Genomic DNA, 72,089 nt, shown 5'->3' on the forward strand with positions numbered 1-72,089 from the left:
GGCTCACACCGAACAACAAGCTATAAAGGGCCCCAAAATTACAAGTGTAAAACCATTCAAACGGGAAAACCAACGGTCTAATCTATATAAACAAAACGAGAAACGAGAAACACGTATATATTACATAAACAAACGACAACTACTGTACATGAGATTCCTGACTTAGGACAGGTGCAAACATTTGCAGCGGGATTAAACGTTTTAATGGGCCCAAACCTTCTCCCTTTTTCTGAAACAATAGCATAACATCACAACATAGAAAAACATACGATAAAATATCAATTGGCAGACTTAACTCAATCAAAAAATATTTGTACGTTTATAGGGGAAACGTAACTATTTAATATAGACTATACAATACATACATTTTCTAAATTTACCACTTTTTATAAATAAAACCAGAATAAAACAGGTAGGTGTGATGTGAGTACTGTATTATTCTGTTTCACAAATTGAAGCCAAATAGTATCATGGCCAAGTTCCAACGAAGCTTGCTTATGTCATCAATGCCCATCGGCATTTTACAACAAATTTATGATTTTTTTCAATTCTTTTATAATAATTCTCTAGAAAATATTTCAATAGGTTTCAAAATTTATACTGTAAAAATACACACTACAGTTATCTTTAGATAAATAAATAAATATATTGTACCTTTAAGGGGCACAAGCTACGAGATATATGAAAAATCTAAAACATTATTGTTTTTGCTCGATAATTAATGAAATGCAAATAGTAAAATAATAATTCGCTTTTAGCAGCCAGTATTGTTCAATTTTGTCAAAATAAGCCAGAAAACATTGATTATGAATAATCATTTTTAAGTTAATAATTTGACCTCATTGAATCCGTATTCATGTGAATTTCAATTTAACCCATTTAGCTTCAGATGGATAACACATGATTTGTTTGTGTAAAATTATTTAAAGGAAATTAATGTCAACATAAAAAGAGAAACAAGGGTAAAATTTGATTGACTGGTTCGATCAACAAAACATCATTCTAATACAGGTAAAAACGATGATAAACGTTAATTTTCATCTATAATATGAAATTAAATAGACCTAGAATAATCCAACAGCAAATAAATATATTTATATCTATATTGATGTTTACATCGCTTATATGGTCATCGGATGACACTGGAGGTCAACATGATAATCAATCAGATGACGTCTAAACTAAAATACATACGAAATGAAACTAAGTATTTTCATGCCAGTGCCCGGTTAATTGTTAATTTTAGACTTTTAATATTTTACATTGTTATAAATCAGATATGAGAATTTGAATAAAATCGGTGAACATGAATTTGACAGTTAGTTCCCCCTTTAATCACAGCAATCCTAAGTTGATTTCCTTCACCTGCCTTGTTATACAAAAGGCCAACCTAATGCTTGGAAAATTTGATATTTCCATATAAAATATAATAAGCCACATAATCGTTTAGCAAGCACAATAAAAACGATACTATACGATCTGAATATAAATCTATGAAAACGTGAAAAGTAAAATCACAAAAATACTGAACTTAGAGGAAAATCAATTCGGAAAGTCCATAATCACATGGCAAAATCAAATAACAAAACGCTTCAAAAACGAATGAATTTGTTTAAACACCTCTGTTTTACAAACACAATAGATTTCTTCTCTCATTTCATTGTTTATAAAAAGTAGGCCACTTTGGACGTTGTATATACCATTCTTTCATAATGGTTTTCGTTGTAAAATATTTGAAAACGTCGTAATTAGTCTAACGTCGTCTACGTTGAAAATTTGTTTTAAAATGTTTACGACAATTTCATGTGATTTAAGAGTTAATGTAATTATTTTTACAAGAATTGAAGAAAATAAATTATATTTTGTATAGTCCATGTTTTTTCAATCCAAGGTTAAAATAAATTAATGTAAATATATGGAAATGTTTATTTATGAAAATATGTGACTTTTTACATGACTTTTTACATGAGTTTAAATTCATTTGAATCTCGCGTTAATTTAAACCTCTCACGATTCTCACGTAAATTAAGTTCATATGATTGTACATGCATCTTATTTAAAAAGTAAATAAAAAACCCACTAAAATCCAACGAAATTCAAAACGGAAAGTCCTTAGTTAAAAAGCTAGAAACAAAGGCTCCAACACATCAAATAAATGAATAACAACTATCAGATTTTGTACAAGAATTTTCTGCGAGTAGAAAATGGTGGATTGATCATGGTTTTATAAGTAGTTTAACCTCTTACTTGTATGACAGACGCATACAATTCCACAATATTGAGAACAAAAATGAAATAACATGTAAAGTTTCAAGTTTAATCAAAATCATGTAAGATAAATAACCCATTTGTTAATTTTTTTTTCGTGTATAAGCTCATTTGAGATGAATGCGTAAGGTAAAACTTTGGACATAAATTTCATGTGAGATTCATGTCTAATTCACGTTAGCAAAGTTTGCCCGTCAAATGTATCCTGATCCTAAAATGCAGCTACACTCTTGCTTTACTCTCAAGGACGCATACTACGACATATGCAATGTATATTATTTTGCAAATAATTTTGTTATTTTTAATAGTTAACGACAATAATTAAGGATGCAATATTGGACAGAAATCTCAGCAATTTTCATTTGATTTGATTTTCATCGTAAATGAGGTTAAGATTTGAGAGAGTAGGTGTTTAGTTTGTTTAATAAGACAATGTGGTCTTGTGCATACTCATCATGGCATCATGTGGTGTCTGATTTTCATCGTAACTGAGGTTAGGATTTGACAGAGTAGGTGTTTAGTTTGTTTAATAAGATAATGTGGTCTTGTGCATACTCATTATGGCATCATGTGGTCTTGTGCATACTCATGGCATCATGGGGTGTCGAGCAATTTTGTACCGTTTGTCCATCAATCAAATTTGTGAAAAAGAACTCCTGTCAAGTGCTTGTCTATTTTTCTTTCAAATTGCAAAAGAGATTATATCATATGTGTTATAGGAGTTGATGCACTTTAAGGTTAGTTTTTGTTCCTTTATAATTTTTCAAGCTCTTCATTTTTTAAATTTGATTTAGATTTTCATATATTCGAGCATCAATGCAGACACATCAATTGTTGAATTGCCTTCTTGTGCATTAAAATTTATTTCAAAAATGGTATTGAGTTGTCTACAAGCGAATCTCTCGTGCAATAATAAAATTCTATAATGTTATGTCACGTCGTCATGTTGAAAAGCCGTTAGATTATGATTTTTCAATTACGTCGTGATCACAGTTTATATAATACATCAAACCAAAAGAGAATAGTCCAATTATTTATTTTCAAAATAAGAAAACTAAAATGCATGTACGAGATTAGTTTTAATCCCGCTGCATATGTGTGCACACTGATGTACAGTAGTTGTCGTCTGTTTATGTAGTTCATACGTGTTTCTCGTTACTCGTTTTTATATAGATTAGACCGTTGGTTTTTCCGTTTCAATGGTTTTACATTATTATTTTTGGGGCCCTTTATAGCATGCTGTTCGATGTGAGTCAAGGCTCCGTGTTGAATGCCTTACCTTGACCTATAATGGTTTACTTTTATAAATTGTTATTTGGATGGAGAGTTGTCTCATTGGCACTCATACCTATATCTTCCTATATCTATATGAGAAACACATTTTTTTTAATAAAACGCAAAATCTATGCATTTGTTTCGGAGACATGGAGATTTTAAATTGATGTTATATACGGACGTCTTATTTTATTTTACAGCAATTTTTGAGTAGATACAATACTTTTAACAAAATTCACATCAAATGTATTTTGTCGGCCTTTTATTTCAAGGTTAACATGTTGTTTATGTATATGTTGATGAAGGTCTGTGGCAAGGTCTTTTTTGGTGTATATTGACAATAATTCATGAACATAGGTGCAACATGCGACAGATGGCCTGAACATTCTTTCATAAATAACTTGCATTTGTATAATAATTCGCAACAATAAAGAAGGATGCTGTATTGGAAAGAAATCTTAGCCGTTTTGCTTTGCTATCAGCTGAATTACGCTGAAGGTAAGATTTTCTTGATAAGAAGTGTTTGTTTCATAAAACAATTTCCTCATGTATTCCTGATGCATTATCATTTAGAGCATGTTGTGGTGTTCGCTTCTGGTAAATTTTGTGTCGTTTGTGAATTCATCAAATTTGTGAAAGTGAAATTCTCTCAAGTGTGTATTCGAAATTGTATTTAAAAGATTAGAATATCGAAAAACTTTTTGAACGTCAGTGTGTTTCTGTTGCTAAATTATAGACTATTGTATTAACCTCATGTACTCAGTCAGATGTTTTTGGTGATACTATGCATTTTTGTTAGCTCTTGGCGAGTTTTAAAACTATAGTCGCCGTCAGCTGAAATTCGTAGCGGTTATCCATTAAAATAATCTAAACTATCAACCACGTTCACTCGAGATATAGTTTTTCACATTCCATTCATAAATCGCAAAAAGAAAAACCACCACTGACCTACCTTTTAAGTGATTGCACTGTGATAATCCTGACCTTCACATTTTCCAAGACTATTTTCAATGGTGGAATCCGCCATTGTTTTTTCCGGAAGTGTTCCCCTGGAGTTCAATTTCATAACATTTGCATAAAGCGCGGGAAACCGTATCACATCAATGAAAAGAACATTTCAGGAAACTGCGTAAATGACGAATTTCACATGTAAACAAATGATCCTCATAGAAACGAAGATGGCGGAATTACAATGGAAAACATTCTGGAAAATGTGAAGGTCAGGATTATTACAGTGCGATCACTTAAAAGGTAGGTCAGTAGTGGTTTTTCTTTTTGCGATTTATGAATGGAATGAGAAAAACTATATCTCGAGAGAACGCGGTTGATAGTTTAGATTATTTTTACTGATAACCGCTACGAATTTTAGCTGACGGCGACTTTAGTGCTTTCAGAAAGCAATCATTTTTCTCGTTGTTGACTTTCTTAGGATATAACAATCTTTCGTAATGTCATATTTCTCTTTATATAAAACAACAATTAATGACTAATTTCGTCTAAATTTGGCAAAAAGAGTATAAATAGTTATCAAAAGTACCAGGATTATAATTTTTATACTAATGAGGTATCTAAATACGCTTTTATGGGCAATAATCAATACAATTTAAAGAGGTGTATCAATGTAAGATTTTAAATTAAAGATTATAGATAAATATTCAATATTATAATGATCTATAATGAAACTGAAGATTACATTTTTACTTTTAAAATGCATGCACAAAATTGAAAGCAAATGTTTGTAAAAAGTAAAATTTCATTTACCACAATCGTTTACGGATCTCACTTCTAAAAATGTCATACGAAGGATCTTTTGATGAAATACACAACTAAAAAATAAAATACAATTATCAGAAAAAAAGTATAAATAATAAAATTGAGAATAAAAAAATGAAAAATATGTCAAAGAGACAACAACCCGACTACAGACAAGAAAACAGCCGAAGTCCACAAATGTGTTTCCAAAGCAGTAAGAAAACCAAAGCAGTAAGAAAAACACGATAACGGAGGCGGACCTCAGCTGTCATCTACATTACCTGACCTCGGACACTCAATCAAAAGCGGCGGGGATTAATAATATTATTCAAACTCTCAACCCCCCCTTTACCTCTCGCCTATGAAGAATAAAAACACACAACAATACACATATTAAAACTCATTTTAACAAAGGTCTGAGTATACTGTCGGAATAGGCAACAGAAGAAGCAAAATGACAATGATACATACATTAACAAATGGTTACTAGACGTTACTGACATGCCAGCTCCAGGGGTTGAAGTCAGAAAACTTTGCTCAGTGCTTGGAGCACAAAAATCATCTTGGAAACATGAAATCCCGCATTTTGATTGGTTAATTTTCGAGTACGAGTACAAAAAACTGACTCGAAAGTTTTATTACCGCAACGCCTGACCTTAGACTGATTGAAATGCTCTATTGGTGAAGAAAAGTTGGCACTGTTACCAACCTGCCTATACGTGTTTCTGGTTAAGGTTAGAATGAATCGTGTGACGTACAAATATAAAACTATCTTATTCGAGTTCGTTTTAAAAATACATATCGCTATTTAATGCATAGATGCTCTTACTTTTAAACACGAGGCAAATACATCAACAGGAAAACGTACATATTAAGTAAAAGAGACAACAGTAGTGTATCGCTGTTCAATAGTCATAAACCGATTACTCAACAATTCATCTGGGTTCCTTCCAAACCTTAACCAAAAGACACACATCAACAATAAAAGAAAAACAACGGAACAGCAGAAAAAACAAACGCCAACATTTATAGAAACGGAGAACTTGAAAACAGCTGCCATATTTACGAGTTGGAACAGGACATTTTAAGAAAAAAACTGGTGGGTTGAATTTGGTGTTATTTTCAAAGTGTCGATTTGCTAGATAAATTTAATGCGATCCCTCCGTTTTTTATCTTTTTATATTCATTTGTCAATTCATTGGAATTGAACATCGGTAAACAGGTGTTGCCTTAACTTTAATAACGGATGTTATCTTTAGGCTACTGCAAAAGAAAGGCCAATAGAAGACCGCATATTGTACTAGTCGTTTCTGATGATCAAGGTTAGTCATATAACAATATTTCCAACTTACATGCATATTCAATAAAATTAAATAAAAAAGGAAGATTTGGCATCCTTGCCAATGAGACAACTCTTCACAGACACTTAATGACACAGAAATTAACATCTGAAGATCACACAATGGTCTTCAACAAAGAACAAATACCATGTGCTATACAAACTGTGCTAAAATTATATGATAATAGATGTGAGCAAAGGTATGTATTACAATATGTCAAGCTGTTATTCCAGAAACACCATAAACAATGCCTAAAATAGGGGGTTGAACCTCGTTTGTTGCATGCCAAACCTCCCGCTTTAATGGCAATGTTAAATATAACATTGAAATGACAACATTACTTGACAGGACTACACTACAAATAAATGGGAGAAACACACGAATAATAGCTAACAAAAGTTAACAGGTTTAAAATTTAATACGCCAGACGTGCGTTTCGTCCACTTTAATGATAACCGCTGACAGAGGGGTCTACTAATAATGATAATCGCTGATAGAGGGGTCTGATTTGTGGGTGGCATAAAGAGGGGTGTAATTTCGTTTGTACCAACGTGAAATAAGGTTGTCCGGTACCCAATCAGGTTTGAGCTAGTTGTACGTGCAGAAAACACCGCTACATTTTGAGTCAATTCTAGACATAATCAATCTTCTTTTAAATATGTCTGTCTCTAGCATCATTAAAGAGTCTTAACTATCGAAATGTGTTTTTAATGCAGTAAAAGCTAATACTGTTGATGCTTTTGCATTCCTTTCGACAAAAATCTACTACATTACGATTAGTTAAACTATATTTGTTTTGTTATTGCCTTGTTAGTTTCATTACTCACAGTAAAGAGGTATAACTTTCAGAATTTGCTTGCTCAACTCTCCTCTTAATATATTCTGTTTTCATGTTACATGTGTACATTAGAATATTGTAAATTTGTTTTATATAATGAAAACAGTCACGATAATCCTAATGTTACTTTGCTTTTTATTCATTTAGGTTGGAATGATGTCAGCTGGCACAACCCTGAAGTTTTAACTCCAAATATGGACAAACTTGCAAAACGAGGTGTTAGACTAGAAAATCATTATGTACATCCACAGTGTACACCGTAAGTATACACCAATAAAAACAGACCTTGTCAAATATGATTAGGCATAATTGTAAAACAAATACAAACAAATTGCTTTGTTAATTATATGACATCCGAAGCGAATTTTTCATTTTTTAATCTGCCAGCGGAACAAAAGGATTATCTTATTCCTTCATATACATAAATTCAATATTCGGACGAAAAGGTCCGAAAATCTGTCTGTGTGAGTCACATTATCTTAATCAGACGATAGTATTGCAGATCTCAGTTTTTGGAGTCACATTTTCTGACGATACGATCTGCGATCTCTTCTATAAGGATAAATCTTTCCACTTTCCAATGATATGATCAAAGATCTCTTCTGTGTGGAGTCAATCTCTCTATTGTCTGACGATCAGAAATTTTGTCAAATTATGGAGTAGTTATACTATTCACATTCTGATAATTAAAAGTTGTTGGTTTTAATATGAGTTTTATGGTTCCATACGGATCCATAGAGGGTATGACAATCCATATTATTGTCACCCTCTATAGGTTCGTAAGTGGTCAGGAGTGAAACGAATAACGAATGCATCGCACGCAGGACTTTTCATGAAACGTTTTGTAGAAAAAAAAAACAATGAAATACAACAACATGACTTGATGACGTCAACATTAAATATGTTAACCCCAAACGGATCCATATGGAATCAGCACGTGAAATAAATGACGTCATTTAACCATTCAAATTGTAATATATGCAATCAACATATTACTAATACCTTGACTAATTTTTGATAAATTTATTGCAACAGATCCCGTGGTGCAATTCTAACAGGAAAGTACTCACACAGACTTGGATTACAGGTATTTTGACAAGTTAGCTTCGAAGATTGTTAATGAATACACGAAATTTGTTTTTAAAGGATGTTCCCACATCTTGTTTTTGATGTTTTGTCAGATATTCGGAATTCGGTTTATGATGATTTTGTTGTGAGGATAGATGGAAGACGTACATTGGATGTGAATCATTTTTTATGAAAGTTAAGATTATTACTTTCCAAAATCATTTGTCATACCATTCATAATACCAAATACACTATACAGACTAATAGGAGTGTATCTTTAAGATTCACTGCGTTTGGAAAATAAATTTAACAGAGCCACGCACATTGTTTTGTTATGCATTTGTATCTTTAAATAAGAAATGAAACTAATATCCCTTCGTAAATTGTACGGACGCCATCACGAGTGAGTTGACCGTTATGGAATAACCGTTTCAAAAATGATATCGGATATGTTCCTTACGTCGTAACTACAATCCCCTTCCCTTTCATTAATGTGACCTACCGGATTTGTTATAACATAAGCAACACGACAGGTGGAACATATGGAGTAGGATCTGTTTACCCTTCCGGAGCACCTGTGATCACCCCTAGTTTTTGGTGGGGTTCATGTTGCCTTTTCTTTAGTTTCAAATATTGTGTTATGTGTTCTATTGTTTGTCTGATTGTCTTTTTTCTTTTTCAATTTGAGTCAGGCGTTGTCAGTTGATTTTCGACTTGTGATTTCGACTGTCCCTTTGGTATCCCTCGTCCCTCTTTTATATGTTAGACTCTTGTCAATTATCCACTACATGATATGCATTATCAGGACGAAAACATGTAAACTTGACATAAATATTCACCCTACTTTGTTCTAGACCGAGATGCTGAAGCGGATTGATAGAGTGCTAGTTCATAAGATTATAATACACAGGAAGACATGTCACCTTAACCGGATATGTGTTTAAGTCGACCAGTCTTTGCCCTTTTTCTAAATCTGGCATATTTAGTTTAGAGAATCAGCAAATACCAAATTCGCTGGTTAACTCTGTCGGCCCCCACACTCATTGCGAACACAAAACCGCAAACACCGAGGCTTTGTCACTCAATGATCACACAAAGATGTTGTAAATAACACGTAGATCCTTCGATCACATTTTTGTGTTGCTTTGTTACTCTCTCGTAGATATTTACACCCTATGCTGCTGTTTTGTATCTACCTCAAAGCCTTGTTCATTCTATGATCGTATCATAGTGTTGTCCTGTTCCTGTTTCAGAAATATTTACAAATTTGATCATTGTGTTGTTTACTTCAGTTTGCTGCAATTTTCCCAAACGAGGCTAAATTTCTGCAAGCATCTGCTACGTTGCTACCAGAAAAGTTGAAGGAACTTGGATATGTAACACATATGGCAGGGAAGTATGTCATAATCTTGAGATAAAGTAAACAAAAATACATGGTTAATTATCTAGACTTTTATCAATCCTTTAAACGACCATCAACTAAGAGGCAATTGCTTTGATATTTTTATGTTTCAAATATATATAGATTATAACATTGATACCAGTTGATTATCGGATTTATCCAATCGAGTTCGACCCTCGATAGTCCACGCGTAAGTATGTAATAGTCTGTTTCTCTAATGATTAAAAGATAAATGGTTTTTTTTAAACTAATATCCGCTTTGAGCGCCTTCTATTTTCCACAAAATTGTCAGTTACATTAACACCTGTTGAACATTTTTATTGATTCAGTGAGTTGAGAAAGGTTATGACCTTTAAACTCAGCCAATCATATTCCCAGATCACCGTCAATCACACGTTGTTTTTTTTTTTTTATATACAATGGGTTCGGAAAGGGATATATTTCCATAGAGTTAGAGAAACAATTTTGCATTTTCATTTTCAGTTCATAAACTATAACAAATAGGCAGGTTAACTGGGCTTTGGCTGTTTCGTGTAAACTTTCAGGTTGTGATTTCGCCGAACATTTTGCTGTCGTTTGGCTTACCTGATACTTGATCTCAAGTTCACCTAATTAATTTTATTATAAAATATGATTTTTTTTGCATTGTGCATACATTTGTATATTGTTTTAATGAATGGCTATTGTAGGGTTATTATAAATGATAAATGAGACAGAGTGTCTATTTGAACCTTGTTTAGGTTGTTATAAAACAATAAATGGTGTCTTTAAGAGATTTTGGTATACATTAGATATATTTGATAGCCTCTAGATCAATCCGAAATTTTAAAACTTGACATATTATAAACATACAATTTTCAGTATACGATCCTCTCTAAAACATTTTATTAATATGTGTTGTTTGTCCCCTACTACACCGCAAACCCTCTATAAAGGAGTTCTGTATCCATTCCAAATGGTCTGAATATAGGCTTGACAATGGTTGCCTATATCGTCTGTTCTGTAACAATATAAAAAAAAGAAGATGTGGTATGATACAACTCTTTATAAAAGACTAAATGACTCAGAAAAACAACTATATATCACCTTGCAGCCTTCAACAATGAGCAAAGCGAATAATGGTTTACCACAGAACTAATTTCATGCATTGCTATATGCGGTTTATAGGTACACTATTTGATAATGTTATTGTAAGTATCGTATGTTAATTAGTGAAACATAATAAGGCTTGTAGCATAAAACTATATGCCAGTTATTATTTAAAACGATCATATTACATAAAAATCATTTTATAGGTGGCATCTTGGAGATTGTAATAAGAATCTTCTTCCAACCTCAAGAGGGTTTGATTCGTTTACTGGTCTTTTAAGAGGAGCTGAAGATTACTATACAAGACGGACATGTAAGTGAACCTGCAATTTAAACTTTACAATGATAATAACCTCGCCTTCGGGTTATAAGTAATTAAGTCGTACATATACTACACTACCTTGAGCAGCCTTTATATCACATTAATACATGGTTTATTGTATCGAAATTGTCGCTACAGAATGACACATGAAAGACACTGAAAACTAAAGATCGCGCAACACGCACCCACCAAACATTTAGGGTGATCTCAATGGTGAGAAGATCCTCCTCCACATGTTACACCCATCATGTTGCTTATTTAAGTACACACCCGGTAATCAAAATATATAATTCCATTTCAGTTGGTGTTTATGATTTCTGGGAAAATGGGACAGTTTATACGCCACAAGAGGGTTCATATATTACAGTACGTATATTAGAATACTGATAAGATATTTCATTAATTTTCTATACAAGTATTTTTCATCAATTGTACTGTACAAATATATTTTTCCCAATTATACTGTACAAATATTTTTTATCAATTGTACTGTACTGTACTGAATGTTTATCCCTAATATTTTATTAACTGTGCATTTACATTCAGATATCGGTGATCAAATTTATTTGTTCATAGTGTATTAATTTACGTTTTTTGATTGAGTTAAGCCTGCCAATTGATATTTTATCGTATGTTTTTCTATGTTGCGATGTTATGCTATTGTTTCAGAAAAAGGAAGAAGGTTTGGTATCATTAAAACGTTTAATCCCGCTGCAAAAGTTTGCACCTGTCCTAAGTCAGGAATCTGATGTACAGTAGTTGTCGTTTGTTTATGTAATTTATACGTGTTTCTCGTTTCTTTTTTTTATATAAATTAGAATGTTGGTTTTCCCGTTTGAATGGTTTTACACTAGTAATTTTGGGGCCCTTTATAGCTCGTTGTTCGATGTGAGCCAAGGCTCCGTGTTGAAGACCGTACATTGACCTATAATGGTTTACTTTTTTAAAATTGTCTCATTGGCACTCACACCAAATCTTCCTACATCTAAATATGTGGAAGCAAAACACAGGAAAAAACCTTACAATTGATATTCATACATTTATCCACCCTCTTTTTCTTGCTTTTTAACAAATTCGGCTTTGTTTGTGTCATGTATGTGCATATGTATGGGAAAAAGATTTTGATTTCCATTAGTTAAAATGGTGAAAAATGTTTTCTTTGTTGTTGAACCATGGCAACCACCTGCATAAATTTGATAGCGAGAGGTAGTTAAAATGTCCCAAATGTTCCCATAAGTTGGTCAAAAGTAAGATTTCAATCTATAAAAGTTATATCATTTCTTAATCCGTTGACATAAATTTGAGAATTGAAATGGGGAATGTGTCAAAGAGACAACAACCCGACCATAGAACAGACAATAGCAGAAGGTCACCAGCAGATCTTTAATGCAGCGAGAAATTCCCGCAACCGGAGGCGTCCTTCAGCTGGACTCTAGACAAATATACATACTAGTTCAGTGATAATGAACGCCATACTAAACTCCAAAAGTACACAAGAAACTAAAATTAAAAATAATACAAAACTACAATTATGTCAGATTTTAGCAGTATCAATATTATACATAAATATTTTGATATGATCGTCACTGATAAGTCTTATGTAGACGAAACGCGCGTCTGTCGTACTTAATTATAATCCTGGTACTTTTGATAACTAATCAGTACGCATTTCATAATTTTATTTCAGGATTTGTTCACACAACGAGCTGTAGAGATAATAGGAAAAAACAACCCAAAAACGTCGCCATTGTTTTTATACATGCCGTATACAACTCCACACTTTCCTCTCCAAGTATGTACAGTTTAAAAATGATTCAACAAAAGTTGAGATTGTCTTCTGCCATTCATTAAAAAAAATATTGAACAATCGGTTTATAATAAATACATTTATTCATAAAGTCGTGTAAAATGTTATCCATAACGTTTTAACTTTTCTAAATTGTCCGTTTATGAATTCAAATTATACAGAAAGTAAGATATCAACCTCTCAGGACTGACCTAAGACGTAACTTACTATCATATTCATGTCGTTTTTGGTCCTACAGTTCATGTTTGGTACTTTTTTTCCATAGCTTTCAAATATTTTAAAAGATGAAGGTGAAATAGGCTGTTAATTTATTTTTATTGAAGAACTCGTATGGTATGAACGAGTTGTTCTTTAAACTTTTAAACTTTATATAGCTTATTCCAGAGATACGTGTTGAAATTTTAGATTTATGTATATTATCAATATCAAGTCGACAACAATCAACACCACATCATTTATAAATGATTTATGGCTTACTATACGCTTTAGATTTGCCAAGTCGGGAATTAAAATTGCGTATATCTATATCATTTGTTCTCTGATTATTAGTCATCACATTTTGTTTTAATTCAGCGTTTATCGTTTGATGATGTGTACATTTTTTGTTGTTTGTTTTTATTATTTTGTAAAAATTCATACCGTTAGTTTTCTTGTTTAAATTGTTTTAAATTTGTCATTTCGGGGTCTTTTATAGATGACTATGCGCTATAAGTTTTACTCATATTTGAAGGCCTTACGGTGACTCATAGTTGAAGGCCTTACGGTGACGTATAGTTGTTAATTTTCTGCGTAATTTGGTCTGTTATTGAGAATTGTCTCACCTATATATGAGGGTGTAAAAAGAGATAAGAATACAAAGAAATAATGATAGCAGGTTCTGAAAAAAGAAAATGACGACTAATTGGAAAATATGTGATCTAAAAATCAAGAATCTGGGACCAAACCGCACACATTACATCATTCACAAATATTTTATAAAAAGCTTTCTCAACAAACATTATCAATCAGTTTGTATTATTTATAATAATAAGTGAAATATACATAGCCTTATTCTTGTTAACTCATAGTAGATACGAGAATGAATAACAATTGGCAGCTTTTGTTTTGACTTTATTTAGGTACCAAAAAGGTTCAAAGACATGTATCCGAACGTAAAAAATCCTGCAAGACGAGCATATCTAGGTATGTATTCACGTAAGGGATGTGAACAAATTGTCCATTTTGAATTGTTCTAGTCTCAGGTTATTTTTGTCACAGAAGAAAAGAAAGAGACATACAATTAACGATTTTTTTTAGCAAATTTTACATCTTAATTTGTCGGAAAGAATTGAATTGAATTAAAAAAAGTAGGAAAACAAATGATTTTTTTACAAAAGATTTCCTTGAAAAAAGTTCTTTTTCCTAGAAACAATTGATTTTACTTTCTCTAAATATGTTCGAAAATATTGTTTGTCTCGAGTTGGTATAACTAAATTTTTCATATTTTTTGTTGTGTATGTACTGATTGTCAGTCATGGATGGAAACACCATATCCTCTCTCTGTCTATCGTAATATATGTTATTGGCAAACACTGTCAGTACCTATGCAAATATCATTACCCATGGCTTTAGTATGAGAAATAAGCAAATTGATACACATTGCTATTGTATTTAACAGCTAAAAGGTTATAAAAGGTACCAGGCTTATAATTTGTAACACCACACCCGTGTTTCGCCTACATAAGACTCATCTGTGACGCTCGGATAAAAAAAGTTAGAAGGCCAAACAAGTATAAGGTTTAAAAGCATTTAAGACCCAAAATTCCAAAAAGGTTGTGTTAAATACGGCTTAGGTAATCTATGCCTGGTATAAACAAAATCCTTAGTATTTCGAATCATTTACACTTTTGCAAGCGGTACGTTTATTCAAAATGACCACATAATTGATATTCTTGTCAACACCGAAGTGCTGACTACTGGGCTGGTGATACATTCGTGGGAAAGTTTACTTGGCACAACGTATTTGGCACAACTTTTTGGAATTTTGGGTCCTCAATGCTCTTCACCTTTGTAATTATTTGGCTTTTTGAACTATTTTGATCTGAGCGTCACTGATGAGTCTTATGTAGACGAAACGCGCGTCTGGCGTATGAAATTATAATCCTGGTACGTTTGATAACTATTTACTGATATATCTACTACTAAATGTCTTATATATTTAAATAATGTTACCATTTTTAGGTATGGTGTCTTCCCTGGACGAAGGTGTAGGTACTATTGCAGATGCTTTAGAGAAAAGTGGCCACATGGATAACACAGTCTTTATTTTCCTAAGTGACGTATGTTTTTATTTTCATACCGAAAAATTAATTGTTAGAAATTCCAAAAAAATGTGTGTTAGCTTACACATACCTAGTGATGGAAAATAAGATATAAATTGAAAGAGATGAAACTATTTCTTAATGAAATCCATACTACAGTTTCTTAATTTGTTTCATTATAATTGAACTGTTTACCAAACTTTATATAGATTAGACCGTTGGTTTTCCCGTTTGAATGGTTTTACACTAGTAATTTTGGGGCCCTTTATAGCTTGTTGTTCGGTGTGAGCCAAGGCTCCGTGTTGAAGGCCGTACTTTAACCTATAATGGTTTAATTTTTAAATTGTTATTTGGATGGAGAGTTGTCTCATTGGCACTCACACCACATCTTCCTATATCTATTTAAAATTGAGAATGGAAATGGGGAATGTATCAAAGAGACAACAACCCGACCATAGAAAAAAACAACAACAGCAGGTCACCAACAGGTCTTCAATGTAACGAGAAATTTCCGCACCTGGAGGCGTCCTTCAGCTGGCCCCTAAATAAATATATACTAGTTCAGTAATAATGAACGCCATACTAATTTCCAAATTGTACAAAAGAAACTACAATTAAAATAATACAAGACTAACTAAGACCAGAGGCTCCTGACTTGAGCAGGCGCAACAATGCGGCGGGGTTGAACATGTTTAAAAAATCTCAACCCTCCCCCTATACCTCTAGCCAATGTAAAAAAAAAAAAACGCATAACAATACGTACATCTAAAATTCAATTCAAGAGAAGTCCGAGTCTGATGTCAGAAGATGTAACCAAAGAAAATAAACAAAATGACAATTATACATAAATAACAACAGACTACTAGCAGTTAACTGACATGCCAGCTCAAGACTTCAATTAAACTGATTGAAAGATTATGATTTCATCATATGAATATCAGGCACAACCCTTCCCGTTAGGGGTTTCGTATCATACCATCATAACATATATGAGAAGAACATAACCAGTGTCATGCCAACAACTGGTTTTGGAATAAATGTGTTTAGTTCCGATGCAAAGACTTTTGAAATCTACTGCTTTCTACCTCGAGAATCGATATCTTAACTGGTGGAACTTTTAGTAATGTTTCGTCTAATGCGTTTCAACTTCATCCTTTAAAAAAAAATAAAAAATATTCGAGCGTCACTTATGAATCTTTTGAAGACGAAACGCGCGTCTGTCGCAAGTTTAAAATTTAAATCCCGGTATCTATGGTGAGTTTTACGATATTATTACATTAACATTCCTTTTACAGAATGGAGGTGACCCTAATTTTGGTGGAAGTAACTTACCACTCAGAGGAAATAAAGGAAGTTTGTGGGAAGGAGGGTCAAGGTCAATAGGATTTATATATAGTCCTAGGTTTTTAAATCATAGAGGTTGTCTTCACAAAGGGTAAGAACATAATTATTGTACTTTTTAAAACATCTCACAAAATAATTTTACACCTCTATCATATAGTTTAATCATTTGTGATGAAAATGTATAATATTTTAGTCAATTACTTTAAAAGCACAAAAATAAACTAAAATGTAATAATATCAAAATTAAATTTCCACTTGACAGATAACAGGTATGTTATTATAGATTAGTACACCACCTTTAATTAAAATGAAAAGTCATAGAAATAATCTGAAATGTACGAGAAACAATTCAAAAATAAATCAAAACCCTAATTAAGTCCATAACAGTAAACGTAAAACAGTTATGTCAGTCACAAGGATCTATTTACGATAAAATGTACGATTTTGAATGGATGACGCCAATGAAATCTGCGGGTTAAAACCTAAATTAGTGTCATATTTATATAAAGTGACACACGGTCATTAAGTCAATTTATTTTCATAGAATGATGCATGCTGTAGATTGGTTTCCAACTATTTTAGACATCTCAGGTTTTAACAAAGGTATGTTGTTGATGTGTTTTGGTTTATTTGTGTCATTTTGTTTCTATGTCATTGATGTTGACCACCCTCCATCTCCTTTAATGCTTAAAAGTCTCAAATAACAATCTAATAACATTGAAATGAAACTTGTCGTATTAACAACAACAATTATTTAGTCATAAATCTAACACTTTTAAACTTTCTACAAAGATACAAAATTCTTCATTATCATATCGTAAATTACATCGAAATTTGAATACTCATACATTTTTTTTGTAAAAGAGGGACGAAAGATATCAGAGGGACAATCAAACTCATAAATCGAAAATAAACTAACAACGCCATGGTTAAAAATGAAAAAGACAAAAGACAAACAATTGTATACATGACAAAACATAGAAATTAAACAAGCAACACTAACCCCACCAAAAATTAAGGGTGATCTCAGGTATGCCTTCTGGCAGAGACGAATTCCCAATTATATATATTTCTAGCCAATTGAATCAAAGCATTATTATGAGAAAACTAATCAGAACCGACATTTCTGAAGTTGTCATTTCAACATGTCGAGAATAACGAATAAAAGTATAGCTTCACATTGTGGAATAAAGCAACAACTACAACACTTTTTTATTAGCTAAATTAATTTTGAAAACAACAGCACAATAATAAGTTTAATAACAACAAACAATAAACTACGATAGTATGAATAGTATGTATTATTAAGATTGATTGATTGTTGGTTGCTTTACGCCGCATTAGCACAAAAAAGCTATATCGCGGAGAGTGTATAATTAAGAACATAACCATTTAAAAAAGAAAAAAATGTAATGAATTTCAGAAACAAATGTTAAAAGGAGATACAATGCTGTCTAGATTTTGTCTTTTTCATATTCTGTTATTTTTTTGGACGTTTTCAGACAAAAAGAGAAATAAGTTTTGTAACATTGATGGTGTCAGTCAATGGAAATATATACAGAGGTGTCGAGGATCCGGTAAAAATGAATTTGTGTATCAGATAGATGATTATGTGGCCAAATCTGCAGCAATTAGGTATGCAATTATAAGATATATATTTGCATTAAACAAATGTCTTTATAAGATTTTTCTGCTGTAGACTTCGTTATTATTTTACAAGTTTGGTTTCATTTATCATTTACTGTTTTTACGTACTAGAGAATGCAATAAAAACTTGCTTCAACGTACGGTATAAGAAAAATATTCATTGTCTAAAACATTTTTAAAATCTCACGAGTAAATACTCGCAAATGACATCTTTTCCTCTAGAAAAACAAAGTAATATATAAATAGTACATTCAATAATATCTGAAAAAAATAGTACTTATATTATCAGAGACAAGAAAAATTAAATTGTATGGGTGTGAGGAAGACGGAATAAACAAAAATCATCAGTCGCGGATAAGTTATAAAAGGAGGACAAATAAAGGCAACAGTAGTATACCGCTTGAAATAAACAAAGTTAGCAGCGAATTAAAAGCAAACCAAATATTATTGGTGTATGCAAACACACTTTTATTGATCTACAATCTGTCGATACCTGTGACTTGTCATTGCACAATGTCATGTTTTTTTCTGACTGTTTATGACGTCTTAACACTACATCTATTGGATGCTAGATGTGTATTGATTTATTATTTGGTCCTAGATGCTTGATTTGTTTTTTTATATTTAATTATTTTGAACTAGATGTCAGTAACTTCTTGTACTTTAGATCAGTACTTAGTGTATTTTTGTTGTTGAAGTGTCCAAGTGCCAGGCCATGTATTTCTATTTGAATTCATCTGATTTTTATAGTTCGTTCTTATGTTGTTCTGTTACAAGTTCTCCTAGTTAGGGGAGGGTTTGGACCCCGCAACGTTCTGTATGTATGCGCCTGTCCAAAGGCAGGAGCCAGGAATACATAGGTTGTCGTTTGTTGCTGTGTTATAAATTTCCTTCTTTATTTTTTGTCCATTACTTAGGCCGAAAGTTTTCTCATTTGAATTGTTTTACATTTATCATTTCGTGACCTTTTATAGTTGACTATACGGTATGGTCTTTATTCATTTTTGAAGGCCGTACAGTGACTTATGAATGGTAATGTCTTGTCTCATTGGTAATAATACAACTTAATAATTTTTATAAAGATAGATAAGTCCAAACAAAACTAGGATTTAAACTAAAACCGAGGGGAAAACTTTAATAGAAATCAACGAAACAACATCAAGACTAAACTGCATCAAAACTTAACGCCAACAGACTATTTGATAACAACTGTTAAATTCTTTTTTTTAGAACAGGACTGATACCATTTAACTACGACTTTATTTATAGCAGGTGCCCTTACGAGTTTGTGTTCCTTACTCCACAAGTTGTACAACAAAACTCAAAAGTGTCAGCTTAAATAAAAACCCAAAAGGGTCGTAAAATTAAAATTGCACTTAACAGGAGAAAATATGATTTTAGTAATGGCCTCATGGATGTTTTTGTTTTAAAGAGTTGGAGACTACAAGATGATTGTCGGCGATCCACGTGTTGCTGCTTTCTCATTCTTTCCTAATGGTACAATTTTAATAAAACCAATTGATCCAAACAGCACTGACATACGCTTATTTAATTTAAAGAGTAAGTATTTCAAAGAGAAAATTCTAGTTTACATGGTACTGCTTATGAATGAAAAAAATCGCTCCAGAAACAAATCAAATTATAATAACGTAACGTAACATCTACAAAGTAATCTTCCAGAAACAGAATGTTCTTTAAATAAGCTATCATTGCAATAATAAAATTTGCATGACTTTAATTACTTTCTAACTTAGGCCTTGTTATGCCTTTTGACACACCAGACGAGAATAAATTTCTAGATTTTTCTTGTACTTGTTTCCGTAACTGCATTTTATTATGTTACTTATTCTTTAGTTTTCTATGTTTTTTTTATGTGTACAATTGCTTGTCTGTTTGTCTTTTTAATTTTTAGCCATGGCGTTGTCTGTTTATTTTCGATTTATGAATTTGACTGTCCCTCTGGTAGCTTTCGTCCCTCTTTTTTTATGGGACGGGATAATTGGTTTAAGATCAACCCCAAATCTGGTGAGCCATTGCATTAGTATAAATGTTCTAGTTCTCTCAATCATGTCAAACAAATGCATTTGAGTCATGACATGTCCGGTTTTGTTCGTTTTGTCTCTCTTAGATAGGTTGCCTTGTTGGGTTAATGACTCCTATCTAGCCAAACTATTTACCAATAGCTTCAGCAAAGTCGATAAGTGCTAGGGCATATCCAAATATTGGTAGCCTACACAATAAATCACTAGGCCCCTTGCTTAGAGATCCCCTAGTTTTAATTAGCAGTTCAGACCTCAAAATTTATAAAATAATCATAAAGTGTATAAGGCAATACATTTGTGTGTGTCATATTTTGCCTTTGTTTTAAACGATTTTAAGGGGGAAATGCATTACACCATTGTTTAAATGCTTTCGTTAATTCAGAGATTTCTTTAACAAAGTGTTACTTTTTTTTGGACCTATTATATACTAGAATTTTCTAATAATTTCAGATGATCCTACCGAGAGTAACAATCTTGCTTCTAGATTACCAAATAAAGTGAAGAAGATGATGATTAGATTGGATGAATTACGGAAGGATAGTTTGCCAACTGTACTTCCTGTGTTCGAAGCGAACGAAATTGGAAGTCCTAATAATATCGTCGGTACCGAATGGTGCTCCGTTTGATTGGAATAAAATTCACTGAATATTCATTCTTATAATTCATGGCTTTTAGCATTTTACACTGGGTAAAATATAACAGATAACAGATTCCAACAAAAGACATTACATTAATAACCAAATGTATAAAAAAAAATGTGTGAGAAATAAAGAAAGACGAATTTCAAAAATAGAGAGTGTTTGACCGGGCTGAAGTACGTTCACTATTCACTATTCACTTTTCACTATTCAAAATTCATGAATAGTGAACTGTGTTTTTTTGCACTATTCACTATTCAAGTTTGTGAAATTGAATAAAGTTAGTATCAACTTGCATATGTAAAAATGAGAAGAAGAAAAAACCGATATGGTATGCTTGCCAATGAGACAACTCTTGACACAGACATTTAAAACAGCTACTCACGTTTGTGAAATTGAATAAATTTAGTATCAACTTGTGTATGTAAAAATGAGAAAAAAAACCAGATATGGTATGCTTGCCAATGAGACAACTCTCTACTAGAGACCAAATGACACAGATATTTAAAACAGCTACTCACCGTACGGCCTTCAACAATGCACACAAAGTCCCTACCGCACAGTCAGCTATGAAAGACTCCGAAATGACAATATAAAAACAATTCAAACGAGAAAACTAACGGCATTATCATTTTATCAAAAGAATGAACAAGAAACAAGTATGTAACACACCAAGAAATGACATTCACTTGGGACAGGCTACACAGGGAATGTGACGGAGTAAAACATGTTAGCGGATCCAAACCCTCCCCTAACCTAGGATAGTGTTATAACAGTACACAATAAGAACCAACTATAATAAAAGTACTGAATTACTGAACATCGGTCGCAAGCACCAGTCTCACATCTCACATGAAAGTGAGGTTAATGTACAAAGAAATATTTATTTTGTACGATACGTTCGTGCGTGAATGATGAATAAACAACCACACCGTAATAACTATTATATTGTAGCAGAGACTTAAGCTTCTTAATATCTTTTATATATATTTCTCTGATTGTAGTGATACAAATCAGTATACTCTGCTCAGACGATAAGGAATGTTATGTTGCACTCGATAATGTCCTCGAATTTATAGATCGGTTACCAGTCAAAAACAAAAGTTACGCAAGTAGAATTCCTGCTGTAGCAATGCATTAGAATGCCCTCATTGTTATCGCGATGTAAGAATCAGTTGTAAAAGGCTTCACTCATCAGATAGATTTAAGGAGAAATACATACAACAAAAACACAGAGTGAACGTGGCCGGGTACTTGTACATCCCAACAAACAACAAAAAGACACTCAGTGCAGATCTGAGTGTGTTCTCCATTACTGACAGCTAGTTCAAAACAAATAACAACTAATAAAAAATGCATCTCAGACTAAATTATCATCATTGCATATCCAACATAGTTAAGAACAGAGAGAAAAAAACATGACATTGTGCAATGCCAAGATACAGGAATCATCAGAGTGTAGAATAGATCAATGGAATTTATTTTACTATTAAAAACAATATTGATCCCAATATAAACAATATTCAAAGAATAAATGACAGGGTTGAATTCGTAACCTTTTAGAATAAGTTTATTTAAAAGATTGTTAAGTTGATTTGTTAAGTGTAATGTCTGTAATGAATTACTAATAGGAATTCGATTAGAATACGAGGTCTGTGTAATATATAGTATTAAGGTATAAACAGATAGGATATTTGTTATGTAGGATATTTGTTATGCCTGTCCCTTTTATCTAGAATTATTTATGTTTTACGTAAAATTGAACTTGATCATGCATCTCAAATCCACTTATGCATATCTAGGAGCTAATGGTACAATTGTCGCACATATTGTCACAATTATTACATATATTTCAATGGGTGTGCGGGGTCCACTTTTATTAATCAAGCATTAAAATGCGCATTCGTTTCAGGCATGGGATGTCCACATAAAATGAAATCAACCGTTTAAACGGTACTCCATGTGTCAGGGGAGGGCAACATTAAGAGTAATCATGTCTCAAAGTGCCAATAATTTCAAAATCTCATTTTTTCCCAATATTAAAATTGTTCACATACTTATACATTTATATATTTAAAGACTTTAAGTAAAATATGAAAAGTCTATTAGGACTATAGGAGGTTATATACCCAAGGACTAAAAGTTTCGTATAAAAAACTAGGGGTGTTTCCTCGACAGGATATCTGTATTATGGAGCGCCCGAATACCAAAAACGTCCGATTTGAAGAAAAAATGCTTCCCCTAGAACGTTACGATCGAATTTTGAACCCTTGAATCCCCTAATTACAGGTATATCCTATATATCCTAAGAAAGGTATTAGAAGGGGGAACAAAACCTATATAGTGAATATAGTGCACAGATCCGATTTAAGGGGTATTGGAGCGCCCGAATACCAAAAACGTCCGATTTGAAGAAAAAATGCTTCCCCTAGAACGTTACGATCGAATTTTGAACCCTTGAATCCCCTAATTACAGGTATATCCTATATATCCTAAGAAAGGTATTAGAAGGGGGAACAAAACCTATATAGTGAATATAGTGCACAGATCCGATTTAAGGGGTATTGGAGCGCCCGAATACCAAAAACGTCCGATTTGAAGAAAAAATGCTTCCCCTAGAACGTTACGATCGAATTTTGAACCCTTGAATCCCCTAATTACAGGTATATCCTATATATCCTAAGAAAGGTATTAGAAGGGGGAACAAAACCTATATAGTGAATATAGTGCACAGATCCGATTTAAGGGGTATTGGAGCGCCCGAATACCAAAAACGTCCGATTTGAAGAAAAAATGCTTCCCCTAGAACGTTACGATCGAATTTTGAACCCTTGAATCCCCTAATTACAGGTATATCCTATATATCCTAAGAAAGGTATTAGAAGGGGGAACAAAACCTATATAGTGAATATAGTGCACAGATCCGATTTAAGGGGTATTGGAGCGCCCGAATACCAAAAACGTCCGATTTGAAGAAAAAATGCTTCCCCTAGAACGTTACGATCGAATTTTGAACCCTTGAATCCCCTAATTACAGGTATATCCTATATATCCTAAGAAAGGTATTAGAAGGGGGAACAAAACCTATATAGTGAATATAGTGCACAGATCCGATTTAAGGGGTATTGGAGCGCCCGAATACCAAAAACGTCCGATTTGAAGAAAAAATGCTTCCCCTAGAACGTTACGATCGAATTTTGAACCCTTGAATCCCCTAATTACAGGTATATCCTATATATCCTAAGAAAGGTATTAGAAGGGGGAACAAAACCTATATAGTGAATATAGTGCACAGATCCGATTTAAGGGGTATTGGAGCGCCCGAATACCAAAAACGTCCGATTTGAAGAAAAAATGCTTCCCCTAGAACGTTACGATCGAATTTTGAACCCTTGAATCCCCTAATTACAGGTATATCCTATATATCCTAAGAAAGGTATTAGAAGGGGGAACAAAACCTATATAGTGAATATAGTGCACAGATCCGATTTAAGGGGTATTGGAGCGCCCGAATACCAAAAACGTCCGATTTGAAGAAAAAATGCTTCCCCTAGAACGTTACGATCGAATTTTGAACCCTTGAATCCCCTAATTACAGGTATATCCTATATATCCTAAGAAAGGTATTAGAAAGGGGGAACAAAACCTATATAGTGAATATAGTGCACAGATCCGATTTAAGGGGTATTGGAGCGCCCGAATACCAAAAACGTCCGATTTGAAGAAAAAATGCTTCCCCTAGAACGTTACGATCGAATTTTGAACCCTTGAATCCCCTAATTACAGGTATATCCTATATATCCTAAGAAAGGTATTAGAAGGGGGAACAAAACCTATATAGTGAATATAGTGCACAGATCCGATTTAAGGGGTATTGGAGCGCCCGAATACCAAAAACGTCCGATTTGAAGAAAAAATGCTTCCCCTAGAACGTTACGATCGAATTTTGAACCCTTGAATCCCCTAATTACAGGTATATCCTATATATCCTAAGAAAGGTATTAGAAGGGGGAACAAAACCTATATAGTGAATATAGTGCACAGATCCGATTTAAGGGGTATTGGAGCGCCCGAATACCAAAAACGTCCGATTTGAAGAAAAAATGCTTCCCCTAGAACGTTACGATCGAATTTTGAACCCTTGAATCCCCTAATTACAGGTATATCCTATATATCCTAAGAAAGGTATTAGAAGGGGGAACAAAACCTATATAGTGAATATAGTGCACAGATCCGATTTAAGGGGTATTGGAGCGCCCGAATACCAAAAACGTCCGATTTGAAGAAAAAATGCTTCCCCTAGAACGTTACGATCGAATTTTGAACCCTTGAATCCCCTAATTACAGGTATATCCTATATATCCTAAGAAAGGTATTAGAAGGGGGAACAAAACCTATATAGTGAATATAGTGCACAGATCCGATTTAAGGAGTATTGGAGCGCCCGAATACCAAAAACGTCCGATTTGAAGAAAAAATGCTTCCCCTAGAACGTTACGATCGAATTTTGAACCCTTGAATCCCCTAATTACAGGTATATCCTATATATCCTAAGAAAGGTATTAGAAGGGGGAACAAAACCTATATAGTGAATATAGTGCACAGATCCGATTTAAGGGGTATTGGAGCGCCCGAATACCAAAAACGTCCGATTTGAAGAAAAAATGCTTCCCCTAGAACGTTACGATCGAATTTTGAACCCTTGAATCCCCTAATTACAGGTATATCCTATATATCCTAAGAAAGGTATTAGAAGGGGGAACAAAACCTATATAGTGAATATAGTGCACAGATCCGATTTAAGGGGTATTGGAGCGCCCGAATACCAAAAACGTCCGATTTGAAGAAAAAATGCTTCCCCTAGAACGTTACGATCGAATTTTGAACCCTTGAATCCCCTAATTACAGGTATATCCTATATATCCTAAGAAAGGTATTAGAAGGGGGAACAAAACCTATATAGTGAATATAGTGCACAGATCCGATTTAAGGGGTATTGGAGCGCCCGAATACCAAAAACGTCCGATTTGAAGAAAAAATGCTTCCCCTAGAACGTTACGATCGAATTTTGAACCCTTGAATCCCCTAATTACAGGTATATCCTATATATCCTAAGAAAGGTATTAGAAGGGGGAACAAAACCTATATAGTGAATATAGTGCACAGATCCGATTTAAGGGGTATTGGAGCGCCCGAATACCAAAAACGTCCGATTTGAAGAAAAAATGCTTCCCCTAGAACGTTACGATCGAATTTTGAACCCTTGAATCCCCTAATTACAGGTATATCCTATATATCCTAAGAAAGGTATTAGAAGGGGGAACAAAACCTATATAGTGAATATAGTGCACAGATCCGATTTAAGGGGTATTGGAGCGCCCGAATACCAAAAACGTCCGATTTGAAGAAAAAATGCTTCCCCTAGAACGTTACGATCGAATTTTGAACCCTTGAATCCCCTAATTACAGGTATATCCTATATATCCTAAGAAAGGTATTAGAAGGGGGAACAAAACCTATATAGTGAATATAGTGCACAGATCCGATTTAAGGGGTATTGGAGCGCCCGAATACCAAAAACGTCCGATTTGAAGAAAAAATGCTTCCCCTAGAACGTTACGATCGAATTTTGAACCCTTGAATCCCCTAATTACAGGTATATCCTATATATCCTAAGAAAGGTATTAGAAGGGGGAACAAAACCTATATAGTGAATATAGTGCACAGATCCGATTTAAGGGGTATTGGAGCGCCCGAATACCAAAAACGTCCGATTTGAAGAAAAAATGCTTCCCCTAGAACGTTACGATCGAATTTTGAACCCTTGAATCCCCTAATTACAGGTATATCCTATATATCCTAAGAAAGGTATTAGAAGGGGGAACAAAACCTATATAGTGAATATAGTGCACAGATCCGATTTAAGGGGTATTGGAGCGCCCGAATACCAAAAACGTCCGATTTGAAGAAAAAATGCTTCCCCTAGAACGTTACGATCGAATTTTGAACCCTTGAATCCCCTAATTACAGGTATATCCTATATATCCTAAGAAAGGTATTAGAAGGGGGAACAAAACCTATATAGTGAATATAGTGCACAGATCCGATTTAAGGGGTATTGGAGCGCCCGAATACCAAAAACGTCCGATTTGAAGAAAAAATGCTTCCCCTAGAACGTTACGATCGAATTTTGAACCCTTGAATCCCCTAATTACAGGTATATCCTATATATCCTAAGAAAGGTATTAGAAGGGGGAACAAAACCTATATAGTGAATATAGTGCACAGATCCGATTTAAGGGGTATTGGAGCGCCCGAATACCAAAAACGTCCGATTTGAAGAAAAAATGCTTCCCCTAGAACGTTACGATCGAATTTTGAACCCTTGAATCCCCTAATTACAGGTATATCCTATATATCCTAAGAAAGGTATTAGAAGGGGGAACAAAACCTATATAGTGAATATAGTGCACAGATCCGATTTAAGGGGTATTGGAGCGCCCGAATACCAAAAACGTCCGATTTGAAGAAAAAATGCTTCCCCTAGAACGTTACGATCGAATTTTGAACCCTTGAATCCCCTAATTACAGGTATATCCTATATATCCTAAGAAAGGTATTAGAAGGGGGAACAAAACCTATATAGTGAATATAGTGCACAGATCCGATTTAAGGGGTATTGGAGCGCCCGAATACCAAAAACGTCCGATTTGAAGAAAAAATGCTTCCCCTAGAACGTTACGATCGAATTTTGAACCCTTGAATCCCCTAATTACAGGTATATCCTATATATCCTAAGAAAGGTATTAGAAGGGGGAACAAAACCTATATAGTGAATATAGTGCACAGATCCGATTTAAGGGGTATTGGAGCGCCCGAATACCAAAAACGTCCGATTTGAAGAAAAAATGCTTCCCCTAGAACGTTACGATCGAATTTTGAACCCTTGAATCCCCTAATTACAGGTATATCCTATATATCCTAAGAAAGGTATTAGAAGGGGGAACAAAACCTATATAGTGAATATAGTGCACAGATCCGATTTAAGGGGTATTGGAGCGCCCGAATACCAAAAACGTCCGATTTGAAGAAAAAATGCTTCCCCTAGAACGTTACGATCGAATTTTGAACCCTTGAATCCCCTAATTACAGGTATATCCTATATATCCTAAGAAAGGTATTAGAAGGGGGAACAAAACCTATATAGTGAATATAGTGCACAGATCCGATTTAAGGGGTATTGGAGCGCCCGAATACCAAAAACGTCCGATTTGAAGAAAAAATGCTTCCCCTAGAACGTTACGATCGAATTTTGAACCCTTGAATCCCCTAATTACAGGTATATCCTATATATCCTAAGAAAGGTATTAGAAGGGGGAACAAAACCTATATAGTGAATATAGTGCACAGATCCGATTTAAGGGGTATTGGAGCGCCCGAATACCAAAAACGTCCGATTTGAAGAAAAAATGCTTCCCCTAGAACGTTACGATCGAATTTTGAACCCTTGAATCCCCTAATTACAGGTATATCCTATATATCCTAAGAAAGGTATTAGAAGGGGGAACAAAACCTATATAGTGAATATAGTGCACAGATCCGATTTAAGGGGTATTGGAGCGCCCGAATACCAAAAACGTCCGATTTGAAGAAAAAATGCTTCCCCTAGAACGTTACGATCGAATTTTGAACCCTTGAATCCCCTAATTACAGGTATATCCTATATATCCTAAGAAAGGTATTAGAAGGGGGAACAAAACCTATATAGTGAATATAGTGCACAGATCCGATTTAAGGGGTATTGGAGCGCCCGAATACCAAAAACGTCCGATTTGAAGAAAAAATGCTTCCCCTAGAACGTTACGATCGAATTTTGAACCCTTGAATCCCCTAATTACAGGTATATCCTATATATCCTAAGAAAGGTATTAGAAGGGGGAACAAAACCTATATAGTGAATATAGTGCACAGATCCGATTTAAGGGGTATTGGAGCGCCCGAATACCAAAAACGTCCGATTTGAAGAAAAAATGCTTCCCCTAGAACGTTACGATCGAATTTTGAACCCTTGAATCCCCTAATTACAGGTATATCCTATATATCCTAAGAAAGGTATTAGAAGGGGGAACAAAACCTATATAGTGAATATAGTGCACAGATCCGATTTAAGGGGTATTGGAGCGCCCGAATACCAAAAACGTCCGATTTGAAGAAAAAATGCTTCCCCTAGAACGTTACGATCGAATTTTGAACCCTTGAATCCCCTAATTACAGGTATATCCTATATATCCTAAGAAAGGTATTAGAAGGGGGAACAAAACCTATATAGTGAATATAGTGCACAGATCCGATTTAAGGGGTATTGGAGCGCCCGAATACCAAAAACGTCCGATTTGAAGAAAAAATGCTTCCCCTAGAACGTTACGATCGAATTTTGAACCCTTGAATCCCCTAATTACAGGTATATCCTATATATCCTAAGAAAGGTATTAGAAGGGGGAACAAAACCTATATAGTGAATATAGTGCACAGATCCGATTTAAGGGGTATTGGAGCGCCCGAATACCAAAAACGTCCGATTTGAAGAAAAAATGCTTCCCCTAGAACGTTACGATCGAATTTTGAACCCTTGAATCCCCTAATTACAGGTATATCCTATATATCCTAAGAAAGGTATTAGAAGGGGGAACAAAACCTATATAGTGAATATAGTGCACAGATCCGATTTAAGGGGTATTGGAGCGCCCGAATACCAAAAACGTCCGATTTGAAGAAAAAATGCTTCCCCTAGAACGTTACGATCGAATTTTGAACCCTTGAATCCCCTAATTACAGGTATATCCTATATATCCTAAGAAAGGTATTAGAAGGGGGAACAAAACCTATATAGTGAATATAGTGCACAGATCCGATTTAAGGGGTATTGGAGCGCCCGAATACCAAAAACGTCCGATTTGAAGAAAAAATGCTTCCCCTAGAACGTTACGATCGAATTTTGAACCCTTGAATCCCCTAATTACAGGTATATCCTATATATCCTAAGAAAGGTATTAGAAGGGGGAACAAAACCTATATAGTGAATATAGTGCACAGATCCGATTTAAGGGGTATTGGAGCGCCCGAATACCAAAAACGTCCGATTTGAAGAAAAAATGCTTCCCCTAGAACGTTACGATCGAATTTTGAACCCTTGAATCCCCTAATTACAGGTATATCCTATATATCCTAAGAAAGGTATTAGAAGGGGGAACAAAACCTATATAGTGAATATAGTGCACAGATCCGATTTAAGGGGTATTGGAGCGCCCGAATACCAAAAACGTCCGATTTGAAGAAAAAATGCTTCCCCTAGAACGTTACGATCGAATTTTGAACCCTTGAATCCCCTAATTACAGGTATATCCTATATATCCTAAGAAAGGTATTAGAAGGGGGAACAAAACCTATATAGTGAATATAGTGCACAGATCCGATTTAAGGGGTATTGGAGCGCCCGAATACCAAAAACGTCCGATTTGAAGAAAAAATGCTTCCCCTAGAACGTTACGATCGAATTTTGAACCCTTGAATCCCCTAATTACAGGTATATCCTATATATCCTAAGAAAGGTATTAGAAGGGGGAACAAAACCTATATAGTGAATATAGTGCACAGATCCGATTTAAGGGGTATTGGAGCGCCCGAATACCAAAAACGTCCGATTTGAAGAAAAAATGCTTCCCCTAGAACGTTACGATCGAATTTTGAACCCTTGAATCCCCTAATTACAGGTATATCCTATATATCCTAAGAAAGGTATTAGAAGGGGGAACAAAACCTATATAGTGAATATAGTGCACAGATCCGATTTAAGGGGTATTGGAGCGCCCGAATACCAAAAACGTCCGATTTGAAGAAAAAATGCTTCCCCTAGAACGTTACGATCGAATTTTGAACCCTTGAATCCCCTAATTACAGGTATATCCTATATATCCTAAGAAAGGTATTAGAAGGGGGAACAAAACCTATATAGTGAATATAGTGCACAGATCCGATTTAAGGGGTATTGGAGCGCCCGAATACCAAAAACGTCCGATTTGAAGAAAAAATGCTTCCCCTAGAACGTTACGATCGAATTTTGAACCCTTGAATCCCCTAATTACAGGTATATCCTATATATCCTAAGAAAGGTATTAGAAGGGGGAACAAAACCTATATAGTGAATATAGTGCACAGATCCGATTTAAGGGGTATTGGAGCGCCCGAATACCAAAAACGTCCGATTTGAAGAAAAAATGCTTCCCCTAGAACGTTACGATCGAATTTTGAACCCTTGAATCCCCTAATTACAGGTATATCCTATATATCCTAAGAAAGGTATTAGAAGGGGGAACAAAACCTATATAGTGAATATAGTGCACAGATCCGATTTAAGGGGTATTGGAGCGCCCGAATACCAAAAACGTCCGATTTGAAGAAAAAATGCTTCCCCTAGAACGTTACGATCGAATTTTGAACCCTTGAATCCCCTAATTACAGGTATATCCTATATATCCTAAGAAAGGTATTAGAAGGGGGAACAAAACCTATATAGTGAATATAGTGCACAGATCCGATTTAAGGGGTATTGGAGCGCCCGAATACCAAAAACGTCCGATTTGAAGAAAAAATGCTTCCCCTAGAACGTTACGATCGAATTTTGAACCCTTGAATCCCCTAATTACAGGTATATCCTATATATCCTAAGAAAGGTATTAGAAGGGGGAACAAAACCTATATAGTGAATATAGTGCACAGATCCGATTTAAGGGGTATTGGAGCGCCCGAATACCAAAAACGTCCGATTTGAAGAAAAAATGCTTCCCCTAGAACGTTACGATCGAATTTTGAACCCTTGAATCCCCTAATTACAGGTATATCCTATATATCCTAAGAAAGGTATTAGAAGGGGGAACAAAACCTATATAGTGAATATAGTGCACAGATCCGATTTAAGGGGTATTGGAGCGCCCGAATACCAAAAACGTCCGATTTGAAGAAAAAATGCTTCCCCTAGAACGTTACGATCGAATTTTGAACCCTTGAATCCCCTAATTACAGGTATATCCTATATATCCTAAGAAAGGTATTAGAAGGGGGAACAAAACCTATATAGTGAATATAGTGCACAGATCCGATTTAAGGGGTATTGGAGCGCCCGAATACCAAAAACGTCCGATTTGAAGAAAAAATGCTTCCCCTAGAACGTTACGATCGAATTTTGAACCCTTGAATCCCCTAATTACAGGTATATCCTATATATCCTAAGAAAGGTATTAGAAGGGGGAACAAAACCTATATAGTGAATATAGTGCACAGATCCGATTTAAGGGGTATTGGAGCGCCCGAATACCAAAAACGTCCGATTTGAAGAAAAAATGCTTCCCCTAGAACGTTACGATCGAATTTTGAACCCTTGAATCCCCTAATTACAGGTATATCCTATATATCCTAAGAAAGGTATTAGAAGGGGGAACAAAACCTATATAGTGAATATAGTGCACAGATCCGATTTAAGGGGTATTGGAGCGCCCGAATACCAAAAACGTCCGATTTGAAGAAAAAATGCTTCCCCTAGAACGTTACGATCGAATTTTGAACCCTTGAATCCCCTAATTACAGGTATATCCTATATATCCTAAGAAAGGTATTAGAAGGGGGAACAAAACCTATATAGTGAATATAGTGCACAGATCCGATTTAAGGGGTATTGGAGCGCCCGAATACCAAAAACGTCCGATTTGAAGAAAAAATGCTTCCCCTAGAACGTTACGATCGAATTTTGAACCCTTGAATCCCCTAATTACAGGTATATCCTATATATCCTAAGAAAGGTATTAGAAGGGGGAACAAAACCTATATAGTGAATATAGTGCACAGATCCGATTTAAGGAGTATTGGAGCGCCCGAATACCAAAAACGTCCGATTTGAAGAAAAAATGCTTCCCCTAGAACGTTACGATCGAATTTTGAACCCTTGAATCCCCTAATTACAGGTATATCCTATATATCCTAAGAAAGGTATTAGAAGGGGGAACAAAACCTATATAGTGAATATAGTGCACAGATCCGATTTAAGGGGTATTGGAGCGCCCGAATACCAAAAACGTCCGATTTGAAGAAAAAATGCTTCCCCTAGAACGTTACGATCGAATTTTGAACCCTTGAATCCCCTAATTACAGGTATATCCTATATATCCTAAGAAAGGTATTAGAAGGGGGAACAAAACCTATATAGTGAATATAGTGCACAGATCCGATTTAAGGGGTATTGGAGCGCCCGAATACCAAAAACGTCCGATTTGAAGAAAAAATGCTTCCCCTAGAACGTTACGATCGAATTTTGAACCCTTGAATCCCCTAATTACAGGTATATCCTATATATCCTAAGAAAGGTATTAGAAGGGGGAACAAAACCTATATAGTGAATATAGTGCACAGATCCGATTTAAGGGGTATTGGAGCGCCCGAATACCAAAAACGTCCGATTTGAAGAAAAAATGCTTCCCCTAGAACGTTACGATCGAATTTTGAACCCTTGAATCCCCTAATTACAGGTATATCCTATATATCCTAAGAAAGGTATTAGAAGGGGGAACAAAACCTATATAGTGAATATAGTGCACAGATCCGATTTAAGGGGTATTGGAGCGCCCGAATACCAAAAACGTCCGATTTGAAGAAAAAATGCTTCCCCTAGAACGTTACGATCGAATTTTGAACCCTTGAATCCCCTAATTACAGGTATATCCTATATATCCTAAGAAAGGTATTAGAAGGGGGAACAAAACCTATATAGTGAATATAGTGCACAGATCCGATTTAAGGGGTATTGGAGCGCCCGAATACCAAAAACGTCCGATTTGAAGAAAAAATGCTTCCCCTAGAACGTTACGATCGAATTTTGAACCCTTGAATCCCCTAATTACAGGTATATCCTATATATCCTAAGAAAGGTATTAGAAGGGGGAACAAAACCTATATAGTGAATATAGTGCACAGATCCGATTTAAGGGGTATTGGAGCGCCCGAATGTCAAATGTGAATATAGTGCACATCTGCGGTATGATGAGTGGTCACCTGGATATAAAGGGACACTCAATCGTCAATCTCCCAGAGGGGGTGGCTGCACATGAACCGGTGACTAAAGGATGGTATGCAAAGAATTATGTAGATCTAAGCATGGCGATTCAAAAGAAAATAAACACCACCGAACAGAAGGTGGAATCTTATCACACGACGGACAGGAGCCGGCGCGAATTGGATTTCACATCTGAGGAGGACCAGTGCATCGACAGAATCAAGGCAGAACTCATGAAATTATAAGGTATCACAGCAGAGTTTTCCTGTCCTATGAATTAGGACAAGAAAACTTAACTAGTCTATTGCACATCTGTGTCTTTGACCCAAGAGTTGAATTCCGTGGGATACCCCCTCCACTTGACGTAGAGCTCGTTCATCCCTTCCTGGGTTCTCCGGCGCAAGACCTTCTCGATGCGGTAGATGTTTTGATCAGTCTTTTGAAGTTCGAGCTCATAGAAGTATCCCTGAATTTCCTCGCCACTGAAATCCTTGAGGCGATAGGTGAGCGGCTGAGTGTCCAACACTAGGGAAATGGTAAATACTTCCTCGGTCCAGCGGGGTGTGTATCCCTTCTCGAATGTACCTTTCTTCTTGGTGATTCGAACTTTGTCGCCAGCACGAAATCTCGGTGGTTTCATGGGAGGTATGCTACCGTTAAGGTTCCAATACACCTTGTTTTCATCAGGGTTGGCAAGAAATCCGGGTTTTAAGAGTATTGTCCAGCCCAGTGGGAAATACTGGGAACACCCGGGTTTAACTGGGTTTCAGTGGGTAATACTGAGCAATATTGGGTAATATAAAATACTGGTCTAAATTTCATAGAGGATTCAGTGATCAAACACAAATGTGATATATTTAAGATATTTATAACTTGTTTTATTTGTCTAGATAGGTCAAACTAAATATAAAGCAAAAAATATCATTTTTTTCAAATAAGTATTACTCTAAATAAGAAGTAAGAAAAAAAAATACATTTGAATGATATATACATGTACTGTCACTAATTAATAAGTAATTATTCAGATTAGAACACATATTTGTTTATGTAACAATAATCAGCCCTTTCAATGGCAGTTCTATCCTATAAATATCAATGGCATTCATCCCTTAGGGTTTTTTTTTTATCAATATGAATGTATAACAATTAAAATAACAATTCACTTAATTTTTTTTTATCAAAGTTTGGATTATTGAAACCATGTTTTGCAATTAACAAGGTATCCTTAAATGTGCAAATCTTGTATTACATATGCTTACATATAGAATTACGAAGAACTGAATGAACTTGAATTTTTCATTCTTCTAGAAATGGCTGTCAATGGTTATCTGTATTAAAAGAGTATATTTAGCTTTAATACTATGAAACTACACCAAGTCTTAACCATTTTGTGTTTAAAATGAGCTTAAAAAATCATATTGCCCAGTAATGCCCAGTATTACCCATTTCTGGGAGTATTGCCCAGCCCGGGAAAATCCGGGTTTTCCTACCCGGGAATTCCCGGGGGGGGGGGGGGGGGGTGGTAATACTTTGCCAACCCTGGTTTTCATGCTTCTTGTGACTTGCGGCGACAGGGGTCATCTTGATGGAGCGGTGCTTGGTGGCATTGTACTGGCGAACAAGATCATACAAAACATTGATGTAGGTGCGTGTAGAGTTGGCCGAGAAATATTCGCTCAACCACACTTGGCTTCTCATTATCGGTGGAGTAGAGCTCAATATCATGCTTTTGGAGCAGCTGCTTTACATCCTTGTTGTAAAACTCAGTGCCTTAGTCTGTCCAAAGCTTTTTGGGCACACGCTCCTTGAACACCGCTTGAAAGCCATCCCGCACCGTCACCCCCTTCTTGTTTTTGAGCGGTATCAACTAGCCATATTTGGAGAAAACATCGATGATGCTCAGGATAAACTTATTTTCCTTGTTATCCCTAGAAAAGGCACTCATATCAACAAGGTCGGCCGCCAAGGTCTCATCCACACCACCCACTACCACACGGCGTTTTTGAAACTTACGTCGAACTGGTTTGTGCAACTCCTTAGCTAAATCATCGGTCCAGCGAACTTTTTTTTAATACCCAGACCGAATCGATCGTGATGATATGCAGCCTGGTCCACTCGATTAACGGGTTTTGACAAAGCCTTTGGGTGCCCTCGGGGAGTAGTCGCTTGCTAAGTTTAGTCCCTGGCCCGGTGAAGTTGCGTCCGGGGAGATGCATTTCCATGGGTAATCGGTTGATTAGCTTGTTCATGAACCCTGCACCGGTTGTAGCAACAAACTGAGACCTCTTGACACCGCACACCTTGCAGTTGCCAAACTTCCTTCGTCGCCCGTTGCTGGTAATTGTTTCGCCAGGGTTAACTGGAGAAGAGCATCGTTATTTTATTTAAATAAATGAACGTCGAAGACATTTCCTACAGTGCCAACGCCCCTAAGAGGAGCAATCACTACCTCCTTCCGCAGCGGTTGATCAGAGGGTTGATCATTGGGAAGTCGGACTTTTGTAAAACAACGCTGTTGAACAACCTACTCCTGCGCGATGGATGGCTCGACTACGATCGATGGTACGTCTTCGGAAAATCACTTCACCAGCCCATCTACCATCTGTTGCAACAAGCGCTGAGAAAATGCTTCCCTAAGGAAGATATTCGAGACCTCCTACAGTGTAAGAGCAATTCACCCTACTCGTTGATCGGTGTGGTCGACGCTTTACCACCACCACGATACCCGAGTGGTATCGGGACTTTTTTCTTTGAGCAAGAAAGTGATGTACCAGACCCCCGGGAACTCGATTCCAGCCGCAAAAACCTCATGGTGTTCGACGATTTGATGCTGAGCAAACAAAACACGTGTGAAGACAACTACGTGTGCGGTCGCCACAACAACGTCGATTGTTTCTACCTGTGTCAGAACTACTTCAAACTACCCCGACAATCGATCCGAGAAAATGCAAACTTTATCTGTCTCTTCCAGCAAGATGCTAAGAATCTCGATCATATTCGGCGTGACCACTGCAACGATCGATCTAACCAAGGAACAATTTGACGCTCTGTGTAAGCATTGCTGGTCCCAACCCTATGGATTTGTAACCATCGATCTCACAAGCCCTAAGTCAGAATTTTTTCTGGAGAATCAACGGGACTTGGATCGGGAGTTTGAAAATGCTCACAAGCCCTCACGACCCCCCCCCCCTGAATGCCAACACGAGTAAGACTCAGTCGATATGACAAGTATGTGTTGGAAATGCGGTGTAACAATCATCCACCTGATCGATAGCAGTGGAGGTGATTTCGACGCATGGAACTCTGGCCGTCTGTATGGTAAGGTGGAGCGCTTTCCTCAACCCAAATGCCCTACCAAGACGATTCAGTGCACATACCCATGCCGCCCTTGTAAAGACCTATACCGAAGACACTTTGATCTTGCAAAGAAAAAGGGAACCGAAGTGGATACGGTCGATAACCCTAGCGATTTTCCCAAGGCATGCTACCGGTGTGGAGCTAAGATTGCCCGCGGCAAGGCTTTGCACCGTATCCACGAGGAGACTATATGCGTACCTAAATTTGCAACCCTATGGTCGGGCGTAAAAGTCAAGATGGTAGGTGAGTGTGATGTCCTCAAAGGCGTACAAAGGGTCGACGAGCCTTTCTGCTCCTCCAAATGCATGGGTCCCAACGCTTAGGGGGCGTTCAACAGCATTTGATCCTATAAATAAATGACGTTTATCAAGATTACCGACCCTAAGCAGCGTGAGGCACTTGCCAGGGAGGTGCAAGACATCAAGCAAAACATTCAAGCTAGTAATATGCAGCATCGTCTCAACAACATTAAACTCAGCCAAGACCTTTCCAAGGTGTTTAAGCCTGTGGTTGAGGCTCAGCGGGAAGCGGCTTCAAAGATTACCAAAACGATTGAAGATCTTCCTGCAGCGGTGCCAGCCTTCCTCCCCTACCAGCCGAGTTTGCTGATCCACTACCCATTGCATTTGCCACAGACACCGTACTTGGACCCTTAGCTCAGCAATACCTCAAACTCGGTACGACTCCAAAGGCTGACCATACATTCGGATTGAGGGTGGAAGACAACACGTACATGATCGGGAATTCACTGGTGCAGTTCAGTGGTGATGATATTTTCGTGGATGGAGTGCGCTACAAATGTACCCCCGGCCTATGGGAACTCATTGTAAAAAAGAATTCAGAATAGTTTGAGCCTGAAGACCTAGAGGACTATGCACAGATCTTAAAATGTTCCGGTGCCATGTACCAAGGCAACTCTGCCCTCTCGAGAACCCCAAAGGCAAATAAGAGTTACAAGTGGAAGGAAATTGTATCCCACATCTACAAGAAGGATAAGTTTGGTAGTGGGCTGCAAACCATATTTCTTCCTTCCAACTTCAAGCAACTTCTCGATCGCTTGGAACTGTGTGCCGCAGCATACCAAGCAGGAAATAATGGTGTGCGCAACGAAATTGTGTCGATTATCGATGCTATAAAAAAGGGTCGACATATCAGTATCGATGAATATAAGGCGCTTCATCGTAGTATCCTATAAATGAATGTTGCAAATCAAAAAAGGTTATGCTCGAAAGTACGCCTACGTTGGTAAAGGACTGTTTGACACAATCGCCAGTTTGGCTGGATGCATGTTTACTTCGTCTGCCGCCAAAACCATAGGAAGTAAGGCCGTGAGAGCTGCCACCAATGCGGCCTTGAAAGGTGTTGAAAAAGGAGCCTCCAAAGCCGTCGACCATGTGGTTGATAAAGTGACCCACCCCAGAAAACGTATTAAAACTCATCAACAGCCTAGTGTTCAACGCAAGAAGCCAGAGCAAATTCGGTTAAACAATCTCATCTCCGGCTCTGGTATCAAAACCATCCATGACTTCGTCCAACGCTATAAATAAATACATTATGTCTGACATTCTAACAATCACCAAAGGGTTGACCTTTGACGAAAGTCTCCAGGATTATCAGGTTCGAGAATACGAACCACAAGCCGGTGCCCAGCTGAACAATGCCGGTTCTGAAATCCGAATCAACATCGAAACCCAGGATTTGTTCCTACACCCCGCCGAGAGTTGGTAGAAGGATGTCTTCAAAAGAACTACTGCACTGCATATGCCGACGCTGATCTCGTGTCGCTCGCCAATAATGGTATCATGTATCTCTTCAAGAGCATCAGTTACAGGCTTTCCGGTCAGCAGATCGAACATATTAACGACCCCCGCATCGCCACCACTATGCTGGGAATGTTAACCTACCCCGACGACTTTTACAAATCGCAAGGTCTCAACCAACTGTGGTATAAGGATTCTTCCACCGATGCCGAAGCTGAGAACACTGGATTTGCAGCCCGCCATGGATACATTATCACCAAGCCCGCCAACAAAGGATAGTTTTCGTTTGCCATCCCCCTGAAAGACATTTTCGGATTTGCGGATGACTTCAACAAAATAGTGTATGGGTTCAGGAACGAACTCTCTCTCGTTCGCGATTCATATGACAATGACATCCTGGGAGCAACTGCCGTTAACGATGTGGCAAAAATCGTCCTGAGTAAACTATCGTGGTTTGTCTCTCACGTCACCCTCTCAGACGAAAAAAAGATGCAACTGTACAAAACTATCCAGAGTAAATCCAAGATCCACTGTGGATTTCGCATGAGACAGTGCGATTCCTTAGCCGTTCGCCAAGCCTCACAGTTTAACTGGCGCCTAGCTACCAAGAGTGGTCGCGAAAAGCCTAGATATATCATCGTTGCCTTCCAAACCAACAGAAGTGGTGACCAAACCCATAATGCTGCCGTGTTCGATCACTGTCGATTGCGAAATATCAATGTCACCCTCAACGCTGAACGCTACCCAGCCGTCGACTTTAATGCCAGTTTTACCCAAAACAGGGTTGCAAGAATGTTCAAGGATGTTGCAGACTTCAGAAAGAAATTCTACAACATGGACACCCTCCTCAGTAACGGTGGCATCAACCCCTCTGACCTCATTGACGTATACCTGCTGTTTTTGTTACGATGTTAGTCATCAGTCCGAGCGGTTAAAAGAATCCACGGTGGACAACCAGATTCGAGCCGAATTTCAACGCAATGTTCCAGCCGACACCGAGGCGTTTGCACTTGTCATTTCAGACAGAATCCTACAGTTTGAATCCGATGGTCAAAAGATGAATGTCGTGTACTAAAAAGTAAATGGATTAAATTCACCTACAACTCCTCTTTGCCAGTCGCCCCGCCGAAGTCTATGCGATCGTAGTGAAGGCTGGTAAACAACTCAAGAAGCAGTATTACGGTATCGAAAAGTGGAAGCAAAAATATGTGACAATGGTCTACCATAAATAAATGGACAACACATTGTTGCAGCAAACTGCTAATAACACCAACCCCAAGCATGGGTTTTCCTTCATCGTCTCTAAAAACAATAGCCAAATCCTTACCCGGTTCAACCCCCCCCCTCTACAACTCAAGAAATCCAAGGCCTACGAGATGGCATTGGTAAACCTGGAAATCTATAACTCCATCCCCAACATTCACGCAGGTAACAATTCCTTCCGCTACTCCCCAGACGATGGTGCCAACTGGTTTCCCATCACACTGAGCACAGGTTCCAATGACATCGAAGACATCAACAATGAGATCCAGCGGCGGCTACGGCTAAACAAACACAAACGAAGATCATCATCGATGCCAACCGGGCGACCCTAAGAGCAACGCTGACCCTCACCAGACAATATCAAGTAGACTTCAACGTTGTTAATAACATCAACACCGTCTTTGGATTCGAGCGGAAGATTTACACGTTCGATATGATCACAAACGGCTATACGGAAGGGGAACACATTGTAAATATCATCAGCATTAACAGCATTCTGGTAAATAGTGATATCATATATGGCAGTTATGTAAATGGTACACAGCAGTTTATCATCTACAGCTTCTTTCCCGCAGACGGTCCTGTTATGAAGATCATTCAAACCCCTACAAATCTTGTATACTTATCAGTGACCCCGACCTTGCGAACCATCAATAGCATGCAAACGTATCTCACCGATCAAGACGGTAGGCCCATCGATTTCAGGGGTGAACATCTCACCATCCGCTTTCATCTTCGTGAGGTATAAACAAATGACTTATCACGAACATGGTTTAAACTTGACAAAAAGTCAAGCTGATAAACTACAACGTGCTGCCAAAAAAGGTTGTCCGGTCTCCATTCGTTTGTCCCACGCAAACCTGCAAGGTGAACACAAGATGTGGCTCACCAACCGCCAGGTTCAAAAGATTGCCAAGCTCGTACAGAAGGGTACTGGTGGCATGGTCCTAAGTTAAGTGTTAAGTTAAGTGCGACCCAATTGAAGGAAAACATGCAAAAGGTGGGTGGCTTCCTGACCATTTTGGCGGGCTGGCAATGAGGGCACTTCCCATGTTGGCAAAAACCATTCTATCCGCCTTGGGTGATTCAGCCTTGAGTGGTCTGGGTGGTGTAGCCGTCAACAAGGCCTTAGGGTCTGGATTGTACCTAAAACGTGGTGGATGCGTTTGCACAGTAAAACCTAGTGGCAACGGTCTCTACCTCAAACCAACCCTCAAACGCACGAATCACCTATGGTAATGGACTCTACTTAAAGCGTGGTCAGCAATTCCACGACGGAGCTGGTCTAATCTTAGGTGCTAACAGCCCCTTCAAAAATATTCCTCTCCTCGGTATGCTCCTATAAATAAATGAATCAAGTAAATGCCAGTCATATCACATGCATGGAAAAGGAGCTCACCACAGAAATCTGAAAATATGAGCATGCGTTAAAAATCTACAACCGATTGGAAATGTCATTTCAATTGCCCTGGATGGGTGCTGCGTAGGCAGTCTATTGCTAACCAATGGTTACATTGGGTCTGCTCTGATTGGTGTGGGTGCCGTGGCATCCATTACCCTAGGTTCCCTCGCCTGTGTATGTGCCACGGGGATAATGGTCCTGTCCTTAATCTCACGCCGAGTTGCCAAGAAAAAAAAAAAAGCATCAAAACACCGTGCGATTAGCTAAAACCTACAAGTTCCAGCTGGCAGGTGAAAACGGTGCTCATGCAGTCTGCCTGAAAAACTACTATAATGAAAAGGATCAGCTTCGTCAACCTTCTACCCCAATTAGTGAAGAATTGAATGCGCATGCGGCGTAGAGAGGGTTCTCCCAATCGCGCCTCGCTCCCCGCTCATTCCCAAACCCTCTAAAAATTGTTAAGTGACACAAAAAAAATTCCCCAATTCGCTTTGGATTGGAAAATTTTACGTTCTTACCCCTAGCCCTCGGTTATTTTTTTTAATTTATTTTTTACTTCCTCACCAGATCGTATGAGATATACTCTTGCTAGGACTTTTTGCTAAGCTTAAATCCAGTGCTTCGTACAAAGGCTCCTTGCAAAGAATATTTCTCCTTATTAAGCGTGGGGCAAGCCCATACTTTACTGGTCTCTCCTTGACGGTCCTTTAGGGTGAGGATTTTGCTTTTTCCAAACTTACCATCCACTTCAGCCACCTTCAAGATCTTATAGATTACCTCGGTGGGCAAGTCTTTCCATTTGATGGCTTCCTCCTGATTTTGGTCCTGCACCTTTTCCTGAAAGGTGTCTTCGCTAATAAAGTCATCTCTGTCGAGGATACCATTGTGTACAAAAGCCATGATTTATTATACGCTAAGAAGGTCGCTGTCGGATTGCATCTTAGCCTCGCGGTTGGGGGTCCTAATCAGGATTTCGCCTTAATATGGGGAAGTGCGGCAGAATCGGCCCTTTTACACTACTAAAATCGATTTTTGGGCGCCACAATACCCCTTAAACCGAATCTGTGCACTATATTCACTATATAGCTTGTGTTCCTCATTCTATAAGCTTTCTAATGGTATACAGGATATACTTGTAATTAAGGAATTCGAGGGTTCAAAACTCGATCGTAACATCCTTTGGAAGTATTTTGTCTTGATTTCGGCCGTTTTTTTATTTTCAGGCGCCCCGATACCCCTAAAACCGAATCTGTGCACTAAATTCACTATATAGCTTGTGTTCCTCATTATATAAGCTTTCTTATGGTATATAGGATATGCCTGTAAATAGGGGATTCGAGGGTTCAAAACTCGATCGTAACATCCTTTGGAAGTAATTTTTCTTGATTTCGGCCGTTTTTATTTTCGGGCGCCCCAATACCCCTTAAACCGAATCTATGCACTATATTCACTATATAGCTTGTGTTCCTCATTCTATAAGCTTTCTTATGGTATACAGGATATACCTGTAATTAGGGGGATTCGAGAGTTCAAAACTCGACCGTGACGTCCTTTGGAAGTAATTTTTCTTGATTTCGGCCGTTTTTTATTTTCGGGCGCCCGAACACCCCTTGAACCGAATCTGTGCACTATATTCACTATATAGCTTGTGTTCCTCATTCTATAAGCTTTCTGATGGTATACAGGATATACTTGTAATTAAGGGATTCGAGGGTTCAAAACTCGATCGTAACATCCTTTGGAAGTATTTTGTCTTGATTTCGGCCGTTTTTTATATTCGGGCGCCCCAATACCCCTAAAACCGAATCTGTGCACTATATTCACTATATAGCTTGTGTTCCTCATTCTATAAGCTTTCTTATGGTATACAGGATATACTTGTAATTAGGGGATTCGAGAGTTAGTGTAAACATATTTTATTAATTATATTCAGGTACATACATAGGCATTTACATAATAATACAAGTAAAATAATTAATAGGATCCAGAAACAAGCTCTTAGCTTATATTAATCCGTTTCCTAATACGAACATTTCATATTTTAATACTCAAAGGGTAAAATGTTATAAAAATAACAATGTTACACTAGATGGAAAGAAGAAAAAACATATAATAAGGTTTGTGACACACAAGAAAGAAGAAAAAAATATATACATCGGAATAATAAAATGTATGTTTCTGAACGGACACAATTATAGATATAAGTATTACTTGTTGAACAAGATGTGTGCTATCATATGACAAATATTTTGCTACTGAGTATAAATGTTTGAACTGCCAAGAATATTTCGATGTTTTGTTCGTAGCTGAAGTCCGTTGTACCGTGTAGCAAGATTTCTTCCGACAAAAAATGTATTATATTGATATTATAAAAATGCTGTTCACGCATAATGTGAAAACGGGGGCAGTGCAACAAGTAGTGCGCTGTAGTTTCTATAGCACCACATAAACAAAGTGGCGAATCCACTATATTTTTAACAAAAAGATGATGATTTAGAGAACTGCATTGCATACGAAGTCTTGAGTGATAAATTGTACCTAATCGCTTACCAATGTAATAATAATTTGGAGGTTTAATCGCCCGAGACTGGACACAATTCCTGAATGCCCCCACCGAAGTACTGGTCTTAGAATTCTCAGGGAGGAGATTCCATAAACGTACAGTTGCCGGTAAAAAATAATTAGAATACAGGGCTGTTCTTGTTCGAACAGGGGGGATTAGGGACGAGTTTCTCGTATTATGATAATGTATGGCTGCATGGGACTCTGGAACTAAGGTTGATAAATATTCCGGAGTAATGTTATTTTTCATCTTGTAAAAATAAATTAACCTGTGGGCCTCCCTTCGATCTTTAAGCTTTTCCCAACCCGTTTCGAGATATAATCTCTCTAGGGACACCAACCTAGTACCCCCAGTTACGATCCTGGTAGCCTCTGTTTGCACTTTTTCAATCTTATCAATCAAAAGATGTGTGTTGTTGTCCCAGATGACATCAGCATATTCTAATAATGGTCTTATATATGTTAGGTATATTGTCTCGAGTGTCCGTCTGTCAAGGATAAATTTAAATTTTCGAAGAACATTCAGTCGTTTGTATGCCTTTTCTGTTATTACATCAATATGTTTGTGCCAAGTGCCATCGTTTGAAATATGTAATCCAAGGTGTTTATGGGTTGATACCTCAGTTACAGTTACGTTGTCCATGTTAAGTTTTGGATGATCAGGTTTGTTAAGTTTCCGTGAAATTGTCATAGTCTCGGTTTTCTGAGGGTTAAAGGTTACTAGCCAGTCTGAAGACCATCTATGGATTTTTGCGAGATCACTATTCAAGTTGTTTGCTGATTCTTGGGGGTCATCTACTATCAAATATAAACTTGTATCATCAGCAAACAACTTAATAGAAGACTGTATATCCGATATGATATCGTTAATAAATATCAAAAATAAAAGAGGACCCAGGATCGACCCCTGGGGTACCCCAGCCATTATTTTTCCCCACTCGGATGATACACTATTTATTACAACCCTTTGCTTTCTATCAGATAGATAATTTTGTACCCATGCCAAAACAGAACCTTTAATGCCAATAGCTTCTAATTTCCGTAACAACCCCTTATGCCAAACTCTGTCAAATGCCTTACTTATATCACAAAAAATTACTCTAATTTCTTTCCCGTCATCTAATGCCTTTCCAAACTCATTTGTAATATTCAGCAATTGATTAATGGCTGAGTCCCCTTGGGTGAATCCTGATTGGTTGGGTGTGATTATCTGGTTAGCTATTAGATAGTTATGAATATGCTTAAATACACATCTTTCCATGACTTTTCCGATAACGCTTATTAATGATATCGGTCTATAGTTTCTATAGTCGCTTGGAGAGTCCTTCTTAAATACAGGGGTAACATTAGCACATTTCCAGTCGGAAGGAAATTTGCCGACTGATAAAGATAGGTTAAATAACCTGCACAAAGGATATTTCATAATTCCATATGCTTCTTTTAGAAGTCGTGGGCTTATACGATCTGGTCCCGATGCTTTTGATACATCCAAAATCTTCAAAATGTCTACTACCTCGTTCTCAGATATTATCATATCACCGAGTCCGTCTGTTCGTGTGTCAGGTATGTCTGGAAGGTGTGTATTAGAGTCATCAAGATTTGATTGACCACAAAAGTAATCATTAAATATTTTTGCCTTTTTTGTATCTTCACAGATCAGATCATCATCTATCTGTAAAGGGGGAATGCTGCGACTGTCGCTGGAGTCACATTTCATCAAAGATTTAATAAGACTCCAATATTGTTTGCCACCATGAGTTTCAGATATAATTTTGGTTGACAATTTTAAAAAATAATCAGTTTTAGAGTTTAAAACTAGTTTATTACACTTATTCCTAACTAATCGAAATTTTGTCCAGTCCGGAGCAGAATTTGTTTTTTTGGCTCTTTTATGGATACGATTTTATATAGCTTTTGTTTCTCATTTTATTCGCTTTCCTATGGTGTAAAGGATATACCTGTAATTAGGGGATTCAAGGGTCCAAAATTCGATCGTAGCGTCCTTGGGGAGGCTTTTTTTTCTTCAAATTGGCCGTTTTTGACATTCGGGCGCTCCTTATCCCTTAAACCTTCGTGCACTATATTCACTATATAACTTATGTTCCTCATTTTATTAGCTATCCTATGGTGTAAAGGATATACCTGTAATTAGGAGATTCAAGGGTCCAAATTTCGATCGTAGCGTCCTTGGGGAAGCTTTTTTTCTTCAAATCGGCCGTTTTTGACATTCGGGCGCTCCTCATCCCTTAAACCACATCTGTGCACTATATTCACTATATAGCTTTTGTTTCTCATTTTATTAGCTTTCCTATGGTGTAAAGGATATACCTGTAATTAGGGGATTCAAGAGTCCAAAATTCGATCGAAACGTCCTTGGGGAAGCTTTTTTTTCTTCAAATCGACCGTTTTTGACATTCGGGCGCTCCTTATCCCTAAAACCGCATCTGTGCACTATAATCACTATATAGCTTTTGTTTCTCATTTTATTAGCTTTCCTATGGTGTAAAGGAAATACCTTTAATTGGGGGATTCAAGGGTCCAAAATTCGATCGTAGCGTCCTTGAGGAGGCTTTTTTTTCTTCAAATCGGCCGTTTTTGACATTCGGGCGCTCCTTATCCCTGAAACCGCATCTGTGCACTATATTCACTATATAGCTTATGTTCCTCATTTTATTAGCTATCCTATGGTGTAAAGGATATATCTGTATTTAGGAGATTCAAGGGTCCAAATTTCGATCGTAGCGTCCTTGGGAAAGCTTTTTTTCTTCAAATCGGCCGTTTTTGACATTCGGGCGCTCCTTATCCCTTAAACCGCATCTGTGTACTATATTCACTATATAGCTTTTGTTTCTCATTTTATAAGCTTTCTTATGGTGTATAGGATATACCTGTAATTAGGGGATTCAAGGGTCCAAATTTCGATCGTAGCGTCCTTGGGGAAGCTTTTTTTCTTCAAATCGGCCGTTTTTGACATTGGGGCGTTCCTTATCCCTTAAACCGCATCTGTGCACTATATTCACTATATAGCTTTTGTTTCTCATTTTATTAGCTTTCCTATGGTGTAAAGGATATACCTGTAATTAGGGGATTCAAGGGTCCAAAATTCGATCGAAACGTCCTTGGGGAAGCTTTTTTTCTTCAAAGGGCCGTTTTTGACATTCGGGTGCTCCTTATCCCTTAAACCGCATCTGTGCACTATAATCAATATATAGCTTTTGTTTCTCATTTTATTAGTTTTCCTATGTTGTAAAGGAAATACCTGTAATTAGGGGATTCAAGGGTCCAAAATTCGATCGTAGCGTCCTTGGGGAAGCTTTTTTTCTTCAAATCGGCCGTTTTTGACATTCGGGCGCTCCTTATCCCTTAAACCGCATCTGTGCACTATATTCACTATACAGCTTTTGTTTCTAATTTTATAAGCTTTCTTATGGTGTAAAGGATATACCTTTAATTAGGGGATTCAAGGGTCCAAAATTCGATCGAAACGTCCTTGGGGAAGCTTTTTTTCTTCAAAGGGCCGTTTTTGACATTCGGGTGCTCCTTATCCCTTAAACCGCATCTGTGCACTATAATCAATATATAGCTTTTGTTTCTCATTTTATTAGCTTTCCTATGTTGTAAAGGAAATACCTGTAATTAGGGGATTCAAGGGTCCAAAATTCGATCGTAGCGTCCTTAAGGAGGCTTTTTTTTCTTCAAATCGGCCGTTTTTGACATTCGGGCGCTCCTTATCCCTTAAACCGCATCTGTGCACTATATTGACTATATAGCTTATGTTGCTCATTTTATTAGCTATCATATATATGGTGTAAAGGATATACCTGTAATTAGGAGATTCAAGGGTCCAAATTTCGATCGTAGCGTCCTTGGGGAAGCTTTTTTTCTTCAAATCGGCCGTTTTTGACATTCGGGCGCTCCTTATCCCTTAAACCGCATCTGTGCACTATATTCACTATATATAGGTTTTGTTTCTCAATTTATTAGCTTTCTTATAGTGTATATGATATACCTGTAATTAGGGGATGCAAGGGTCCAAATTTCGATCGTAGCGTCCTTGGGGAAGCTTTTTTTCTTCAAATCGGCCGTTTTTGACATTCGGGCGTTCCTTATCCCTTAAACCGCATCTGTGCACTATATTCACTTTAAGCTTTTGTTTCTCATTTTATTAGCTTTCTTAAAGTGTATATGATATACCTGTAATTAGGGGATTCAAGGGTCCAAATTTCGATCGTAGCGTCCTTGGGGAATTTTTTTTTCTTCAAATCGGCCGTTTTTGACATTCGGGCGTTCCTTATCCCTTAAACCGCATCTGTGCACTATATTCACTTTAAGCTTTTGTTTCTCATTTTATTAGCTTTCTTATAGTGTATATGATAACCTGTAATTAGGGGATTCAAGGGTCCAAATTTCGATCGTAGCGTCCTTGGGGAAGCTTTTTTTTCTTCAAATCGGCCGTTTTTGACCATCGGGCACTCCTTATCCCTTAAACCGCATCTGTGCAGTATATTCACTATGTTGCTTTTATTTCTCATTTTATAAGCTTTCTTATGGTGTAAAGGATATACCTTTAATTAGGGGATTCAAGGGTCCAAAATTCGATCGAAACGTCCTTGTGGAAGCTTTTTTTCTTCAAAGAGGCCGTTTTTGACATTCGGGCGCTCCTTATCCCTTAATACGCATCTGTGCACTATATTCACTATATAGCTTTAGTTTCTCATTTTATTAGCTTTCTTATAGTGTATATGATATACCTGTAATTAGGGGATTCAATAGTCCAAATTTCGATCGTAGCGTCCTTGGGGAAGCTTTTTTTCTTAAAATCGGCCGTTTTTGACATTCGGGCGTTCCTAATCCCTTAAACCGCATCTGTGCACTATATTCACTATATAGCTTTTGTTTCTCATTTTATTAGCTTTCCTATGGTGTAAAGGATAAACAGTCTCCGGGACAAGTTTGCAATTCCGCTGAGTGCAAAAGTTGTCACCTTAATTTTTGGAGTTAAGTCAAAACAAAGTTGATAACTTGGTTGGTATTGGTTCCCTGATATTTGTCCTAAAATTTTTCGGCTCTAGCACCACTGTTGAAAAAGTTATGCCCCTTTTTTCAACAATTTCCTCAGAGGAAAAGTACTTTTCCTCAAGGGAAATCAAATTTCCCTGAAGGAAAAAGATTTTTCCTCAAGGGAAATTGTTTTTTCCTCAAGGGAAGAAGATTTCCCTTAGGGAATTTGCTGCATAATTATTTCCTTTGAGGAAATTCTATTTCCTTGAAGGAAATTCTTTTTCCTTAGAGGAAATTCTTTTTCCTTAGAGGAAATTCTTTTTCCTTAGAGGAAATTCTTTTTCCTTAGAAGAAATTATTTTTCCTTAGAGGAAATTCTTTTTCCCTAGAGGAAATTCTTTTACCTTTGAGGAAATTTGCAGCTTCAAATTTTCCTTTGAGGAAATACTTTTTCCTGTGAGGAAATTTTTGACAAACAGTTTTCCTTGGAGGAAAATTCAAGACAACAAATTTCCTCTAAGGAAATCATTGTTCTTCAAATTTCCTCTTAGGAAATTTCTGAACATCAAATTTCCCTTAAGGAAATTTTTACATGTTAAACATTTCTTCACTATACCATGTATACAAACAGTATGAATTACAAGACTGTATAATTGATGCAAATGATATTTAAAACTGTAATAAATGTTTGACTCAACATTTTAATGACATTGAAAATAATACAGTCTGACTGTTTAGATCTAGGTATTGTTTATACTTTTTATATAAATTTAACTTTGATTTAAAAAAAAAATTGGAGCAAATGCTTCTGTTTTCTTTGTAATTGTTTCAATGCAATACATTGATAAGCAACCAATTTGAATGTCATACCATTTGTGGTGTTCTAAAGAATTTGTTTATATATTTGCAAATTAAATAAAAATATAAACACTTTTCGTGTTATTTTAAATCAGAATTTCTTCTGTTTCAGCTTGTGTACAGTTATTCAATCCACTACGTAAGAATTCAGTGTATACATTATTCCATTCACTAAACAATTCCCTTCAATTCTAAGAGAAATCATTTTTGCAAATTGTTCTTCAATGATCTTCTTCTGTATATTTGATATGAGGGAGCGATGTAAATGAGTGGATAAAATTGGTGTTCCTTTTTTCAACAACAAAATAGTATTTGTTCTGCATTCTCCTTTCTTTTGATTAAGATATGTTGTTGCTTTTATGCAATAGTGTTCTTGTGTATCTATGATAGAACTCCAATGACCTTTTTTTTATGGTCATTATCATGTGATAATGTTGATATTTCCTATTTCTTTTTTGCAGAAAAGCACACATTCCATTTCAAATTAATCCAATTATGCACTATGTAAATAAATTTCAACTTTAAGTTTCCTCTTCAGTAATGACCTTTTGATCATGAAAACCAAGATGTCTGATCACCTATAAATACACAAAATAAACAAATGAAATGTTATAAATGGAGAGAGGAACATCAATAAATGTTTTTCATGTTAATTTACTTATTAAAATACATTAAGTAAACTTGAACTCGAGAAAAATAAATAACTGCGATGTAGACTAGAAAGTATAAAATGCCAAATAAAGTATTCACGAAAAATTAGCTGATTTACAGTAGTCAAGTCCGTGTTTGCAGGAAATTTACATCATTGGTTGTTTGGTGGATAGTTGTATTATTGGCAATCATACCACATCTTATTCTTAAATAACCTTGCTATATTCCTATTGTGCCTGTGCAAAGTTCAGAGCCTGTAGCTTTTGTCAGTTTAGTCTGACACTAAAATTAAGTGGTTGTTGTTGTTTCATACTGGTCATATTCATTTTTTGTAATTTATTTTGTTATAAACTAGGCAATTAGCATGATTAGTTTTACAGTTTGGATTGTTTCAATGTTTCATCTTTAGGTCTTTTATAGCTGCCTACTTTGACTATAGTATAGGGTATGGATTTTCTCATTATTGAAGGTCGTAACAGGCCTACAATTGCTTTCTCAAAGCCATGACAGTTTTCATATTTAATATACCACATCTTTGAATTTTTATAGTAATCATTATACAAGTAATCATCTTTCAAGTTGAATAACTTTTTAAAATTAAAAGGTGCCTTACCATTTAGGTTTAGTTGGCTTCTGCAAATTTTACATTGCCTATCATTTCTGCTGAATATTATTTCTCTGTATCTTCTATAGTTCTTGTCCTATACATAAAAGAGTAAAAATTGAATGACATCTTGCATCAATATTTTTTTCTGTGTAATGTACATTTATATACATGTATATTAATGTGTGTTTAATAAAAATCTAAACCATGAGTGCTTGATAAGCTTCTTGCCCTTATAGCTGGTCTGTAAGCTTTAAATGAATTTTTTTTATCGACTAAAAAACTATGAGCACTGCGCAAATAAGACCCCCGCCCTCCAAAAAAAAAAAAACATGCACAAACAGTGGTATTCATTGAATTAAACATGTATATAATTTGGCTCAATTTATAGATCTCTCAAGTGACTATAAGTTTAAGGCTGTGATTTTTTTAACAAATACATTTCTAAAACCTTTCAAAGATTTTGAAAATGGACAAATTTCAAATAACTTTGCAACAACTAAAGTTCCTTAACTCTGCATCTTATAAAAAAATATGCATGATAAATAGGGAATGATACTCCAGCTTGCATATTATTCAAAGTTTTAAAGGAACATAACTGAAGAACGGTAAAAGTTTTACCACCAAAATTTGAAATTGATCTGATTAAAATTGTGATAAATAGTATTGTTTTTTAAAGTTTAATAAAATTTGGTTGAGGGAAACTTAAGTTAGAAGGCCGAAACAATTTTTTCCTTTTTTAAAGATCATAACTATCGAATTTAGTAAAAGAGACACTACCAAAATTCAAACTTAATCTGTATTTTGTGGTGATAAGCATTGTGTATTGATTTCATAACATTTGGTTGAGACAAACTAAAGTTTAGAAAACAGGAAACCAAAAATTCAGCATATTTTCCCCATTTTTAAAGGGGCAATTGAATTTGGTTGAGGCAAACTAAAGTAATGTAAGAGAACAAAAAACAACTTTGGGACAGACGGACAAGCGATCAAGTGTTAAACATTATGCCCCCTCCACTTTGGGTCATAATAATAAAAAGGGTGTTTATGTCAAGATATAAAAACAATTCACCAAAGTTTCATAAAAATTTGTGAAAGCATTCTTGAGACTATCCTAATCCCAAGTCATGATAGTACAATGACATAAATCAGATTTTTTTTTTAAATTATAAGGAAAATTATCATGTTTATGTTATACAAAAATAATTCATGAAAATTTCTCAAAGCATTTTTAATAGTATACGTACTGGAAAATCCCCCCTTTTATGAATAAAATCCCTAACTTTAAATTAAAAATTTTAAATCCCTAAAAATTAAAAAGGACCTTAATTATCATGATTATATGTGACTTGTTATTTAACATAACAAAAAAACAAAGGCAATCAAAGAGAAACTGACAATGCCAAGGCAAAACATAAATGCAGAAAAGAAAAACAAAACAAAACAAAACACTAAGCAACACCAACATCACCAACATCACCAAAAAACTAGTGTTAAATTTATGTGCTCAGTCAGTCAGTGAGAGTTCGCAGATCCTGACCTACTATATCTATGCTTAAAAACCTAAAATTCATAAAGTTCTAAACATATTTTGTAAATTTATACTCAATTAACAAGTGAAACTGTGAGCTACTGCTCACTGATGATACCCCCGCCGCAAGTGGATAATATAAATAGTGTAAAAATAGTGTTCGGTAAACAGGAAGTTGTCGAGTGATGAATCTGAAAACGCATCACACGGTATAGCTGACTTATATAAATCCTGAAACCAAATTTCAGAAATCCTTGTATTGTAGTTCCTGAGAAAAATGTGACGAACATTTTCAACTTGGCTATCATGACTTGTGTAAAATCATTCAAGTGTTCGGTTAACAGGAAGTTGACAAGTGATCAATCTGAAAACGCATCACACGGTATAAATGACTTAGATAAACCCTGAAACCAAATTTCAGAAATCCTTGTATAGTAGTTCCTGAGAAAAATGCGACGAAAAATATTCATGGGACGGACGGACGGACTGACAGACAGAGGTAAAACAGTATCCCCCCTTTTTTGAAAGCAGGGGTATAAAAAGTTGTCATAAATAGCATAGACACCTGTGAGTTTTGAGAACCACATGTGTTAATTGTGCGAGTATAATCATTGATAATCATGCACAAGATTGACTTTTAAAAGCCTATATATATATATATATATTGAAATTTTCTGAAAATATTGCATGCATTTATTAATATGACCGATTTCAAGAAATGCACAAAGCTACAAGATGATTTATATAATTGTAATTTCAGGAATTTACAGTAAAGGCTTTTATCCCCACTGCATTTTGCACTTTTTCTTATTCAGCAGCCAGAAGTTATGGCCTTTGTGACCTTTGTATGATTTTTATTTTAGTTTCTTTTTTTGTATTGAAGAGTTTATAGATATAGGAAGATGTGGTGTGAGTGCCAATGAGACAACACTCCATCCAAATAACAATTTAAAGGGTAAAATTTAGTATGACGTCCATTATCACTCAACTAGTATACATTTTTGTTTAATGGTAAGCTAAAGCATGCCTCACAGGCACGGCTCCAGGGGGGCTGAGGGTTGGACATGTTGGAACCCCCCCTTTTCTTTACTGGACGATCAATGCATTTGAATAGGGACATGTAGTTTGACCCCCCCCCCCCCAAAATTTGTCCTGGGTTAGGAACCCCTTTATGTGACTCAGGATCCACCCTAGTCCAAATAATTATGACGTCTGGCAAGGCTATTTTAATTTTTTTCTGGGACGCCTTCCTACGACGTCGTAGGAAGGCGTCCCAGAAAAAAATAGTAAAATAGCCTTGCAAGACGTCATAATTATTTGGACTAGATCCACCCCAGTCTCAGGTTTTGGGATTTTCTCGTTGCAATGAAGACCCATTGGTGACCTATGGCTGTTATCTGCTCTTTTGTCATGTTGTTATCTCTTTGATACATTCCCCGTTTCAATTTTCTTTTCAGTTCTATTATATTAAAACATGAGAAACGAGTTTGGCGAGTTTACAAAAATATAATTGTCTGTGCCTGAGACTACTATATATGTGTTATAGTAGTCTCAGTCTGTGCTAACAGGGGAGTATGTGTGCATACCAATATTTAAATTTTCTATGCCTTCTTTTTGAATATTTTGTGCATTTCTTGGTAAAATACTGTCAGACCTCGAGTGCTGTTGTTTTACAAAAACGGTCAAGTAATGTAGGGGAAAGAAACGAACTAAAAAGACCAAAATAAGCCACAATTAATGGGGGTCTCATTGGGGGTTCTGTTCACGGATCCCGCTTAGTTACTATTTATTTTTTAGATTCCCGCATGATGCCATTACGCTAACACTATATATATATATATATATAAGTGAACAATTCTGATATTTTTGTAATTTCCCAGGTCCCGCTGAACTTCATTTCGCGTTTTCACGGCACAATAATTTGAGGGAGGATATATAGGACCTTATCGGGACTCCGGGATCGGGTGTCTTTAAGCTCTTGATCTCGGGATTGACCCTTTCGGGATCCGATAATTCTTTTTTCGAATTTCGGGACCTCGGGATTTCGTGTTTTTAAGCCCGGGATTTCGGGATTGGGTGTTTTAAGCTCGGGATTTCGGAATCAGTACCCCTCCTACCCTTCCTCATAATTTGACTTTTAATTTGTCACGTTTACAAAAAAATACGCCTCGACAATCCCGAGTCCCGCTCAGACCCCCTTTTACATACATAATGAATAGTTTACTATGTAGTCAGTAGTCGGGTCAAATACACATGTATACTTTTAGACGACCTTAGATTCATTTCACAGCGAAAATACTCATTTATATTGAACATTTTAGATCACTTCACATTTAGATTTTATAACTTTTAGAATTAAGACCATACAGTATAGATTTAAGATCATGTAATCGAAAGATGATAAATTGTCAATGAGCAACTGTAACCAGGTACTGCATTTTTTTTTTGCATGCGTCAAGAAACAGTTAAAAGTTAAACTTCTCATCTGGACTTTTTAATTAGTCTGTATACCGGACCTCTTCTCTATTTTGGGATTGAAAAAAAAATTAAAGTTAAAAATGCGGTTTTGAGCCTATTTCTTCTTTTTAATTTGGTAACACGTTAAGCCATTAGTGACACTATGGTATATTACCAATGAGTTTATTGAATAAATGCACATTTATACCCCAATGGGGTTGAAGGCATATATAAATGAACACAATACATCATACAAAAAAGATTTCTTAGTGCATTAAGAAGAAAGTTTTTGCATTAAGGACACTAAAACGATGTTTTAAGATCACAGCGAGCATGAATATAAGAGGATATGATTAAAAACCTCATATCTAAAAAGTTAGGTATCAATAGATTTTGTAATTTTGAAGTTAAATAACTTTTTAATAAACGCGTGCCACTCGCCACGTGACCAACGGTTTATTGCAGATTCCCGAATCATCATGTTCCATCAACCTAATCCAATAAACAATTGTCTTTTGATCGTTAATTATTGATTAATCAATGGTTGTTAACCTAACGGTTTAGCGTGGTATAATTCAAGTTAATGAAAGAAAAATAAAAAATAAATTTTGTGTTTTAAAACTTTGCCTTTGTTATATATATTTAGTTTTTAAAGAAATTGCTATGCAAGCTTTTTTTTTAATTAACGAACTCTATTTTTTGAGATACAAATTGAGAAACAAAGGCTTTTGATATTTCATTTCCTTACTAACAACACAAGAGTTCACATACTATCTTTATTCCTTGAATGACATTTGAGAGTATGTGGTGTCCATGGGGTTCTTCAAAATCCGATTACAGAAGTAATATAGAAAAAACTCGGCCAAGAGGTAAAATTATTTTACGATTATAGAATAAATCATTACTGTCTTCTATGAACGATAACTTTTAACTGGTGTCAATGCTTTTTTTTAACAATTCATCTTCATTTCAACAATTGAAGATGAATACCATTTTATTTTATAATGTAATAAGCACTATGGGCAGGCGCGGATCCAGAGCTTGAAGTGGGGATTTGGGGGGAGGGGTTATGTGAGAAATGTTTAGAACACTAGAGAAGTTTTCTTGTTATACCAAACCATATGTTTTTCAATAAATGGCACACTTTTTGTTCATCCGGCATATGGTTACTCTAAATAAACTTTTAAGTTTTAATTCTATAACTTTAATTATTTAATCGAAATCATGATTGATAAATGGCATAGTTCCTGACATTAGAAAAATGAATGAAGTATTGGCAACTGGACGTTAAGCAACCAAATATCAATCCTCACTTTTTCGTGAAGTGTTCACAATTATTTGTCTTTTTAAAATTAAAAGGATGAAAAATCCCAAACTGAAAAGAGTTGAAAATACGCTATTACTTTAGAAGTAAAAAATATAGCAGGCAGAAACAAACAAATGAAAAAAAATAGAGAACAATTTGAAATACCATATACTAGTACATGTTTAATCAGTATACTAGCAGATTATTCACAGTTCAAGGTTGAGCGAACATGAATTTCTACCGGCGATTATACTAAAGGTGACAATCAACTTTTTGAGGCACGTGTCGTGATAACATTATAGAAAATATATAATTTAAAATGATGAAAGGAGTAGGTCCGGACCGATTTTGGCCTCAAATTTCAGGTTCATCTGACGAAAGATTTTGATCACTTTTGAAACACTTAAGTGTCTATTCTATTTGATTCTATTAGTGTATGTGGAAGATTTTCACTGATTTTGTCATTAAAAACGATCCGATTCAAGCTCAAATATGAAAAATCCACCAAATATGCCGGAAAATGTCACTTTTCAGATGGTTTTTGCCATTGAGCATGACGTTATGGTGCCAGTACCCGATATATGTGCCATGTATTGTAAAAAGAAGCCCGTATTTATGAAGCTGAAGCATTCTACTGTCCAAAAAATAACTAAAAGTTTACTTTTAACAATTTTGTAAAACTGCTATATTTTGGGGCCAAAAAGGTGACTTACCGGACCTTCTCCTTTTACAAATAGATATAGGAAGATGTGGTGTGAGTGCCAATGAGACAAATCTCCATCCAAATAACAATTTAAAAAGTAAACCATTATAGGTTAAAGTACGGCCTCCAACACGGAGCCTTGGCTCACACCGAACAACAAGCTATAAAGGGCCTCAAAATTACTAGTGTAAAACCATTCAAACGGGAAAACCAACGGTCAAATCTATATAAACAAAACGAGAAACGAGAAACAAGTATATATTACAAAAACAAACGACAACTACTGTACATTAGATTCCTGACTTAGGACAGGTGCAACCATTTGTCTATTTATATATGCCATATCCTTTGTGACAGTTGTATCATTCCATCAGGTCCTTAGTGCACATTTTTGTTCTTATTGCACTAAGGAGGTCCTTTGCGGTGTTTCTACGGACCCCATATATTTGAAGCTGTTCAAAATTCTGTACATTATAGGTACGTGTATCAGATCGGACAATTATTGTCATATTTATAAAAAGAATTACTGTATAAGTTACCTGAGACTATAGTAGTCTCAGAAGTTACATAGTATGAAATATGTCCACTGGACCGACCGTGCAAGTGCTATATATATTATATCATGTATATAGCCAGAGAATATTAAAAAAAAGATGTGGTATGATTGCCAATGAGACAACTATCCACAACAGACCAAAATGACACAAACATCAACAACTATAGACATTAGACATTATTTATTTTTCCAATCATGGGCCCTTGTCAGGCAAGATACAAAAACATCATAATACAATGATTATATAAACATTAGTGAAATACACAATAAGTAATACACAAATAATAAATTGATAATATGAGCAATGTAGGATATAATTATAGTAAGAGACATTGAGTGCAATGAGGCCGATTTAATATTAAAAGGATATGATATTAAGTTTATTTTAAAATACGTAAAAACTAAAAAATAGCAAAAATAGAACCGGGAATATAGTATCTCAATCTGCAGTAGTTCTCCTCATGACCAGTGCACAGTAGTGAGGGACTTCATCACAACAATGCAAAGGTCATCAAGGGGGGATCCTTCAGAACTAGCTACAGATACATGAGATTACTCCAATAGTGATTCTCCTCATGACTAATGCACAATAGCAAGGGTTAACATTGCTACTGGACAATATTCATCAAGGGACGGTGCTCTAGAACTCACTATGGAGAAAATATAAAGTTCAAATTACAAGTAGTAGAGGGAAATAAATCCCATTAAAACTTTTCATATTTCTTAATGAACATGCATAATTCTGATAATAAATTCTCATCTTCATTATTCATTAACCATATCAGTTTTTGTTTAGGGTCAAGATATTGAAAATTCTTGCAGCAATTATTTATCATTGTTATCATGTCTTTCCTTTGATCTGATAAACTATCACACTATAGGTCACACAAGGTCGTTAAAAACTTCCATTTGTTGTTGTCCACTGAAAATAAGCTCATAGAAACACGAATCCCCGTTTACTCAATTTCACCTTTATTTGTTAATATTTCTTTTATCTTTTTCTTTTGATTTTATCATATCTTTTTTGTGAAATATTTTGTGTGGTCGAACATGAAATTGCCTCCGATGCTACAAAGAAAATTTGTTTAATGTCATCTGTTGCAATATATGCTAAGTACTACACGTGGACAGGATGTTCTCCAGAAAATAAGTTATACACACCCCGATATAACCCGAGGGCACACGCTACTGTCATATGGAAAATTACTGGGTCACCTGTAAGATGGTAATCAGCCATGCAACTAATTAGGTTACTGACCATGTCACTTCAATTTAAAAAGTTTATCGTTAGATATCAAAATGATAAATTCATTTTTAATTAAAAATTTAAGAACTAAATGATTTATCATTATAATGAAGTGAAATAATTCAACCAAACTCGTATAAAGATTATACATATTTTTTTAATCTATGCCGGAAAGAATTGAAAACTGTATTTATAATTTTTAATTTGTTTTATAGAAATCTGTGTAGGTCTCATGAAACGGAACTCACGCATGCCTAATTAAGATTTTAAAATTTATTGAAAAATATAACAAAAAATTAGGTTTGATATTAAATTAAAGTTACCTTTCCGCGCTGTAATTTATTTGATATGACATAATCAAGCATTTTTTTTTAGGGATTTATTGGTTTGTCCATACAACGTATAATAAAAGAAGTGCATGTTATTAGTATTTCCAGAGACATATAATACAAAACAATATAATATTGTATTATATGTCTCTGGTATTTCACATGCCTTGTTTTCGCCTTGAAGCTCATTATTTACAGAGTGTTTCAGACAAGATGATGAAATTAACGTGCAAGATACTTTTTTTTCGATTATAATATCGTGAAAGGACAATAATTCCCATTCCTCCATGCACTCTACCCCTGTTGAATTGTATATTTATAATTCCTCGTGCTTTTAATTAGCCCTCCCCCTTTCGTGGTTACCGTTATGCCAACAAATACCCGAGGCTTGATTTACATGTAAAAATCATTGTCGGATCTAGCCATGATAAAGGGGGTTCCAACTACATGTCTCCATTAAATAAGGGGTGTCATTGCCGCTGGGTTTCTGTTACCCCACCCTTTTCATATAATTTAGATTTCAAAAGTGTATACCTATAAAGTCATAAGACGTACGTCTGAGTCAGTGACAACTCTACAACAGATGTATCCATCGGATCGCCATCAATGATGGTGATACATGGCTGTGTACATAATGTATATACAACTCGTCTAAACATCAACCCAACAATACCTATAAATTCATACATTGTGTAGGTTAAAATGTTATCTTTTCCTATATTGTTTGCGTTTTGATTGGTGTGTAATGCAACAGTGCAATACCTAAGTGTCAAAAGAGAGTTTTCCCGACCTGTTCACATATTTTTAAGGTTCCTATATTAAAACTTTTCCTGATGCACAGGTAACCTATTCCAACGGATCGTCCTATCACCTTGTATAGGAACTTGAGAGGATTCCCGAGATTATCATTTATGCAATGATTGGTCACCAAAAGCTAGGGGAGTCCAACCCCGGATTCTATCCCCTTCGACCCGCCACAGAATACAGATATAATTGATAATTGTTATTTAAAAGTCATATACTATAGCCACTATATAGTACTAGAACCGAACACCTGTTTTGGGTTATATGATCTTATATATACATACACCACATCTTCCTATGTCTATATAGCTGATTTACCTTAAATAACTGCGAGAAAATGAATAAAACACAAGTTGATAATTGTCTCTTCTCTGCTGATTGTAATGTGCATGCCATATTCACTCTGATTTACTTGTGAGACCACCGACACTAATAATAATTACCTACAAAATAGTAGGTGCTCCTTTACTGGGAAGGACATTTCGGATCCGATCAATTTATTGGTTCCATTCCCCTATTCTACACTTCTCCTCAGAAAAAATGCCTTGCAATGCGTCATAATTATCTGGACTACTAACTTACTTCCATATAACTTCGAAAACAGACAATAATCTATTTCATTGGATGAGATTGGGCTCACGGATTTTTTAATGGATTGGTAATTTTTATTTATAGCATAAGTTTACCAAACAAGATTAATCACATTTTTCACCCTACAAATCAAATGGTTGCCTCCTGACTGAGACTAACACCTACACTAGCTAAAATTTATTTTGTGTGACAACTCTTCACCAATGACCTGAGTGAGAGGTTGACGGGCGGATCCAGAACTTTTCATTGGGGGGGGGGGGTTCAGATGGGGGATGCTTGCCTCAGTCATGTTTCTGTGATTCCCTATATAATCAACAAAATTTTTCACACTAAAAGGGGGTCAGGGATTTCTCCTTAATAAGGAATTTCTATTTTCAGCATAAGCTCATATAAATTTGCCTTTTGAAGAACTGAAATTAATATGAGACGGCTAATGATTTTTTCGGCCCGAGTTTTTAGATGCTTTACATTCAAATACATCCATGTGACAAACACAATTATATATATATAGATCCAAATTTAAAAAGCTATTTTTTTCAATATTTAAATAATGTAGGATCAAATCTTGATACTTGTATGTAGTTGAAATTGTTAGCTTTAAACATTAAAAAATGAACACCCAAAATTTAAACATAAGAGTGACCATGTAGTCTTTATTAATGTATGCTATTGTTATGAAACTAGGTCATTGTAGGTAAACTGTCATCTATTCCCTTAAATCTTTGTTCCCAGTCACCCCAAGTTTGATTTAAATTAGTCAAGTATATCTACTCTATTAGCATGATTAGGTCTCTAGTTTGGATAGTTAATAACTTGCAAATTTAAATCATACTACTCCCAAATTTATATTTCTTTAAATATTATGGATGAAATAGCAAGTAAGAGATGAAATTAAATTGGATGACATGTGGCATTTATTTTTGTTAAAGTAGTATGTCTGATGTTGTCAAACTTAATTATAGACCCTTAAGGGGCGGATCCAGTCATTTTAAAAAGGGGTGGGGTGGGATTCTAACCCAGGACAAAAGGGGAAGGGGGGGGGGTCCAATTACATGTCCCCATTCAAATGCATTGATAATCCAAAAATAGGGGGGTTCCAATCCCTTGAACCCCCTCTGGATCTGTGCCTGCCCTTTATAAATAAAATGATCCTTATTTTGAGTTAAAGCTTATAGATTTTTCTATAATGCTTCTCAGGGGCGGATCCAGCCATTTTCAAAGGGGGATCCCAACCATGAGTAAAGAGGGGTTCCAATTATATCTCCCATTCAAATGCATTGGTCGGTAAAAGAAAAGGATTCCAACCCTTGAATCTATGGTCAGGTTGTTGTCTCTTTGACACATTCCCTTTTTCCATTCTCAATATTATCATGCATGTCATGTAGTCGTTGTTGTCCCAGGACATTTAGTTTTCGCTTAATTACTTTAGTAGTACAAGTTAATAGAAATCTGTGAAATTCAAACAAAGTTTGTGACCAGAGTTTTTGTTCAGAGTTTAGGAATAACATGAATTAGGGGCCAAAAGGGGCCAATATTAAACTTTGTTTGATTTTATATAAAATTGAATTATTGGAGTTCTTTGATATGCCAAACCTAACTGTGTATTTAGATTCCTAGTTTTTTGGTCCTGTTTAAATTGGTCTACCTTAAGGTCCAAAGGGTCCAAAATTAAACTTATTTTGATTTTAACAATATTTAAATTCTTGGTGTTCAGATATATATGCTGAATCTGAATATTTTACTTAGATTTTTTTATTATGGGCCCAAATTTCAAGTTGGTCCAAATCGGGGTCCAAAATTTTACTTTGTTTGATTTCAACAAAAATTGATTGATATGCTGAATCTAACCATTCGTTAAGATTTTTTATATTTTGGCCCATTATCAAATTGGTCCACATTGAGTTCTAAAGGGTCCAAAATTTAACATTATTTGATTTCATCAAAAAATGAATTATTGGGGTTCTTTGATCATGTTGATATGGTGCATCTAACCATGTATTGAGATTTTGAATATTGGACCATTTTAGAGGTTAATTGTCAATTTAAAATTTTGTAAGTTCTTGGACCACATTCATTCAATGTCAGAAACCTATGCTGCATCAACTATTGAATCACAATAAAAATTTAAAATTCAGAGTTGTATTGAGGTTGAATGTTGTGTCCAGACTTGCCCAAACTGTTCTGATTGATTGATTGATTGTTGGTTGCTTAACGTCCAGTGGCAAATATTTCATGCATATTCAGGACGAGAACAAGTTCACAATATATACAATAGGTAGGTTGATACAATAGAGGCCACCTGTGATGATGGTCAGAGAAATTTGGACTGCCACCGGAAAAAGAGGGTATATTGGATAGGGACAGTAATTTTGCCTTGCAACAGGCCACCCAAACTGTTCAGAGTTCAACCTGTACGTTTCTATCAAGCTGAGCCATGCATAGCATTTTTATTGGTTATTTATATTAATTTGAAATTTTGACGAGTGAGACACATACAGATTATACTGTTAACAATATTTCAGAGTTTAACGTAGTCAAGCGAAACAAATTATAGAAGAATAGTTGAATCATGTCTTTTTTGTCAAATGAAAAATTAGTACGATCACAAAGAAAAAGTATGGGAATGTTTGTTTTTTAAACTATTGACCAGGGTGAAAGTCTTTGAAAGTCATGACTGGCAAAAAGTTTGTGAAATGAAATAGCACAAATACTCCATTCTTTTTAAATATAACTGCATATAAAGAAAAACACAAACTGATGTTTAATAATAGTTTTTACCCTTTTTATGTTTTATAGGACAAGAAATATAGAAAAATATAAACAGTTACAAAAGAAGTGAGCGCAAAACAAGATAAACAGAATACAACAAGGCCTAAATGGTAAGACCACTTCTATATACTGTAAATTCAGATTTTACAGGGAATGGACAACTTATTGTGATTACAAAAAAAATCTGCATAAAGATCTATATAGTTACATGATATATATTATCTAAATAAAAAAGTCCAACATTTCCGGATAGTGCATATATAATTTAATATTCACAAGTACTTTTAAAATTTTCCCGTTCTATAAAATTAATGTAGAATGTGACATTATAAGATCCATAAAGGAAAAATATTTATAACCAAATTCAAGCCAAAACTAAATGTGCATTAGGCTTTCAATAGCATTACATTTGGCTTTCCATATTTTACTTTAGAACGTTTATCTCCCTTTTGTAATTGTTTTATGACATTATGTACTTAAGGGCTCGCGGGTCTAAATCATTTTTTTTATTTAATATAAGATTTCGCTATTTTTTTCTATAAATGAACTTTATCTTATACCTAATAGAAAAATGAAATAAAAAAGAGGGGTCACCTATCATTTACGCTCACAATCTCCCTTCGAAAGAAACATACATTTTTGTAAATGTCCTTTTTTTCTGTTGAACTAATAGGAGAAAAAGAGGTAATATCGAAATAAAAAAATAACCTAATTACAGAAATCGCTTTAATTTTACAATTATTTAGTTAATGTATAGCTTATTTGAAAACAACAATAAAAAATAAAGGTCACTGATGAGTAAAAACAGATATTTCAATTTTAATGCCAAAAAATAGCATTTTTGCACCAAAGGGAGATAATTTCGAGCTTTTTCAATGATATCTACATTTAAAAAGTCAGCTGGGGCCAACACGAATTGATTTTTTGAAATGATTTTTGTGCCATATGATAAAGTAACAACTACTTAAGGTAATTTTATATTTATAAAATTTGTAATGAAAATTAAATGTTTAAATTTTTTCTGAAAATCTTATACCCGCGAGCCTCCTTAACTACCGTCTCATAGTTACAATTATCCGCCTTTCACCTGAAGATTGTTGTAAAGCATGAAAGTACTTGTGAATATTAAATAATATATGCACTATCCAGAAATGTTGGACTTTTTTATTTAGATATATTTATCTATACTCAAGACTTTAACAATTCGATATATATATATATATGTTTCTGTTATCAAAATATGATTTCTTATTTTTGCGATACTCACCCAGTCATATTATTCGCATTACTAAAAAGTTTGGATAATTTCTTAATTACAGTAATAAAAGAAATTGCCTTTGAAAGATGACTCATATAAAAATAAGAAAATGTGGTATGGTAAATTAGTGACTTATCCACCAGAGTTCAATGAAGCGGATGCAAGAAATTAAAGGCCAATCATGGGCCTGCCTTCAATAATGAGAAAACACTTCCTTTATAGGTCATTCATTAAAGATCTCAACATATAAAGATTTAAACAATCCAATTTAGTTCAACATGTTCAAAGGCAATAACAATTAATAAAAAAAAATCAGGCCTAATATAAAATACTAGAACACACCCGTGATATCGGGGGTCCGTGACTGAATTAAGGTATATAACTATGCGCAAGCCTTATTTTAGTATTAGTATTGTCATCTGATAAAGTCATGCCGATTATAAGATACACAATTTTTCTCTGCTTTCAAATTTTTCTGTTTGAACCCGTCGAACTGGAACTTATCAATTATTGGTAATATTAATTATTTGGAAAACAAAAGGTCCTGGAATGGAGTATTTTTTAATCAACAACATTGTCCTATATTAGTTATAAATAAAGATGAATTCTTTGACTCGCTGTTTTACGTCATGTATGCCCACTAACAAATTGAAAACTGTTCCTCATTTTTAGTCTTGTTATCTTAGAAAGTCTTACTGATTAAAATACTACAATAGGTAGCTATTTGACAATTTAGTAGTGTCAACCCTGTGATTATATGACCCGTGTATATAGCATATTAACCCTGAATACACCGTTTGGTGGTGCGCCTGTCAGATGCGGAACGTACAGATAAGGTAATAGGTAACAGGTGAATATACTATTGGTATCGGTATCGGACTCGACCCGGAACTTCTTAATTATTGGCAATATTAATTACGTGGAAAACAAAAGGGCCTGGAGTGGTGTAATTTTCAATCTACATCTTTGTACTATATTAGTGATATATAAAGTTGAATTCTTTGATTCGTCGTTTTTACGTGATGACGGCTGAAAAATTGGACTTCGTAATTTTAGTATTATAGATTGTTTGTTTCTCTAATCCTGACCGACCCTGCAAGAATGGTCCTACTCATAAAATTTTATTGTCAAAACTAAGCCAAATATTATTATATTCATTTCTGATTTTTCGAGCTTACCGGATCATCAGATAATATTCAGGCTTGTGGGAAAAATAAAATTATTTAACTACCTACCTACCCACACCTAGCTTGTCAGAATAGGGATTAGGGAAACAAACAATATATTAATTTAGGCCTCATGTCTGTGAGCACTCAACCTGACCATAATATAGGACAGTGGTTCAAATATTAACACAACATATGAATGAACATTCTATAACAACTATTGCAAGTGGCTCAACTTTAAATATCACTGCAAGGCACTAAACAAAGAATATTTAATCTTGGACACAAAGCACTGAAATAAGAGAACTCATAAGCATGACAAGTAAGAATATCAAATGAAAGTTTCTCAAAATGTTCATTAAAACATGATAAAATAAGCTTATTTATATTGCTGTTTTTTTCTCAATTTATAACATTTTGTTTTATTTTGTGTATTTATAGGTCAGCTATCTTGGTTTTTATGATCATCAACAGGTCCTGCAGGTCTATACTGAAGAGGAATTTTAATTGTTAATACTTTTCTACATAATGTGCTAATTGGATTATTAATGTGAAATGAACTCAACTGTGTGTTTTTCTGGAAAAAGAAATAGAAAAAAATCCTACAAAATTGCTATAAACAAAATGGAGTACTATCAAAGAACACAATTGCGTAAAATGTAACAACCTACATTCATATTCACTGATGGATCATGGAGAAATTAAGAAAAATAATAGTATATATATGTCATGTTTGTTGTCGAAATAAACACCTGCTTTATCCATTCATGTACATGGCTCCATCATATCAAATATACAAAGAAGATGTTTGAAGAACATGTTGCCAAAATTTATTCAACAAATTGAAGGAAGATGTCTTGTGGATTGAATTATTTATGCACTGAACTGTTATGTAGGGGGTCGAATACACAGCAGCTGAAACAGAAGACAAGTTAATTTGACATGAAAAGTGTTTATTTTATTTTATATTCAAATATGAGCACAATATTAATAACATCACAAATGGTATGATATTTATAGTGTTTTGCTTATTATTGTATTGTCTTAAACATGCTAAACAGTCAGCCTTTTGTTTTTGTATGTTTATATAATACTCACCATAGAAATGTGTATTACAGTATTAAAAATTTAATTATCTTTTGTATCAATAATTCAGTCTAGGAGAAAATATATTAATACTATTTGTACTGTATGACTGTTATGAAATTTCCATAGAGGAAAAACATTTCCTTAAGGGAAATTTGATGTTCAGAAATTTCCCTAGAGGAAATTTGAAGAACAATGATTTCCTCAGAGGAAATTTGTTGTCTTGAATTTTCCTCCAGTAAAAGTGTTTGTCAAAAATTTCCTCACAGGAAAAAGTATTTCCTCCAAGGAAAATTTGAAGCTACAAATTTCCTCACAGGAAAAAGTATTTCCTCCAAGGAAAATTTGAAGCTACAAATTTCCTCACAGGAAAAAGTATTTCCTCCAAGGAAAATTTGAAGCTGCAAATTTCCTCAAAGGAAAAAGAATTTCCTCTAAGGGAAAAGAATTTCCTCTAAGGAAATAGAATTTCCTCTAAGGAAATAGAATTTCCTCTAAGGAAATAGAATTTCCTCTAAGGAAATAGAATTTCCTCAAAGGAAATAATTATGCAGCAAATTCCCTAAGGGAAATCTTTTTCCCTTGAGGAAAAAACAATTTCCCTTGAGGAAAAATATTTTTCCTTCAGGGAAATTTGATTTCCCTTGAGGAAAAGTACTTTTCCTCTGAGGAAATTGTTGGAAAAAGGGGCATAACTTTTTCAACAGTGGTGCTAGAGCCAATTTTTTTTAGGACAAATATCAGGGAACCAAGTTATCAACTTTGTTTTGACTTAATTCCAAAAATTAAGGTGACAACTTTTGCACTCAGCGGAATTGCAAACTTGTCCCGGAGACTGTTGATATACCTGTAATTAGGGGATTCAAGGGTCCAAATTTCGATCGTAGCGTCCTTGGGGAATCTTTTTTTTCTTCAAATCGGCCATTTTTGACATTCGGGCACTCCTTATCCCTTAAACCGCATCTGTGCAGTATATTCACTATGTAGCTTTTATTTCTCATTTTATAAGCTTTCTTATGGTGTAAAGGATATACCTTTAATTAGGGGATTCAAGGGTCCAAAATTCGATCGAAACGTCCTTGTGGAAGCTTTTTTTCTTCAAAGAGGCCGTTTTTGACATTCGGGCGCTCCTTATCCCTTAAACCGCATCTGTGCACTATAATCACTATATAGCTTTTGTTTCTCATTTTATTAGCTTTCCTATGGTGTAAAGTATGTACCTGTAATTAGGGGATTCAAGGGTCTAAAATTCGATCGTAGCGTCCTTGGGGAAGCTTTATTTTCTTCAAATCGGCCGTTTTTGACATTCGGGCGCTCCTTTTCCCTTAAACCGCATCTGTGCACTATATTTACTATATGGCTTTTGTTTCTCATTTTATTAGCTTCCCTATGGTGTAAAGGTTATACCTATAATTAGGGGGTTCAAGGGTCCAAAATTAGATCGTAGCGTCCTTGGGGAAGCTTGTTTTTCTTTAAATCGGCCGTTTTTGACATTCGGGCGCTCCTTATCCCATAAACCGCATCTGTGCACTATATTCACTATATAGCTTATGTTTCTCATTTTATTAACTATCTTATGGTGTAAAGGATATACCTCTAATTAGGAGATTCAAGGGTCCAAAATTCGATCGTAGCGTCCTTGGGGAAGCTTTTTTTCTTCAAATCGGCCGTTTTTGACATTCGGGCGCTCCTTATCCCTTAAACCGCATCTGTGCACTATATTCACTATATAGCTTATGTTTCTCATTTTATTAACTATCTTATGGTGTAAAGGATATACCTGTAATTAGGAGATTCAAGGGTCCAAAATTCGATCGTAGCGTCCTTGGGGAAGCTTTTTTTCTTCAAATCGGCCGTTTTTGACATTCGGGCGCTCCTTATCCCTTAAACCGCATCTGTGCACTATATTCACTATATAGCTTATGTTTCTCATTTTATTAACTATCTTATGGTGTAAAGGATATACCTGTAATTAGGAGATTCAAGGGTCCAAAATTCGATCGTAGCGTCCTTGGGGAAGCTTTTTTTCTTCAAATCGGCCGTTTTTTACATTCGGGCGCTCCTTATCCCTTAAACCGCATCTGTGCACTATATTCACTATATAGCTTTTGTTTGTCATTTTATTAGCTTTCCTATGGTGTAAAGGATATACCTGTAATTAGGGGATTCAAGGGTCCAAAATTCGATCGTAGCGTCCTTGGGGAGGCTTTTTTTTCTTCAAATCGGCCGTTTTTGACATTCGGGCGCTCCTTATCCCTTAAACCGCATCTGTGCACTATATTCACTATATAGCTTATGTTTCTCATTTTATTAACTATCTTATGGTGTAAAGGATATACCTGTAATTAGGAGATTCAAGGGTCCAAAATTCGATCGTAGCGTCCTTGGGGAAGCTTTTTTTCTTCAAATCGGCCGTTTTTACATTCGGGCGCTCCTTATCCCTTAAACCGCATCTGTGCACTATATTTACTATATGGCTTTTGTTTCTCATTTTATTAGATTCCCTATGGTGTAAAGGATATACCTGTAATTAGGGGATTCAAGGGTCCAAAATTCGATCGTAGCGTCCTTGGGGAAGCTTGTTTTTCTTTAAATCGACCGTTTTTGACATTCGGGCGCTCCTTATCCCTTAAACCGCAACTGTGCACTATATTCACTATATAGCTTTTGTTTCTCATTTTATTAACTATCTTATGGTGTAAAGGATATACCTGTAATTAGGAGATTCAAGGGTCCAAAATTCGATCGTAGCGTCCTTGGGGAAGCTTTTTTTCTTCAAATCGGCCGTTTTTTACATTCGGGCGCTCCTTATCCCTTAAACCGCATCTGTGCACTATATTCACTATATAGCTTTTGTTTCTCATTTTATTAGCTTTCCTATGGTGTAAAGGATATACCTGTAATTAGGGGATTCAAGGGTCCAAAATTCGATCGTAGCGTCCTTGGGGAGGCTTTTTTTTCTTCAAATCGGCCGTTTTTGACATTCGGGCGCTCCTTATCCCTTAAACCGCATCTGTGCACTATATTCACTATATAGCTTATGTTTCTCATTTTATTAACTATCTTATGGTGTAAAGGATATACCTGTAATTAGGAGATTCAAGGGTCCAAAATTCGATCGTAGCGTCCTTGGGGAAGCTTTTTTTCTTCAAATCGGCCGTTTTTTACATTCGGGCGCTCCTTATCCCTTAAACCGCATCTGTGCACTATATTTACTATATGGCTTTTGTTTCTCATTTTATTAGATTCCCTATGGTGTAAAGGATATACCTGTAATTAGGGGATTCAAGGGTCCAAAATTCGATCGTAGCGTCCTTGGGGAAGCTTGTTTTTCTTTAAATCGACCGTTTTTGACATTCGGGCGCTCCTTATCCCTTAAACCGCAACTGTGCACTATATTCACTATATAGCTTTTGTTTCTCATTTTATTAACTATCTTATGGTGTAAAGGATATACCTGTAATTAGGAGATTCAAGGGTCCAAAATTCGATCGTAGCGTCCTTGGGGAAGCTTTTTTTCTTCAAATCGGCCGTTTTTTACATTCGGGCGCTCCTTATCCCTTAAACCGCATCTGTGCACTATATTCACTATATAGCTTTTGTTTCTCATTTTATTAGCTTTCCTATGGTGTAAAGGATATACCTGTAATTAGGGGATTCAAGGGTCCAAAATTCGATCGTAGCGTCCTTGGGGAGGCTTTTTTTTCTTCAAATCGGCCGTTTTTGACATTCGGGCGCTCCTTATCCCTTAAACCGCATCTGTGCACTATATTCACTATATAGCTTATGTTTCTCATTTTATTAACTATCTTATGGTGTAAAGGATATACCTGTAATTAGGAGATTCAAGGGTCCAAAATTCGATCGTAGCGTCCTTGGGGAAGCTTTTTTTCTTCAAATCGGCCGTTTTTTACATTCGGGCGCTCCTTATCCCTTAAACCGCATCTGTGCACTATATTTACTATATGGCTTTTGTTTCTCATTTTATTAGATTCCCTATGGTGTAAAGGATATACCTGTAATTAGGGGATTCAAGGGTCCAAAATTCGATCGTAGCGTCCTTGGGGAAGCTTGTTTTTCTTTAAATCGACCGTTTTTGACATTCGGGCGCTCCTTATCCCTTAAACCGCAACTGTGCACTATATTCACTATATAGCTTTTGTTTCTCATTTTATTAGCTTTCCTATGGTGTATAGGAAATACTTGCAATCATTCGGTATTTTGAGGCTCCATAACACAGATCTCCTATTTGTTAGTGCTATTATTAGATTTTTTTAGAAAAACACCCCTAGCTAGTATCTTATACGAAACTTTTGTTACCTGATGTATTACTTTTTATAGTTTTCATATTTTTCTATGGTTATTTTATGCTTAAATATGTAAAACTGTGACTATATTATATTGGAAAATAAGATTCAGAAAAGAATTATTGGCACTTTGAGACATACTAATTATTTTGCCCTCCCCTGTCACAAGGTGTACCGTTCAGCCGCTGAATTTCATTTGGTGTGAACAGCCTGAAATTGTAATGCTGGCGGAAATGAATGCTCACTTTAATGCTTTATGAATAAAAGTTAAACGCCAATCCCTCGATATAT

General features: G+C 35.6%; 2 protein-coding genes and 1 long non-coding RNA gene across 3 annotated transcripts; 2 read left to right on the top strand and 1 right to left on the bottom strand.

Moving 5' to 3' along the window:
* The first annotated feature begins 3,840 nt into the window (after positions 1-3,840).
* Positions 3,841-16,900, top strand: LOC134726707 (arylsulfatase J-like). Its single transcript, XM_063591123.1, has 11 exons — positions 3,841-4,041; positions 6,555-6,617; positions 7,621-7,732; positions 8,509-8,560; positions 9,834-9,937; positions 11,239-11,345; positions 11,656-11,720; positions 13,042-13,146; positions 14,280-14,343; positions 15,382-15,479; positions 16,757-16,900. Exons 1-11 carry the CDS (start codon positions 3,981-3,983, stop codon positions 16,898-16,900), a joined length of 975 nt encoding a protein of 324 aa, XP_063447193.1. The 5' UTR covers positions 3,841-3,980.
* A 433-nt stretch (positions 16,901-17,333) lies between these two features.
* On the top strand, positions 17,334-21,175 carry LOC134727287 (arylsulfatase I-like). The gene is made up of 4 exons (XM_063591666.1): positions 17,334-17,408; positions 18,308-18,440; positions 19,885-20,012; positions 20,945-21,175. The coding sequence occupies exons 1-4, from the start codon at positions 17,351-17,353 to the stop codon at positions 21,118-21,120; spliced, it is 495 nt and encodes a 164-aa protein (XP_063447736.1). The 5' UTR covers positions 17,334-17,350; the 3' UTR covers positions 21,121-21,175.
* Positions 21,176-50,432: 29,257 nt separating this feature from the next.
* Positions 50,433-54,904, bottom strand: LOC134727288 (uncharacterized). The gene is made up of 3 exons (XR_010108748.1): positions 54,807-54,904; positions 51,699-51,786; positions 50,433-51,012 (listed from the first exon to the last, which is right to left on the bottom strand). It is a non-coding gene; the product is annotated as an uncharacterized LOC134727288 (long non-coding RNA).
* Positions 54,905-72,089: the final 17,185 nt, after the last annotated feature.

Source organism: Mytilus trossulus, chromosome 7, assembly GCF_036588685.1.
Source record: "Mytilus trossulus isolate FHL-02 chromosome 7, PNRI_Mtr1.1.1.hap1, whole genome shotgun sequence".
In the NCBI taxonomy this organism is placed as follows: domain Eukaryota; kingdom Metazoa; phylum Mollusca; class Bivalvia; order Mytilida; family Mytilidae; genus Mytilus; species Mytilus trossulus.

Coding starts and splice junctions, on each gene's coding strand:
- LOC134726707 (XM_063591123.1), top strand. CDS start 3,981: ATGCTGTATTGGAAAGAAATCTTAGCCGTTTTGCTTTGCTATCAGCTG. Junction 4,042..6,554: donor TCAGCTGAATTACGCTGAAG/GTAAGATTTTCT, acceptor TGTTATCTTTAG/GCTACTGCAAAAGAAAGGCC. Junction 11,346..11,655: donor TTACTATACAAGACGGACAT/GTAAGTGAACCT, acceptor ATTCCATTTCAG/TTGGTGTTTATGATTTCTGG.
- LOC134727287 (XM_063591666.1), top strand. CDS start 17,351: ATGATGCATGCTGTAGATTGGTTTCCAACTATTTTAGACATCTCAGGT. Junction 17,409..18,307: donor CATCTCAGGTTTTAACAAAG/GTATGTTGTTGA, acceptor GGACGTTTTCAG/ACAAAAAGAGAAATAAGTTT. Junction 20,013..20,944: donor ACGCTTATTTAATTTAAAGA/GTAAGTATTTCA, acceptor TAATAATTTCAG/ATGATCCTACCGAGAGTAAC.